The sequence below is a fragment of the Somniosus microcephalus genome, chromosome 11, assembly GCF_052327205.1.
Source record: "Somniosus microcephalus isolate GS21.2 chromosome 11, FLI_Smic_1.0, whole genome shotgun sequence".
NCBI lineage: Eukaryota > Metazoa > Chordata > Chondrichthyes > Squaliformes > Somniosidae > Somniosus > Somniosus microcephalus.
Window position 1 is genome coordinate 91016503 of NC_140997.1, and position 72089 is coordinate 91088591.

Consider the following 72089-nt stretch of genomic DNA (forward strand, 5'->3'; position numbering starts at 1 on the left):
GGCGCTTTAATCAGGAAGACCAATCTTTTATTGCGGCTGAAATCTCTCGACTTCTAGCAGAGGATATCATTGAACCATGTTCGTCGCCCTGGCGGGCTCAAGTCGTCATTGTCAAGAACCCTCTAAAACCTCACAAACAGCGACTATGCATCGATTATTCGCAAACCATCAATCAATATACCAACTTGGACGCCTACCCATTGCCACGCATTGATGATATGGTTAATAAACTGGCCGAATACAAAGTGTTCTCAACTTACGATTTAAAAAGTGCCTATCATCAGTTACCCTTGAAGGTCTCAGATAAGCAGTACACAGCCTTTGAGGCTAATGGACGGCTGTACCAATTTCGTCGCCTCCCATTCGGGGTTACTAATGGAGTGGCTGTCTTTCAACGGGCAATGGATGGCCTGGTTAAGCAGGAAAACCTAAGGGACACTTTTCCCTATCTTGATAACATTACCATTGCAGGTCACGATCAACAGGAACATGACTCCAACCTCCAAAAATTTCGGGATGCCCTCCATCGCCGTAATTTGACCCTGAATGAATCCAAATCTGTTGAGTCGCAACCGACCATCAACATCCTTGGCTACTGCGTAGGCAATGGTATCATTCAGCCAGACCCAGAAAGACTTCGCCCGCTCCAAGAGCTCCCGTCACCTAAGAATCCGGCTTCTTTACGTCGGGCTCTCGGTCTGTTTGCATACTACGCTAAATGGATTCCTCATTTTTCGGACAAAATCCAACCCTTGCTGCATGCTAGATCATTTCCACTGGGAACAGCGGCTGTTGCAGCCTTTAACCTTCTCAAAAAACAGTTGGAGAAAGCGGCTCTTCACTCCATTGATGAGAATCTCCCTTTCGTGGTTGAATGTGATGCCTCGGAGGTGGCGATCTCGGCTACTCTGAATCAGGAAGGTCGTCCTGTAGCATTTATGTCCAGGACCTTACAAGGTGCCGAGCTACATTATCCTCCGGTTGAGAAAGAAGCCACAGCCATCATAGAGGCAGTACGGAAGTGGAACCATTTTCTAGCTCGCCAGCACTTTACATTGATCACGGACCAACGATCAGTCGCCTTCATGCTCGATAATCAAAAACGAACCAAAATTAAGAATAATAAAATACAACTTTGGAGGATGGAACTGGCCTCTTTTGGTTATACCATTCTCTATCGGCCTGGCAAGGAGAATGTGGCCCCGGACACCCTCACACGGGCATTCTGCTCCACTATGTCATCCTCCACCCTCATGGATGTCCACAATGGTTTGTGCCATCCTGGCGTTACGCGCATGCTACATTTCGTACGATCACGGAATCTCCCTTTTTCCACTGGAGATGTAAAGAAAATATGCTCAGAATGCCGGCTTTGTGCGGAATTAAAACCTCAGTTCTTCCGCCCCTCAGATGGTATACTCATACATGCAACCCAACCGATGCAACGACTTAGCATCGATTTTAAGGGCCCAGTGCCCTCTTCAACTCGGAACACATATTTGCTCGCCATGATCGACGAATATTCACGTTTTCCGTTTGCCTTCCCCTGCTCCAATATGCTGGCGTCCACAGTAATCTCCTGCCTTGAGCAGGTATTTTCTCTCTGTGGCATGCCGGCTTATATTCACTCAGATCGGGGTCCATCCTTTATGTCGAGGGAACTCAAGGACTACCTCTCAGAACGGGGAATTGCTACAAGCAAAACAACACCATACCATCCCATCGGAAATGGGCAGGTAGAGAGGTATAACGGTATCATCTGGAATTCCGTACGTCTCGCTTTAAGATCTCGGGGCCTACCAGACCAGCAATGGGAAACAGTGCTTCCGGATGCATTGCACTCTATACGGTCCCTGCTTTCTACAGCCACAAATACTACACCTCATGAGCGGTTCTTTGGATTCCAGCGTCGCTCATCTCATGGGACATCACTCCCATCATGGCTAACTACTCCTGGACCTGTATTACTCCGAAGATACGTTCGGACGTCTAAAAATGACCCTCTTGTAGACGAGGTCGAACTAACCGATGCCAACCCCACCTATGCAAACATACGATATTCCGACGGCCGAGAATCTACCGTATCATTACGGGATCTGGCTCCCTGCCCACCAGGACCTAGTGGGACATCGGGTGATGGCATTTCACCAGGAAACTCTTGGGACCTATCGGGTACCCCTCTCCAGGATCCTGATCGGACACCAACTAGCTTGGTGCCGGTAGAACCCCGTGCTCAAGGTTGCGACCCTCCCAGTACCACGCATGAAAGTACTGGTCTGCCACAGACCAGCTCTGCACCTCCCTCTGAACAGAGGCAGTCTGACTTTGAACCTATTGGGGCTCGTACTCGAAGCCATGATCTCCCCGACCCTTCACAGGGCAACCCAGGCCACACGGACTCTGGCCAATGGCCAACCGCATGTAAGCGGACCAGCGACCCTCTACGACGGGAATCCAAACGGGTGCGACTCTTCCTTGTTCGGCGGCTGCGGACCAAAAGGTAGACCACAGCCTCCTAAACCTGCAGGAGGGAAGAATGTGATAAAAATAATAACTTCCGGGAAGTTATGTCATCACTTCCTGTGAACTATGAACTGTGTACATACCTCACTTCCTGTCATGTGTCACTTCCTGTTGGACTGGTATAAATACTGGTCTGTTCAGTATTGTAAGAGGCTTCTACCAGAGGCATGGTAAAGACCTCTCTTGTATATAGTGTGTTTATAAGTTACTTAAAGCTTACTTTAAAGTTACTTGATGGTAAGCCTCCTTTTTCTTACATCAGAAGGTATGGGGTACTGCACAGTGTGTGATTGAGGAAGGTACGGGGTACTGCACAGTGTGTGATTGGGTAAGGTAGCTATACTGCACAGTGTGTGATTGGGGAAGGTACGGGGTACTGCACAGTGTGTGATTGGGGAAGGTACGGGGTACTGCACAGTGTGTGATTGGGGAAGGTACGGGGTACTGCACAGTGTGTAATTGGGGAAGGTACAGGGTACTGCACAGTGTGTGATTGGGGAAGGTAGGTATACCGCACAGTGTGTGATTGGGGAAGGTACAGGATGCTGCACAGTGTGTGATGGGGAAGGTACGGGATACTGCACAGTGTGTGATTGGGGAAGGTAGGTTTACTGCACAGTGTGTGATCGGGGAAGGTAGGTATACTGCACAGTGTGTGATTGGGGAAGGTACAGGATGCTGCACAGTGTGTGATTGGGGAAGGTACGGGATACTGCACAGTGTGTGATTGAGGAAGGTAGGTATACCGCACAGTGTGTGATTGGGAAGGTAGATATACTGCACAGTGTGTGATTGGGGAAGGTACGGGGCACTGCACAGTGTGTGATTGGGGAAGGTAGGTATACTGCACAATGTGTGATTGGGGAAGGTAGGTATACTGCACAGTGTGTGATTGGGGAAGGTACAGGATGCTGCACAGTGTGTGATTGGGGAAGGTACGGGATACTGCACAGTGTGTGATTGAGGAAGGTAGGTATACCGCACAGTGTGTGATTGGGAAGGTAGATATACTGCACAGTGTGTGATTGGGGAAGGTACGGGGTACTGCACAGTGTGTGATTGGGGAAGGTAGGTATACTGCACAGTGTGTGATTGGGGAAGGTAGGTATACTGCAGTGTGTGATTGGGGAAGGTACAGGATGCTGCACAGTGTGTGATTGGGGAAGGTACGGGATACTGCACAGTGTGTGATTGAGGAAGGTAGGTATACCGCACAGTGTGTGATTGGGAAGGCAGGTATACTGCACAGTGTGTGATTGGGGAAGGTACAGGATACTGCACAGTGTGTGATTGGGGAAGGTAGGTATACCGCACAGTGTGTGATTGGGAAGGTAGGTATACTGCACAGTGTGTGATTGGGGAAGGTACAGGATACTGCACAGTGTGTGATTGGGGAAGGTAGGTATACTGCACAGTGTGTGATTGGGGAAGGTACAGGATGCTGCACAGTGTGTGATTGGGGAAGGTACGGGATACTGCACAGTGTGTGATTGGGGAAGGTAGGTTTACTGCACAGTGTGTGATCGGGGAAGGTAGGTATACCGCAGAGTGTGTGATTGGGGAAGGTAGGTATACCACACAGTGTGTGATTGGGGATGGTAGGTATACCGCACAGTGTGTGATTGGGGATGGTAGGTATGCTGCACAGTGTGTGATTGGGGAAGGTACGGGGTACTGCACAGTGTGTGATTGGGGAAGGTAGGTATACTGCACAGTGTGTGATTGGGAAGGCAGGTATACCACAATGTGTGTGATTGGGGAAGGTAGGTATACTGCACAGTGTGTGATTGGGGAAGGTAGGTATACTGCACAGTGTGTGAGTGGGGAAGGTAGGTATACTGCACAGTGTGTGTTTGGGAAAGGTAGGTATACTGCACAGTGTGTGATCGGGGAAGGTAGGTATACTGCACAGTGTGAGATTGGGAAAGGTAGGTATACTGCACAGTGTGTGATTGGGGAAGGTACGGGATACTGCACAGTGTAATTGGGGAAGGTAGGCACACTGCACAGTGTGTTATTAGGGAAGGTAGGTATACTGCACAGTGTGTGATTGGGGAAGGTAGGTATACTGCACAGTGTGTGATTGGGGAAGGTATGTATACTGCACAGTGTGTGATTGGGGAAGATATGGGGTACTGCACAGTGTGTGATTGGGAAAGGTAGGTATACTGCACTGTGTGTGATTGAGGAAGGTATGGGGTACTGCACAGTGTGTGATTGGGGAAGGTAGGTATACTGCACAGTGTGTGATTGGGAAGGCAGGTATACCACAATGTGTGTGATTGGGGAAGGTAGTTATACCGCACAGTGTGTGATTGGGGAAGGTAGGTATACTGCACAGTGTGTGATTGGGGAAGGTATGTATACTGCAGTATGTAATTGTGGAAGGTAGGTATACTGCACCGTGTGTGATTGGGGAAGGTACAGGGTACTGCACAGTGTGTGATTGGGGAAGGTAGGTATACTGCAGTATGTAATTGGGGAAGGTAGGTATACTTCAGTATGTAATTGGGGAAGGTACAGGTATACTGCACCGTGTGTGATTGGGGAAGGTACAGGGTACTGCACAGTGTGTGATTGGGGAAGGTAGGTATACTACACAGTGTGTGATTGGCGAAGGTAGGTATACTGCATAGTGTGTGAGTGAGGAAGGTAGGTATACTGCACAGTGTGTGATTGGGGAACATAACGTAAGAAATAGGAGCAGAAGTAGACCATTTGGCCCTATGAGCCTGCTCCACCATTCAGGAACATCATGGCTGATCTTCCTCATCTCCACTTTCCTTAACTATCCCCATACCCCTCGATTTCCTTAATATTCAAAAACCTATCAACCTCTATCTTGAATATACACAATGACTGAGCCTCCACAACCCTCTGGGTAGAGAATTCCAAAGATTCATCAACCTCTGAGTGAAGAAATTTCTCCCCATCTCAGTCCTAAATGGCCGGCCCCTTATTCTGAGACTGTGACCCCCTGGTTCTAGACTTCCCAGCCAGGGAAAACATCCTCCCTGCATCTACCTTGTCAATTCCTCTACGAATTATGTATGTTTCAGTAAGATCACCTCTCATTCTTCTAAACTCTAGGGAATATAGTCCATTCTACTCAATCTCTCCTCATAGGACAATCCCCCCATCTGAGGAAGCAGTCTTGTGAACCTTTGTTACACTCCCTCTATGGCAAATATATCCTTCCTTAGGTAAGGAGACCAAAACTGTACACAATACTCCAGGTGTGGTCTCACCAGGGCCCTATATAATTGCAGTAAGACGTCTTTCCTCTTATACTCAAATCCTCTTGTAATAAAAGCCAACATACCATTTGCTTTCCTAATTGCTTGCTGTACCTGCATGTTAACTTTCAGTGATTCGTGTACAAGGACACCCAGGTCCCTCTGAACACCAACATTTCCCAATCTCTCAACATTTAAAAAATACTCTTGCTTTTCTATTTTTCCTCCCAAAATGGCTAACTTCACATTTCTCCATGTTATATTCCATTTGTCATGTTCTTGCCCACTCACTTAGCCTGTCTATATCCCCTTGAAGTCTCCTTGCACCTTCCTCACAACTTACATTCCCACCCAGTTTTGTATCATCAACAAACTTGGATATAATGGCCCAGAAATTTGGGTCTCCATGGGTGAGTATGCATGGGGTACTCACCCGTAGGCCCGATGGAAATGCCGGTTTCCTGCATGAACTGCGCATGGGAAACCGGCACTTCCGTTCCTCTGAACGAAGGAGTTCAGAGGTCAAACGCATGCGCAGGAGGGGCTACGCATGTGCATCGAACTTCGGTCCTTTTTACAGGTTTTCCCGGGAACGTAAGCCTGCAGAATTTAGAAATGTGAAAAGCAGGCGTAAGGTCTGCTTTTTACAAGGTAAGTGGTGAATTAATTAAAATTAAAACATTTTTTCCACAGGTTTATTATTTTTAAATACTTTAAAGCAAGGTAAGTTTATTTTTAGCCCCGTTAGAAAATAAAATTATTTTTTTCAAAAATTTAAATTCTTGTTAAAATAGTTATTTCATGTAATTTATAGTTTATTTTTAAAATGTGATGATTTTTTAAAAATCTATTTGAAGATTTAGTGCTATTTTGGGGCCGCAGTATTTATAAGTCTTGACAGCTCTTCCTGTCAGACTTATGAATGGAGCATTCCCTGCTCCGATTGGCTCCCCATGGCCCACGTGATCCCAGGGGACGCATCGAACTAACTGCGCCCCTGGGATACGCAAGCACTGCGCGCCGGCAGCTGGACCAGGCCCCGGTTCGGAATTCCACGGGGGTGCACAGCTCAACGGCCGGCGCGCAAGGTAAGTGCAGGTCGGAGGCTTGCACCCGTGGGAAGCCCCCAACCTGAATTTCTGGGCCATTACATTTGGTCACCTCATCCAAATCATTCATGTAGATTGTGAATAGCTGAGGGCCAAGAACTGATCCTTGTAGTACCCCACTAGTTACAGCTTGCCAACCCGAAAATGACCCGTTTATTCCTACTCTCTGTTTTCTGCAGGTACGGGATACTGCACAGTGTGTGAGTGAGGAAGGTAGGTGTACTGTACAGTGTGTGATTGGGGAAGGTAGGTATACTGCACAGTGTGTGATTGGGGAAGGTACAGGGTACTGCACAGTGTGTGATTGGGGAAGGTAGGTATACTGCACAGTGCGTGATGGGGATGGCAGGTATACTGCACAGTGTGTGATTGAGGAAGGTAGGTATACTGCACAGTGTGATTGGGGAAGGTATGGGGTTTTGCACAGCGTGTGATTGAGGAAGGTAGGTATACTGCACAGTGTGTTATTGAGGAAGGTACGGGGTACTGCACAGTGTGAGTGAGGAAGGTAGGTATACTGCACAGTGTGTGATTGGGGAATGTAGATATACTGCACAGTGTGTGATTGGGGAAGGTAGGTATACTGCACAGTGTGTGATTGGGGAAGGTAGGTATACTGCACAGTATGTGATTGGGGATGGTATGTATATTGCACAGTGTGTGATTGGGGAAGGTAGGTATACTGCACAGTGTGTGATTGGGGAAGGTAGGTATACTGCACAGTATGTGATTGGGGATGGTATGTATATTGCACAGTGTGTGATTGGGGAAGGTAGGTATACTGCATAGTGTGTGATTGGGGAGGGTACGGGATATTGCACAGTGTGTGATTGGGGAAGGTATGTATATTGCACAGTGTGTGATTGGGGAAGGTAGGTATACTGCATAGTGTGATTGGGGAAGGTACGGGATATTGCACAGTGTGTGATTGGGGAAGGTAGGTATACTGCATAGTGTGATTGGGGAAGGTACGGGATATTGCACAGTGTGTGATTGGGGAAGGTAGGTATACTGCACAGTGTGTGATTGGGGAAGATAGGTATACTGCACAGTGTGTGAGTGAGGAAGGTACGGGTTACTGTACATTGTATGATTGGGGAAGGTCACAGAATGCATGGGTAGACAGCTCCGCCCAGTATCTTCCTTTGCCAACCAGCTGTTTCATTTCTGGTTGCAGCTTGCGAGAAGTCCCAGAAGAAAGTATGCAAGAGTTGCCACTTACTCTCTATTTATAAGGTGAGATCCACACATTGGAGGGACAGAGTGGAGCCAACAAATCTATAAATAGCCATTACTACTGCGATTGTCAAGTCCAAAGCACCATGGTGCATGTATAGCTGAGAGCTGTTCACTGAAGCCAGCACCAGGCTCGATCTCAGAGATTTTATTACAATCCTACACTGGCACGTGACTGAGTCAGATTACATGTTTGTTGCAAGCTGCTCTGCTTAAAGCTTTTATGCGCATTATCCACTGCCTCATCCCAATCTATACTAACCATTGCCCTGCCTGTCAAATGGCTAAGTCACTGTGTACTGCTCACACTATTCCTCATGAATACCCTTTGTAGAAATGAACTGTGTCCATATGCTTCTCTGATCTGGAGGCATATCAGCTAGATAAAGGTGTGAATATTTTAAAGCCTAGGAATTTTAGTTCTCTCTCTGTGATCTTTTTAGCTCACTGGTTAATTCACTCATGTTCATTAACCCACTTAAAGTAATGACTAATAAATTAGCAGAGACAGGAAGCTAAGTGAAATTCTAAGTGCACGAAAAAGAGCAGATGGAAAATTAAACCCAGCATCGACCAGGAGTTCCACTCATTCATACATTCCCTAAGCATTACTTCCCGACTTGCCTTGCTTATCTACTCTTCTCTACCTTGGAGGTGCCCTGCATCAAAGGAACAATGTCCCATCCAGGTTTCTCTATACAGGGAAAAATGTTGTTTTTGGAAATGTCAAATTTCATGCTGTTTTAAGATAGAATTCTTTGAGGACATAATCCAGGCTTACACGTCAGTGTGGTACTGAGGGAGTGCTGCATTGTCAGATGTGCAGTCTTTCCCAAGGCCCCATCTGTTCAGGTAGACTTGCAAGATCCCATGGTAGTATTTGAAGAAGAGCAGGGTGTTATCTTGCTGTCCTGAACAACATTCCTCTCTCACTGTGCAGGCTCAGGCTTTCTTCTACAAACTCATTCCCAGTAAAAGCCAGAAATAAGAACACAGAAAGACAGCGAGCAAGCTTCATTTCAAACTGAGTCTTTTTATTCTACTCACATAGAAACATGGAGAGATTCTACACATCTGCAGAGTCACTGCTGACACTACTGAGAGCAGGTTAATGGCCACTTTACACTCCACGACCCTCAGGGATAACACATCAATGGATCATATTCTGCATATATCACTGTACAATGAGATATGATTGCATATGATTATTATTGCATTAACTGTCCTCAGAACAGCACATGCTCTCTACTCACTGTAAGGCCAGAGGGCTGGCAGCTCCCTGGACTTCATTGACATGTACTGTTGTGTAAAGGCAACAGGCTCAGTTGGGGTTTATATTAAATCTGTGTACATTACCTACAAAGCTTATACATATATTGAGATATTTCTTATACACTACAAGGTATCTGCTAATCAGCGGTGGGGGGCTATACTTGTACATTAGGGGACTAACAGTCATCATTATTCTCACGCTTTGCGCACGGCAGAGGGTAGTGTGTGGAACAAACTTGGTGCAAATCACTGACTTGCTCAAGATGCCCCGAGTCAGGATTTACACCCCATACCAATTGGAGTTTCACCATTTTCACTGACGAAGTGACTTTGATTTCATTCAGTGTCCTGTAGCCCCACTTAGGAATTCCACATTATTGGCATGAATGTTATATAGTTGTAAACCCTCATCAACACCCACTCTGGCTAGTAGTTACGACACATGACATCCCAGCTGGAAAGCTGCCGACCACAGATAATTCCTGGGTGAGATTGTGATTAGATTAATCCCAAAACCTCACTTCAGCAACTCCCACAGACTCGGGAGTTTACGAGTTCTCCACTCCCAGCCAGGGACTGGTCTGAGGAGCAGTAAGAGAAAGAAAATGGAATGGGATCCTGAGATCTAGATTCATGTTGGTTTTCCCGTCGAAGGAAGGATTGGGTGTGTTTTAGTGCCCAGCTCCACACACGTTTTACCAAACTGAATTTCCTTCAACCAATTAGAACCCTGAAGACCAACATGAGGTGATTGAATAAATAATATGCACACACCTCACCACATGCAATATCAAAACACTGGTTATGTTGTGCTGTAGGCGAGGGATGTCAGTAATGGGGAATGGAGCACTTGCCCATTTCGGGCATCCATTATCAACACCCAAGAATCTCCAAGCCAGGTACAGCGCAGGTTAGATATGGAGTAAAGCTCCCTCTACACTGTCCCATCAAACACTCCCAGGGCAGGTACAGCATGGGTTAGATACAGAGTAAAGCTTCCTCTACACGGTCCCATCAAACACTCCCAGAGCAGGTACAGCACGGGCTAGATACAGAGTAAAGCTCCCTCTACACTGTCAAGTCCCACCCCAGAGACTTAAGCACAAAAATCTAGGCTGACACTCCAGAGCAGTACTGAGGGAGTGCTGCACTGTTGGAGATGCCATCTTTCAGATGACACATTAAACAGAGTGGACGTAAAAGATCCCATGGCACTATTTTGAAGAAGAGCAGGGGAGTTATCCTTGGTGTCCTGGCCAATATTTATCCCTCAATCTGCATAATAAAAACGAATTATCTGGTCATTATCACATTGCTGTTTGTGGGAGCTGCTGAGCACAAATTGGCTGCTGCGTTTCCTACATTACAACAGTGACTACACTTCAAAAAATACTTCATTGGCTGTAATGCGCTTTGGGATGTCCAGTGGTCGTGAAAGGCGCTATAGAAATGCAAGACTTTCTTTTACACTGTCCCATCAAACACTCCCAGGGCAGGTACAGCAGGGGTTAGATACAGCGTAAAGCTCCCTCTACACTGTCCCATCAAACACTCCCAGGGCAGGTACAGCACGGGTTAGATACAGAGTAAAGCTCCCTCTACACTGTCCCATCAAACACACCCAGGGCAGGTACAGCACGGGTTAGATACAGAGTAAAGCTCCCTCTACACTATCCCATCAAACACTCCCAGGGCAGGTATAGCACAGGTTAGATACAGAGTAAGGCTCCCTCTACACTGTCCCCATCAAACACTCCCAGGGCAGGTACAGAACAGTTGTAGTGCCCTGTGGTATAGTTGATGAAAGCAGCAGTACAGTGAATGCTTTAGAGCTCTGTGGCACCAGTCTAGGGTTACAATGGGCTCATTGAAAAAGAAGGTTCCACTGAACGTTCACTAGTAAAAAAAATGCACACACACACAGCACCATGTCAAGAGAAACTGGTGTTACACCACAGGCAAGGGGGTTAGCTCCATTCCATGGATTCTCAGACCCCAGGGAAGAGTCAGTGCTGGGAGGGCTGTACTATTTCACAGCGACATAGACCAAGAATCAAATTAGTTCCTACTTAAAATTTGTAGCTAACTTTTAATGTATTTATTTCCACTGCCTAACACGATGAGATTGAGGTATGTACATATCACAGACTGAGGTAACGGAGCATTGTTATATAGGTAGATCTACAACGGCTCTACTCCTAAAATTATTGCATAACATACACACACGTAACATTTAAGGACCATCGTCCTTAGCAGCAGCACTAATAGTTATAGGCCTCTCTACACAAAGTGCTCTATTTAAAATTCTCTGTTCACTCCACCACCAGTACTGCAGCCCACTCTACAAAGCACAGTGCTGTGTGTGCGAGAGTCTGTCGTAATGTATCCCACAGGGGCTGGTGTGACACCAAGTTCCTTAGGATGAACCAGACCAGTGGGTCACTCAACCTCCAACACTACAGCATACGACTAGGCAACCGAACCACAGTAATCCTCGCAACAACTCCCCCTCCTTTAATATGTGCTTCTAACATTATACCTGTAATAATATTATATATTTTAAGTTTATAATTTCTACAACACAACTAAAAGACATACTATTCCTGTTAAAAACATGGTTTAATATTCCCATACTGAAGAGAACTAAGATTGAAGTTCATTAAACTTCATGTGTTACTGAGGGACCAGTCTACACAGAGACTGCGCCCCTAAACATGGGCAGCTGGACCCATCGCCTGAATCTCATCATCTGATCGTTGCAGGGTCAGGCATTTCTGCTGATTACAGCAGTGAGCCTCCTGGGGAAAAATGCAGAGAAAAATCACGAGTTGCGAGATGACACGCAGCCCTCAGCAGCTACGCTTTCTCTGTAAGGACCCTCGCAGCTCCTACTAACTCAGGACTTCACAGAACAGAACAGAAATAAAACCAAAACCAGCTTTTGAACCTTAGCTTCTCCCATTTAAAAAAAAATGCTCATCACTGTTCTTCCGTGCCTGAAAGCGTCAACTCTCGGAGGGCTGGTTACCCTCCAATACCTCGTCCAATGGCCATTCTTAATGCATGAACGACAGCAGCTATTGTCAAGCTATTCAACTACAGCGGGAGGGGCATCACAGTCAAGCCGTTGTCCACACAATGCTGGAACAGTCAGGAGCAGGGATCCTGGTCGATCTGTCTACCTGAGGGCACTGAGGCATGTTGTAGTATCCCAATCGTCACTCCTGACTAAGATCAGGTAACTCAGCACAGATCAGGGATTGAACTTGGGCCATTCCTCCTTAGTTTGATTCAGCTACTTTACTGGATAATCTCCGATGCATCAGGAAGGACCTCGCTGGCAGCACTTTTATACTGAACATTATTAATACCGAGTCCTCGTGACAGACTTGTCCCAATGTGAAGGTCTATTACTACCAAATGATGTTAATATCTTAATGTCATGTTATTAATTCTTGCTGTTATTAACCAGTGGTGTCATTCGACATATTGGTAATGATACAATATAGGGGAGATTTTACAAATTCCCGCACTTGACCCAGGGTTTTGGGCAGCAAGCACATATCGGGAATTAGGATGGGGTAGATTTTCAACACATTCCTTTTAATGGACAGGAAATCCTATAGGAACCGCTGGCCTTAGTGTGCAAATTCCCGACACACACTCACGATGTGCAAAGTTCCATGCCACAAGGGCAGTTTTGTAAAATTTACCCTTGTGGGGAAAATAAGCCACGCCAATCCAATTCATCCAAGTCCTGGATATGCATCTCCCGCGTTCCTCAATTCATCACCTCAAATCAGTGCCACCGCCAATAACAGACCTGTACTTCAATATTAAACAGCTCAAAATGCTTGCTCGACTTTGGAATGGCACATCTTCCAATTGCCCATGTGCAGGGTAAATGGCAACGGACTGATTCCATGTTGTAACTTCTATGTATTGCTATCTACTGCTGGGGTTTTCACAGTTCAAATGGGCACAGCAGGAAAGTTTCACACACCCACTGTAGCACATTACTGAAATCCCAGTGACAAGTGTTAATAACCCTTGGAATTGACTGCAAATATTAACCTTACAAATGTCAAGCACTAGTAACAGTGAGGGTGGCGATGTCGGCTGTGGTGGTGGAGGTCAGCGGCACTGCCTCAGGCCAGCGTGTGTAGCGGTCGACCATCGTGAGGAGATAAGTTTGGCCTTGCGATGGCGGCAGAGGACCGACGATGTCGACATGTACGTGGTCGAAGCGGCGGCTGGGTACCTCGAAGTCTCCCAGGGGTGCTTTTGTGTGCAGCTGTACCTTAGCCCATTGGCAGGCGAGGCAGGAGGTGGCCCAAGTGCGAACATCTTTGCTGAGGCCGCGCCAGACGAAGCGCTGGGAGAGGAGTTTGACGGATGCGCGGGAACCCGGATGGGAGAGCCCGTGGAGCGCATCGAAGATGCGGCGGCGCCAGGTTGCAGGGACGACGGATGTTATTAATGAACTGTGTTTTACTAACAGTACTAAAATGTACTTTACAAGACTGGAATTAAATATTGTGATCCATCTGGCCAGTCCCATTTTGAACCTTTTTCCTTTCTCTTGGTCAACAGGACTCGCCCATAATATGAATGGATAAAGCTCTGCCCACCTTTTCCTGGTGCCACCCTTCACCCCATCTCTACTCACTCTTCTACCTGAGTGCTAATCCCATTCCCCCAATACCAGTCACCCACTCACATACACCGCACTGGTGCCCAGTGCCATTCCCGCTCCCACAGATGATGTCCTGGAGCCCAGCACTGGGAAGCAGCACCCAGCATAGTGAATGAGAAGTGGTTGGGGAAGGGAGAATGAAAATTAATGACTCTCCCCAATTAAGCAGCAGCAACACGTTATTAGTGGGAGAATCTTACCTTGGGATGAGCTTAGTGTGTGAGTGGATGCTTCCCTGTGAGTGGGCATTTGATTTGATTCACTTTCTAAGTGTCTGTCTTTGAGAGGGTGGAAATGGTGTGTGTACATTGCCAGTATCCGGTTATCACTTGTTGGTAGTCTGTTCTAGGACCAGTTTGACTCTGGCTGTGACTGGCAGGGGCATTATCATAGATTGCGGGGGGGGGGGGGGGAGGGGGAGCTGCCTGCAAACCTGCTTATTCTGTAATCAAAACAGGAAATACTCAGCAGGTCAGGCAGCATCTGTGGAGGGAGAAACAGAGTTAACATTTCAGGTCTTCGTCAGAACTGGAAAAAGCTGGAGATGGAACAGGTTTTTAAGCAAGGGGCAGGGAAAGGGGGGAGCGGAGGAAAGAACAAAAGGGAAGGTCTGTGATAGGATGGAAGGCAGAAGCGATTAAGAGACAAAAGGGATGATGGTGCAAGGCAAAAGAAGATGGTAATGGGACAAGTTTAGAAACAAAAGATGGCTCTAGATGAAGTGTAAATGGCACTGGCAGAATGAAAGACAGCTGCCATGTGAGAGAGAGAAAAAAAATGGAAAAGAAAGATAGGGGCAGAGGTTATGGTCTGAAATTGTTGAACTCGATGTTGGGTCCAGAAGGCTGTAAAGTACCTAATCGAAAGATGAGGTGCTGCTCCTCGAGCTTACGTTGAGCTTCATTGGGATAGTGTAAGAGGCCGAGGACGGTGAGGTCTGAGTGGGAGTCGAGCGGAAAATTAAAGTGACAGGTGACCGGAAGCTCGGGGTCACCCTTACAGACTGAACAGAGGTGTTCCGCAAAGCGGTCACCCAATCTGAGTTTGGTCTCCCCAATGTAGAGGAGACCACAATGTGAGCAGTGAATACAGTATACTAAATTGCAAGAAGTACAAGTAAATCACTGTTTCACCTGGAAGGAATGTTTGGGGCCCTAGACAGTGGGAAGGGAGGAGGTAAAAGGGCATGTGTTGCGTCTCCTGCGCTTGCACGGGAAGGGGTGTTGGGGATGATAGAGGAGTGGACCAGCGTGTCGCGGAGGGAGCGGTCCCTTCGGAATGCTGAAAGGGGAGGTGAGGGGAAGAGGTGTTTGGTGGTGGGATCACGCTGGAGGTGGCAGAAATGGCGGAGGATGATCCGCTGAATGTGGAGGCTGGTGGGGTGAAAGGTGAGGACAAGGGGAACCCTATCGTGGTTCCGGGAGGGAGGGGAAGGGGTGAGAGCAGAAGTGCAGGAAATAGAACAGACACGGTCAAGGGCCGTGTCAACCACAGTAGAGGGGAAACCTCGGTTGAGGAAAAAGGAAGACATGTCGGAAGCACTAGTATGGAAGGTGGCATCGTCAGAACAGATGCGGCGGAGGTGGAGAAACTGGGAGAATGGAATAGAGTCCTTACAGGAAGCGGGGTGGGAGGAAGTGTAGTCCAAGTTAGCTGTGGGAGTCAGTGGGCTTGTAGTGAATGTTTGTCAATAGCCTATCCCCAGAGATGGAGAAGTCAAGTAAGGGAAGGGAAGAGTCGGAGATGGACCATGTGAAGGTGAGGGAAGGGTGGAAATTGGAAGCAAAGTGAATGAAATTTTCTAGTTCAGGGCGAGAGCAGGAAACAGCACCAATACAATCATCAATGTACCGGAAAAAGAGGTGAGGGAGGAGACCAGAGTAGGACTGCTTTTGTATTACTGATAATTCTGTAGATGTGTTCTCCAAGCGTTAATTCTCCACTGTTTTATACTGGAGTCAAGAAGCAAAATGGTGGGGTTGAAAACCAACAATGAAATTGGGAAGAAGCTGGTGTCAATAAAATGTGACCATAAAGCAGTCACACAGGCAGTATCTACTCACACACTAGGGGTTAGAGGGAAGGTAAACAAAAGAACCACCAAGTCCACCATTAACTGTAAAAACTCACTGGGGTGAAAACTACTGTAAGTTAACACGCTCGGGTAAAATTCCAGTTCTATTCTAGCAAAGTCCTTAAAACATTCAAAGGAAGATGTATCTACTTGCGGGCAAAAACCAGAACCAGTGTGGCGGGAGTAACTATGACTCTGGATTAGTTACTGTAGCTAAGGGCGTCTTATCATGTTCTTGCCATCCTTAGCGAGTCGCCCCTCCTCATTGGCCCCGCTGGAAATGACAATTTATTGTCGGCTAAGTCGACTCCGAAAGAACGTGAAATGGATGCTGTTCTGCGTAGATGGGTGCCTGAACAGGCACGGGCAAACTCGTCACAAAAAATTGTTGTGGTCAACCTCGAGGGGTTGAACCTCTCCGGATGGGATCTGGGCCCGGAGAAAAACTGTCCCCGTGGACGTGGGAGCAGAGCCACACCGTGTTAAGTGCACATGCTGCACAATTACTCGGTCTTTGCCTGGTGGACCAGCAACAACATCCTCATCCACACAAACCGGAGATGGGGATCAGAGAAGTATAACATCTTTTTACCTGCCCTATTGGCAGTCTGTTCCAAATACCAGAGCCAAGGGAACAGAGGGACCAATAGGTGAAGACAAGGGAGTTGCAGAACTAGAAGAACCCACCAAGTCAACAAGGGAGGGATTACTACCCAGAATTCGCACCCATTTTTTTTACAGCCAAAGCTTTTGCGCACTTAAGGGGGCAGACATAGATCCAGAGTCAAGTGATCTAGCTACAGGTCCTGAGACATCCGAGGCCAACACCTATTACGAAGGGGTGAGGATCAAGCCCGCAGGTGACCGTAATTGCCCGGCAGAAGTAATTATCCACTACCCTACTGATGGTCTATTTTGCCGCGGATACAATGAGGTATATCAAACCATCGGTTTGTTTAGAGCTCACCTCTGGAAGAAACATCAGATCAAGGCCTTTATAACCAAGTGCTCAAAATGCAACAGGTCAGGGGAGTGCAGATCAATAGCCTGCCACTATGCCAAATGTAAAGGCAGGATAGTGCCAATACTAGAAGGCATATTCCCGTGCACGGCTTGTGAGGCCAGGTTTACAACACAAAGAGGCCTCAGCCAGCACGCAAGGCATGAACATCCTACTCTTAGGAATAAGTCTAGAATAAGAACACTCATGTCCCAGAAGAGAGCTGGTAGGAGGGATTATGTTTGGACAGAAGAGGAAACAAAGCTCCTACTAAAGCTAGAAAAACAGTTCCAGGGCTGCTGCGACATCAACGTGAAAATAGGTAGCATTCTGATAACAAAAACTAAAACAAATCTCAGATAAGCGTCGAATTCTTCAAAAAGCGGCAGCAAAATCAACAACATTGGCCCCAATTAACCCCGATAGTGGGGAGGACGAGCCTGGGTCTGCAGCCCCTGAGATAAACGTAGACCCTGACCCCGACCGACAGATCCGGCAGAAGCGAGTATTCCTAGACATAGGGAGCTTGATGCCCAGCTTACAAAAGCTGAGGAACTCCTCCGCGCCAAGAAAGGCCAGGACAGCAAGGCCTTGTGCTTAGGGTTAATTGAGAGCATAACAGTGTTAGTGCTCAATAAAGTTAAACCCCGGAAGATCACAAGGACAAAAACATCAAAGGGCAGTAAGGAAAAGCAGAAAAGTGGAACATCCCAAAACTCTGGCGCAAAGGAAAGATGGGCTGCCAAGAAAGCGGCTTATAGATGTATGCAGATTCTAGATCATAAGGATCGAAAAAGCCTGGCATGTCAAATTATGAGTGCACCAGCCTCATCAAATTGCCCCCTAGGTAAGGAAGAACTTGGAAAGAGTTTCGTAAATAAACTTTCCACACCCAATAATAAAGACAACATCAATAAATTTGCAACATATAATGGCCAAAAAAACTACGGAGACTTAATGAAAGCCATAGAATAAAATGAGATAGAGCAGGCACTGGTAGGTATCGATGAAACAACTGCAGCCGGGCCTGAGGGTATGAGGAAAAACAACATTACCGACATAATAGATGAGGATTAGACAATGCTCCCCCGTCTCTTTACTCTATGGCTTCGCACAGCAGCTATTCCGGATGCACTGGAAAATAGCCAGACAGTGCTAATTCCAAAAACAGAGAAAGCCGACCTCCTGACCAATATAGACAACTGGTGGCCGATCACCATTGGGCCACTATTGCTCCGTCTGTTCAATAAAATCATGACTAAAAGGCTTAGTGAAGTTGTCGATCTTAATCCTCGTCAGAAGGACTTCATAGCTGCCACCCCCGGGTGCAATGGAAAAATTGCTAACCTTAAAAATATCATCAAGGAGGCTAAAAGAAACAAAAAGGAGCTTTATTGACTTGGCAAAGGCTTTTGATTCCGTGGGTCACAATACGATTTCCATTGGAAGGATGGGTGTGCCCAAGACATTGATCCACCTCATTGAGGACCTGTATACAAACACTTCCACAGCGATAGAAGGTGACAGGTTCACAACAGACTCAATATCCATTCAGAGAGGCGTCAAACAGGGCGACCCTCTTTCACCAATTTTATTCAATATTACAAAGGACCTCCTTCTGTGCTTGCTCGATCAGGCCAACATGGGTGTGGCAATGAGGTATAACAAACAACCTATATTTTGCTTTTGCGGACGATATAGCTGTCCTCAGCGACTCCTACGCAGGAATGACAAGAAACTTAAAGATTGCCCAATCATTCTGCGAACATACAGGGTTGCGCATAAATGTAAATAAGACGGCGGGTTTCCATCTCATTAGTAAAGCTAAGACCTTCATTTACAACCACCTTGACAACTGGTGGTTGAATGGGTACCTTGTGTGCTAATATCCCCTCAGGGGAGTCCAAGAGAAACCTGGGAGCACGGATTGATCCTTGGGCGGGAGTCGCGGAGGATAGATGGACAAATAAACTCGATACATGGATGGTGAGTCTAAAGGAATCCAGGTTAAAGCCCACACAACAATTTGAAATCCTAAAGACGCACATCATCCCTAGGTTGTACTATCACCTGACCTCGCAAAATACTTTAATTGAGCTTGATCGTTTGATCAAGAAGGGAGTGAAAGGCATACTTCACCTTCCCTCTGATGTTACTGATGGAATCTTGTATTCCGCCAACAGAGATGGAGGCTTGGGCCTACCTAAACTAGAAATCCTAATCCCTTCAGCCATCATTAGGAAGCTCGAATCTCTTGAGGGTTCCGATGATGAGGTTATTAGGTCCTCCTTTGAATTCTATGCAGAGAACACCACCAACTCTGCATTAAAATTAAGGAAACTGAAGGCCCTTACAGAGATCGAGGAATTCCTGAGTACAGGAGAAAACATCTCCACAATAGATAGTGATCTCCCTCTTGTACCTGAGGTTATAGCAGAGCTGCAAAGTGCGCGCGCCCATCTCCCCAGCAGAAGACCCAAGCCCAGGAATAGGTACGAGGGTTGGAGAGCATGGGAGTTCGAGAGGTGGGCGAATCTCCTAGCCCAAGGTATCGGTATCAGATATTACAAGAATGACAGGACATCTAATTGCTGGACAAATTCATTTCATAATATGAAGCAGTCAGTATTTATAAAAGGCTTATTCTTACGGTGTAATCTCTACCCTACAAGAAGCACCTTATCACACGGCAGAACCAATGCTATTAAAACCTGCAGAAGGTGCAACGGGGTGATAGAGACCTTAGCACACATCTCCGGTAGGTGTGAGGCAGTTAAAAACGCCAGAATCAAGCGACACAATAAGATCGTAGAAAAGCTTAAAGACCATGGGCAGGATTTTCATTGGGCCGTGGAGGTGGGATTGGAGGCGTGTGAGGGGTTAAAATCTCAAAATCGGGGGGCACGAACCCAACCCGCCCCCATGCCAGTTTCAAAGGAGGCGGATACCCGACCTGTGCTGGGACCTGCCTCCCTGAGGCGGGAAGGGGATTAGTGCCAATTAACTGCCTGTTAACAGTTTTTAGCCTAATCCCTATTTTCATAGCTGAAGTGTGAGATTCCCGACGGCTCCAAACCACGCCAAGTTAGCGAGGCAGGCCGTCGGGCTGAAGGGCTTGGAGGGTTCAAGATGTCTGGTGTTCAGGTGAGTGATGGGTGCAGGAGTGCAGAGATAAGTGTTTTTGGTGTGTGTAAAGTGTTTAAAGAAGTTTTACTTACCTTTACTTACCTTTACAACCTTCCTTCCTTCAGGTCTCGGGAGTCCCTCATCTCACCAGCACAGAAAGCAGAATGGCCGCAAGCTGTCAAAAGTTGCAGCATTCAGCTTTCTGTTCTGGAGAGATCTCTAAATCAGCCTGAGAGGAAGGAATTAACTTGGAGTACAGATTGTCAGTGTTTGACAGCTTCAAACAGCTGTTGCCGGGTGGCCCTTAATTGGCCTGCTGAGCCCGCCCAGCGGGCTCAACAAGGTCAATCAAGTGAAAATCGCGTGGGTTGGCCACAACTTGATGGAGGTGGGACTACAACCCCGAAAGTTGTAGTCCTGCCTCCTACACGCCTCCTCAATCAAAATCCAGCCCCATGTGTCCAAATACGGTTGGACTACATTTGTGGAGCCCAGGATCATCGACAGTGAAGGTAAGCTATGGAAACCAGACTTAATTTTTAAAAAGGAGTCTGACGTTGGTGTGGTCAATGTCACAATACGATGGGAGGATAATAACATGTCGCTTGAAAATGCCTGGGATGAAAAGTCTGCCAAATATAGCCACTTTAACCATCAAATCTTGGACCTAACCAAAGGCACTTCCATTAAATACTTTGGTTTCGTCATGGGAGCCAGAGGAAAATGGTTCGTGAAAAACAACTCACTGATTAAATTTTTGAAAATTGAAAGGTTTACTACTTTCGCCAAGAGTACATCAAGGCTCGCTATATCATTAATCCTGGAACTACTTCAAATTTTTAACGACACCTAAATTGGTACAGGATCTGCATTTGTGATTATTTTAATATTAATACTGACTTCTTTTATCATCGATTTTACAGGTCGGCTCCAGGAAACGAACTATGGCTGGACCCAATAATAAAACTCAGTAAATCCGTCTCCCTTAATTGTACAACAGGCTTTACATCATTTTTTTTCTTTTTCTCCTGCAGGCTGTGGGCCCCGACCAACCCAAGACCTCGTGCCAACATATTTTTATGTGCTGTGGCAAAAGTTGGATATGACTTTGTGGACGAGCCACTTTAATACTCAAAATATGCACTCGCTTAATGGATCTAATAGACCCAGAGTGTCCTTAAATAGTCACTAATAAATCCAATAGGGAATTCAGGAGAAACTTCTTGACCCAAAGAGTGGTTAGAATGTGGAACTCGCTACCACAGGGAGTGGTTGAGGCAAATAGCATAGATGCATTTAAGGGGAAAACTAGATAAGCATATGGGGGAGAAAGGAATGGAAGGATATGTTGATGAGGTGAGATGAAGAGGGGTGGGAGGAGGCTCGTGCGGAGCATAAACACCGGCACGGACCTGTTGGGCCGAATGGCCTGTTTCTGTGCTGTAAATACTTTGCAAGTCATTAAAACCAACGCTCAGGGTAATTACTAACGCGCTGTGCTTTAAACCCTTCCAAAGAAGGCCTGAAGTCCTAGTGGGTAAACCCAGTGTGGCACTGAGCCACACAGACCAGAAGGCCCCCGGTGCCACCTGATCCATGCTGAGCGACCCCACTCAGGATCTCCACCCCACTGCTCACCATTGTCCAGTTGGGAAGTCCACGCGTGTACACGTCAGGGAGCGGACAGGGTCAGGCTTGACTGTGATACCCCTCACAATCGATTTGCTGCACGACATTCACTTGAAGAATGGTCTCTTAGATGTAGTACTGGATTACCAGTTTAGTGACAATTCGTGCTAAATTAGGGACAATTTTGTGCTGCGGACCCATGACAACTCGGAGCTGGACTGAGTCTGCACAAGCTCATTCCATGTAGGACCCTCACAGCCAAAAGGCAAAGGACATTTTTACACCATCAGCCTGGGCTGAATTTAAACACTGGTCCCAGAGCTCAGAGGCCTGTGACTAACTGAGTTCTCCCCCTCCCAAAAGTAGATTTGAGGACAGCCGACCTTGCGCGTCATCCCAAAGCCACCTTTGAAACAGTTTGTAAACTTTGTCACTATACAAAAGCAGTAGGGGCTGCCTGCATAGGGCACAGTCCAGATGAGCCCATCTGGTTTCTATCTTGTAACACGGTACAAGCTTTCAGTGCCACAGCTGAAGGACCACTAGCATCACAAGACTGGAAATCCTAGCACACTACCCTTCCATAACAGTGCACACCTATGAGCGAATCAGAAGATTAAACACAGATTTCAATTGCCGTAGTAACGATCATTCGGCCTTTGCCCTTGTCCTGCCTTCCCTCCAGCCTGCTCCCAGATGGATGTGAACTCGACTCCGTTGACGTGGACATGAATCTGGACCCCACTGCTTCCGACAGGAGGCTTCTTCTCAGCGGTGTAGGCATGCTGGGGGGCGATCCCTCGTGTTGGTGCGCTGATGTGGCGGATTTATCGGAAGAATGGGTTCTACATCGATAAGAAGGCCTCCTCCTCAATTCTACCATCAAGTCGCATTTCAGGAAATAAAAGACCTCCTTGACAGAACATCTTTTCTCGGGATCGACAGCCAGCAACCTCTGGAACATCCGGAGGGCTCCGTCTGTGAACCTTTTCCACTGCGAGGGAAACCCGCTCAGCCGGCCCCTCTGCCACCGCACAAACTCCTCATAGAACGTGTCGGACGGCATGGCGGCCTCCCAGGGAAAGTTTCCGGTCAGCATGCAGAAGATCAGGACACCAAAAGCCCAGACATCGATGCTGCAGTCGACCAGAAAGCCCTCAGTCCTGTTGGCCTGGCAGACCTCCGGAGCGGTGTAGGGGATGGTCCCACTGATACGCTTCACCCTACAGCCGACCTTGCGCGTCATCCCAAAGTCAGACAGCTTGACCCGTCTGCACTCCTTGTCGAACAGGAGGACGTTCTCCGGCTTTATGTCCCTGTGGACCAGGCTTTTGCTGTGCATGTAGTCAATAGCCAAACCCAACTGCTGCACACAGCGCTTCACGGTGTCCTCAGGCAGACCCACCTGCACAGATAGACAAGAGATAATTAATTTTCTGTTGTTATTTAAGAGATAGTTAAGTGTGGCCAGTCCCAGCTTTCACCTCCCCAACCTTTAACCCTTTCAAGTAAGGTTCTCCGTTACTGTGCAACCAAGGTTACAGACCAGCACCTTAGAAACCATTCTCCCTTTTGGGAGTCAAAATGTTTCAAAGACAGTTCTTTCATTCACCGCTCAGAGCCTCTCAAAGACATGCAGTGCGCAGAACAACGGCCCAGAAATTTTACACCTGATGCTGATGGAACCCGGGCACTGGCAATTCGTGATTTAACTGCACTCAAGTGCCAACTGGCCTGCGGACATTTCTGTACCACAGCTAATGTTTATTAAGATGAGGACATTCCCTACAGGATTTTCAACAAGGACAGAGGTGAAGTGTTTTATTTTTAAACAGTCTAATTTCCATTTGATCTCCTCTTGCTGTATTTTCCTCCTCCACATGTTAATTCAGCTGGGATTATGCCCCCTCTGCCCACCATACTCCCCAGGATGGTTGGAGCACAAGTTAATCTGTTCCTCTATTGACCTGGCTCCACATGAACCATCAAGGGCTGCTCTTCATCTGGTGGGATCGTCTCTGCTGCCTGCACTGTAATCACAAGGAGACACACCACGAAACACCACAGATACAAACATGAAAGACTCACACACTGGGTCATTGAGTTAGAGGGAATCAAGGCCAAGATTCAAAATCCAAAGAGATGAACTGAAGTTCCATCAGGGCCTCTCAGTGGGATCAAGCACACCAGGACTGGAGTTAACAGGACCCTGCAAATGGCAGTACATCTGTACCCCCAACAGCAGCCCCAGCACCCCATACCCACTAAAACCACCTTTGCCATTACATTGTGTGATAGTGGGTCCGGGCAGGCACCAATACTGACCTCAACAATGAACATTCCCAGTAAAATATTTATAGCAAAATAGAAACTGATGCTCACAACCCCTACCCATGCCCCACAGAATAAACAACCTGCACCTGACATGAACCATCTGCCATGGCTACAAGACTGGTACAGACATTATGTTACATCTACATTCTTACTCAGAAGGATTTTGGGAATTGCTAGCCCCTCACCTGGGGAGGGATGATATCGAACAAATCCCCTCCTGGAGCGTACTCCTGGCCAAACACATAGCAGTCTTCAGTCTCAAAGACAATGTCAAAGACCTTGATGATAAAGGGGTTGGAGGAGAGGTTGTTAGTGACGCTGTACTCTCTCAGGAAATTCTTCAGCTTCGTTTTATTTTTATTCAAAAACTTTAAAGCCATTTTGGTTCCTGCGGAGAGAAAAACAAAAAGTTTGCAGCAATAAGAACAGAGCACATGAGGCAGGCCCGGGCAGCAGAGGGGAGCGACATCAAGGGGAGTGACAGCAAGGGGAGCCAGTGACAGCTTGGGGGAAGGGAGCTCATTGTCCTTAACATCAAGTTACAACAAAACACAAAGCCTCAGAGTGGAGACATGCAGCAAGAGGCTCCAACACTTTCTCCCATAGGTACAGAGCCCAGGAAAAGGGAGTGCAGCAGCAGTGGCAATTTGCACAGCAGGTACAGGCTGCATACTCCATATCCCATGGGGAAATGCCACCCTCAGCAATCACAATATACATTTCACAAGATACCAAACTCCAAAGGAGAAGCAACTCTGTGCTATTTATACAGGAGTCACAGAGAAGTAATATTATCAACACTTCGCAAAACACTTCACACAACTACTTACTTTGAAGTTGCAGTGACTTATGTAGGAAGAAACATGGCAGCCATTCCACAACAACAACATCCTACAAACAACAGTCAGGTGAATGACCAGTTAGTACATTTTTCGGTAACATTTGTTGAGGGAGGAATGTTGGCCAGGAATCCAGGCAAACTCCTTTCTCTTAAATAACAACAGAAAACGCTGGAAAAACTCAGCAGGCCAGGCAACATCCGTGGAGAGAGAAACAGAGTTAACGTTTCAGGTCGAAACCCTTCTTCAGAACTGAGAAAAAAAAGGCAGGAAATGAAACAGATTAAAAGGCCAGTTTGGGGCTGGGAAATGGGGGAGGGGATGAAAGAACAAAAGGGAAGGTCTGGGAGGTGAAGAGACATTAAGAGATATTCAAGGCGAGATGAGATGGTAATAGGGACAGGTAAAGAGACAAAAGATGGCTCTAGATGAAGTGTGAAATGCGCTGGCAGAATGAGAGACAGCTGCCATGTGGGAGAGAAAAAAAGGAAAAGGCACAAACCAAAGGTGTGGATAAAAAATATATAAAAATATAATAGGGGCCGAAATAGGATCTGAAATTGTTGAACTCGATATTGAGTCCGGAAGGCTGTAAAGTGCCTAATCGGAAGATGAGGTGCTGTTCCTCGAGCTTACGCTGAGCTTCTGTGGAACAATGCAAGAGGCCGCGGTCGGTGAGGTCTGAGTGGGAATGGAGCGGTGAATTGAAATGACAGGCGACCGGAAGCTCGGGGTCACCCTTACGGACTGAATGGAGATGTTCCGCAAAGCAGTCACCCAATCTGCGCTTGGTCTCCCCAATGTAGAGGAGACCACATCGTGAGCAGCGAATACAGTATACTATATTGCAAGAAGTACAAGTAAATCGCTGTTTCACCTGGAAGGGGTGTTTGGGGCCCTGAACAGTGGGAAGGGGGGAGGTATAAAGGCAGGTGTTGCATCTCCTGCGCTTGCACGGGAAGGTGCCGGGCGAAGGGGAAGGGATGCTGGGGGTAATAGAGGAGTGGACTAGGGTGTCTCGGAGGGAGCAGTCTTCTTTGAATAGTACCAAGGGATATCTTACATCCAGTTTAATGTCTCGTCCAAAGGTTGGTGCTCCAACAATGCAGCGCTCCCTCAGTACTTTACTGAAGTGTCAGACTAGATTATTTGCTCAATTCCCTGGAGTGGGGCTCGAAGCTACAAATGCCAACCCACATTCCAATCCTCTCTCCAATACCAGCGCCTCCATCATCCACACACTCAGCCTGTCCCACTCTCAGATACCAGTTGCTTCACACATACACAGCCTGTCCCACTCTCAGATACCAGCTCCTCCAGCACACACACACACACAGCCTGTCCCACTCTCAGATACCAGCTCTTCCATCACACACACACACACAGCCTGTCCCACTCTCAGATACCAGCTCCTTCACACATATACAGCCTGTCCCACTCTCAGATACCAGCGCCTCCATCACACACACACACACAGCCTGTCCTGCTCTCAGATACCAGCTCCTCCATCATGAACGTGTGTGGCACTCATTCAGGTGTGGCAGGTGCACAGCTCACCCAGTTGATCACACTCATGTGACACTCTACACAGGCAGTAGGTGACACTGGGGCACAAGTGATACAGCTTCCTTTTTACCTGCTGTTTATGGATAGAGTGGAATTCCTGTCTACAAATGGCGTACGAGAGCTTGAACACGAGCAGTTGATTCCGATACACAGCAGTCGATTTGCAGAATGACTGTGATTGGAATTAAGAGAGGATCAGTGTTTCTGTGCAGCTCCTATTAAGAAAGCCTCGCCTTCTCTGCCATGCTTTCCCTCCATCCATTCCACACACTTTATATTTTAAACTCTCTGCTCCTGACTGACCCCACTCCTCACACAGTTCAGCACCAGTGACAGCCTTGCTCAGGGCCATTTTCTAGTCCAGTGCCTGACTTACTCCTGATGAAAGCAATGCTTTCAGGTACCATGGGGTTAATACAAGAGGTCAAGTGGGGTTATAGAGTTAATGTGAGGTGGCTGGAGATGTGGGGGTTAAATATGTAAACTCCAGGCAGTGACTTGCCTTCACAAGGTTAATCTCTAACACTCCCCAGACGCAGTCATGGCTGCAGCCTCACTGGGAGGAAGCTCTAACTGACCTACTTACAGTGTCCACCTTACATTGGTGAAAAATAGGCTAGTTAAAACGAGCTGAAGAATCGGCTAATTCATAACAGTCGACAGCAGAGAGCTTTGATTCTACGTTCCTACTCTCTGACACTGTCTTTCAAACACTCACAGAACTCTCTTGCCAGCTTCCTTTGTTGGCATTGTTGAGCATCCAACTCCATGCTAAGAGAGACAGTGAACAATGAGCTCGGTGGAGGCGGGAGTGCTCACAATGACACTGAAGGGACATTGAAAGCACCGAGAGCAGCCCTCGTTGCATTAAACACAAGCTCTTTGTAACTGAGACACTGAACGCAGGACAAACACTGACCGCTTTACGTTTCTTGGCTTTCTCCCTCTGCTTTGTATGAAATGTGCCGTGTTGCTTAGCAACAATTGAGAAGTGAGAGGAGTTTCAGCTCTGACCGCTATTTGAAGACACCGAATGTCCCGGGTGTTAAACTCAAACCCAGACCTTTCTCCTCAGCGTACAAATCCAGGCCACAGAGACTCCACACTCTCACTCCAACAACAGACAGATCAACCTCACCTACCCACCCTCTTACCAGATCTCTCCACCTCACCCACCCATCCTATCCCTCCACTCGTACTCTGCTATTCGAATGCGGGGCTAGTCCACACAACTTGCAGAACACACATTTTGTGCTCCAAAACACCCCAGCTCCAAGCACAACCAACACAAAGCCCCTATTGTGAAACAATTTTATCCAAGACAACAACAACTTGTATTTATATAGTGCCTTTAACGTAGTAAAACGTCCCAAGGCGCTTCACAGGTGTATTTTAAGACAAAAAAAATTGACACCGAGCCACATAAGGAGAAATTAGGGCAGGTGACCAAAAGCTTGATAAAAGGTAGGTTTTAAGGAGTGTCTTAAAGGAGGAAAGAGAGTTAGCGAGGCAGAGAGGTTTAGGTAGGGAATTCCAGAGCTTAGGGCCGAGGCAAAAGAAGGCAGTGAATATAAGGCAGCGACAGAGAGTGCGATAGAGCGAGAAATAGAAAGAGAGAGACATAGATACACACACACAGAACCCATGGAAGTCAGTTACTATTGGGTACATTGCTGCTCCCTGAACAGCCGGGAGTATGTGAGGACAGATACTACAACAGTGCGGCGAACACTGCCCAAACCCTGCAGGCTACCGCTTCATTTGCTCCCCATCCTAAGACTACCAAGGTTTCAACCCAGGTCTTTCTGGCCTGATTTTTGCACTCAAACCAAATGAGCTGCGCTATAAATGTGACTTAAACAGGGAATAAATCTGTGCATCCTTCTATTCTGCTCATTGAAATATTCTGTAATAGTCCCATCGGTGTTCCCTTGTCCTGTATCAAGTCCCAACCCATCCACTCCCCCTTTCCCTGCTCTCAGACCCTCTTCTCCCCCTCCCTTCTATCCACTCTCCAGGCTGTTGCCTTATTCCAGTTCCTTGAGTGGCCCCTTCCACCCTCACTCACTGCCCAGGTGAGGGAGAGTAAAGTTTGTGGCAGGCTCTGACCCAATCTTGTTGTTCCGTTGAGGTTCATCCCTGTAGGAGAGGCACAGCTGTTCCATTGAAGTTCATCCCTGTAGGAGAGGCACAGCTTAAATGGAGACCTGGCTGGAAATGCATGGCATTTACCCACAGCTGCAGATCTGGCTAGAGGCCAATGTGTTATGTGCAGATTCAGCACGGTGTTTCCAAATTGAGTTTGAGGACAGCCAGCACTGTGGAACCGTCACATGGTTGCCTGAAGTTACCTGCGATTTTGTGAATGACGAGCTCCACTTTGCCATACGTTCCCTTTCCCAGCTCTCGGATGAAATCATAGTGTTTGTGGATATCTGAGGCCGACAGGCTTCGCACCGCCATCGCCTGCATATCCTCTGTGACGCCTACCATGCTGCATGAGCTTCGAGTCGGGTCCTGCTCAGTTCCACAGACATTCATCCTAGCACTGAAAACAAGCCAAAAAAACAAGGGTTACCAGAGCACCCAACAGTGGGGGTGGGCAGCTCAGGAAATGTCTACACAGATTAAAGACCCCGTAATGTGGACGTAGCTAATGGCCCCAGCCAGACTAAAGAAAGGAACTGTACTTGTATAGCACCTTTCACATCCTCAGGACATCCCAAGGTGTTACACACCCAATGAATTATTATGGAAGTGCAGTCACCATTGTAATGGAATCTTTTACATCCACATGAACAGGCAGACGGGGCCTCAGTTTAACATCTCCTTTGAAGGGTGGCACCTCCAACAGTGCAGCACTCCCTCAGTACTGCCCTGGGAGTGTCGGCCTAGATTTTGTGCTCTAGTCTCTGGAGTGGGACTTGAATCCACAACCTTCTGACTCAGAGGCAAGAGTGCTACCCACTGAGCCAAGATAGACATGCAAGGATGAGGGTTCAAACTTCCTTTGCTGTGAAGCACTTTGGGATGCCCTAAGAATTTGAAAGGCGCTTTCTAAATGCAAATTATTTATTTCCTTTGCCCAGCTGATGCCTGCTGGGACACAGGCTGCTGTTGATGCCTCCTGTAACTGGCTCCAAGGAGGTGGCACTCTCTGCTGTGTCTAACTCTCATTCTCCTTATTCTCTTTCCTCCCCCCCCCAAAAAAAACTCCAACCCCCACTTTCCTCTACCCTCAGAGAACAACTTGCATTTATAAAGCTCCTTTCACAACAACACTCAGTCTCAGCACCTCTCTACTTGGCACAGTCCAGACTGGGAACTAAAAGGAGCATGAACTCCACAGCCTGTCCGGGCAAGTCCGCATCAGATCCCAACACCACTCAGCCATGTGGGGGTTTTAGTATCTAATTGTTTCTTAAATGATGCCAAGGTTTTCCCCTCTTCCTGGAAGTCTATTCCATACATTGATCACTGTGTAGCGAGCTTCCTGACACTGAATGACTGTGTGCTGCCACCACAGCCCACATGGAGCTCGGATGCCGGATAACCTCTTTTGTCCAGCGAGCAGTGAACAATAGTACCCACACAACATGGCACCACAAGAAAAGTACAGCTCGGAGAGAGAGAGAGGGCTGCAGCAGAGAGCGTCTGCACACAACGCACACAGATTCTATCTCGGTCAAAGGTACAGCAACTTCATATTAATGACTTACTACAAAAAAATAGACAGGTGAGCTGCCGGGGTACGAGCTGGAGCCCCTCCATCTGTCTCTCTCTCCACTTCACTTACAATCTCGGAGGACATGACATAATTCTATTCTTTGCGTCAGTCAGGTTCGTCGAGAGTATTTGAAATTCAGCACATTCATCAACCAGCGACCGATTTAATCAGCTCCATTAACACTTTCAGCATTTCAGGAGCTTTTCATTTATTTTTAACAGCTCTTTCCCTCATCCCGGTTTCCTGCCCTCCCCTCCTGGAGGTACTGACTCGGTACGTTGGGCTACGGCTCCGTGGGTGCTGGCCGCTCTCCAGCACCTCACCCAATGGCCACTCGTCAGGCGTGAACCTTGACAGTGCGGGTCAGCAGGACATTTGACCACAGGGGGCGTCACAGCCAAGCCCGAGACTGTCCATGTGCTCAGACACACTCAGACACCAACAGGGAGCACAGACTAACAATCGGGAATGGGAACCCTGGCCTGTTTCCCCACCACCTCACAAGCCCAAGAGCGCCGATGCCAATTGTAGTGCTCAAGCCACTGCCCCGGCTAACTCAGTGCACACCTGGAACCTTCTGATCTGCGTGGCTCAGTGTTGTACTGGATGGTGCCATTATCTACCAGGGGAGCTCTTTCAGCCCTTTGATAGCGGGACACTTGGAGCATTTTCTGTCAGAATTCCTCCTGTGTTACACAGGTTGATCCATGGATTTCTATCCCCTGTTTAAATTCAGAGCCCCACCCTATTCCAGACCACATGCCCATCACTGACATTCATTGGCATCACTGCACTCTTGCTAGTTTGCTGCTTGCACATCATTGTAACGTGTGCATGCTGTGCTACGGCAAAGTTCACCCAGGTTCATTCATGACAGGCTCTGCACACTGTTGGGGAACCCGCTGTTTCATTGAAATGCAAATTCGATAGATTTCTTTCAGAAGGATGATACCAGGACTGAGAGGATATACTTATCAGGAAAGGCTGAACAGGCTGGGGCTCTTTTCTCTAGAAAACAGAAGGCTGAGGCGTGACCTGATAGAGATCTTTAAGATTATGAAAGGGTTTGATAGAGTAGACGTAGAGAAAATGTTTCCACTTGACGGGGAGTCCAAAACAGTGGAAAATACATTGTTTAATCACATTGCACACCCAGGGCTGCAGGGTTCTCCTTTGCACACCCAAGGCCCTCCCCTGGTCAAACTCTTTACCCCGAGACCCGATTTCAACAACATCCCCACCAGCGTTGTGCAAGCCATCGGGTTACTTTCAGTAATCTGACATATTTGTAAATTTCACCAGCTGCAATTGGGTTTTACGCCATTGCCTTTAAACCTGATGGAAAAAGAGGGGAGCATCTCTCACGGGAAGGCTTTGAATCATTGCTGGCTCCCTACACAGCACAGGCATCGCAAAAAGGCACTGCTGGCTGAGTGTACAGGTCAAAACATGCCGTCGTGAAACTGCGCTGTCCCAGAGGCTTCGAAGTTTGAACACCCAGTTTCCCCTCCCTCCTGCAATGTTCCGACGCCATCTCCATTCCTCCCGCTCTGCTCAAGGCTTCTTCAACAGTGTCTTTCCACTGCTGGGACTGCATGCACAACATGGCACAGACACAACCACAGTCAGGTAACGAAACCCTTCCCAACCCCAGCGCTCACGATCACAACACTAGGACAAGGGGACCCAGGTTCAAACCAGTGAAAGGTACATTTAGGATTGAACAACCTCTTCACACAAAAAGTGATTACAACATTCAATGGTCTTTTGGGGAGTGGAGGCAAAATAACCTGGAAAGATTTAAGAAACAGCTAGATGGCATGATGGGGGGGGGGGGGGGAGGAGCTGTAAGCTCTCCCTCGATGGATTATTCTTGGGATATGGGGGTCGCTGGCAAGGCTAGCGTCTATTGCCCTTCACTCGTTGCCCTTGAGAAGGTGATGGATTAACTAGGATAGGCTGAGTGCCCTTCCTCTTCGACATCTGTGAGATCAGAAGATAATGTGGGCTAAGAGGTGAAGTCGGAGAACGAATAAGCCAAGTCAGAGCAGAGATTTCACACTCAGACCTCCACAGAGATGTGAAAAACACATTAAAGAGGATCTTCTGGGCTAACTTTTGGACACACAGTCAAGCCGTGGGTAAGACACAGTGGCACAGAGTAAAGGAAGAAAGAATTGCATTTCTATAGAACCTTTCACGAACCCATGACATCCCAAAGTGCTTCACAACCAATGACGTACTGTTGAAGTGCAGTCAAGGTAATGTAGGAAACGCAGCAGCCAATTTGCACACAGCAAAGTCCCACAAACAGCAATAAGATAAATGACAGATAATCTGCTTTAATGATGTTGGTTGAGGGATAAATATTGGCCCAGGACATCAGGGAGAACCCCCCTTCTCTTCTTTGAATAGTGCCCTGGGATCTTTTACATTCACCTGAAAGGGGCAAACGTGGTCTTGGTTCAACGTCTCATCTGAAAGACAGCACCTCCGACAGTGCAGCACTCCCTCAACCTGGATTACGTGCTCAAGTCTCCCGAGTGGGGCTTGAACCCACAACGTTCTGACTCAAGAGGCGAGAGTGCTATCCACCAAGCCACAGCTGCCACCTTAAAGTAAGTTAAGCTCTTCCTCAATAGTGAGAAACTACACACACACTGCTCCCCGTTACACATTCCCACTCCACACTAAGTGTAGATTCACCAGTACACAATCTAGTCTGACACTTGACATTACACATATCTTTAAGTCCAGTCAAAGTGAATGTTGAAACAACAACAACTTGTATTTATACAGCACCTTTAACATAGTAAAACGTCCCAAGGCACTTTACAGGGGCGATTATCAAACAAAAATTGACACCGAGACACATAAGGAGATATTAATCCAGATGGCCAAAAGCTTGGTCAAAGAACGTCTTAAAGGAGGAGAGAGAGAGAGAGAGGTGGAGAGGTTTAGGGAGGGAATTCCAGAGCTTAAGGCCTAGGCGGCTAATTGGTTACATGGAAGTTTCGCCAGGGATGTAGATGCAGGAATAGCAGAATCTCCCTGACAAAAATCCATTTATAAGAACTGTACTTTTGTGTTTGGAGTGATCAGATCAACAGATTCCCAATCTACATACAGTGACTGTACTTTGTAAACGCTGATTAATAACCCATTGGGCAAGGAGGTCCCAAGTTTCATTGCTGGTTTGTGTTCATACTTGTTCAAATGTGAAGAACAGGCACTCGGGTGCGGTCCCAGAGGATGTATGGAACTGTACCCCAGTGAGGAATCAGCACCGTCAGAAGAAGCAAGAAAACAAAGGGGGTAAAAATTCAGGAGAGTCAAGGCAACAAGGGGGAGGGCTGAAAACTGGCAGTCCCTGACAACTGACAGCTCAAACTCTAGGAGATGTCCTGTGATATACTACAAATATACAGAAACCTGCTGCAGCCTCAGTAAATCACATCTTTTTAAACATCCAGAATTGTTGATTGTTCTAAGCCATCTGTACTAACGGAGACAGTGACTTCAAACTGACTAAAAACATCTCCTAAAATTAATGTCACAACTCTGGCAGATAATAGATACCCTGGGGCGATTTCATACTTGATCTAATAGAAAGCACCCGTGAGGAACCCTTCAGAGTCCAGCCATTCCTGAAGTCGCTAATTGTCATCTAAACCCCTCAGTTCGAGTTCTCCCTTGTACTTGCTCCCAAGTCCCGGCATCAGTTACAGCACGGGGCGAGTCTGCCATAGCTCCGGTGGCCGAAGCGCGATCGCTTGTCCTGTGTGGGTCTAGTTGTGATGTCCACAATCCCTGACTGCCCACTCTCCGGGCTTTACACTCACTCACTCACCTGCAGGTTCTGGACACCTGAGCCTCTTCCACATGCTCCCTCTCCCTCGGCTCGTCCAGCCGTTCCTGTTTGTTGCCCAGTTGGAATTTGGGAGTTTCCTTCGTTTGAGGTGGAGTCTGGGACGGGGGGGATGATTGCAGCCCCCTCTCCTGATTCACCAGCTGCTGGTCACTGAACAGGAGCTCAGCATCACATCTCAGCTGCGGTCCGATGCCGAGTCCTTTGTCCTTCTGTTTCTCTCTCTCTCTCCAGTGCTCAGTGCTGCTCTACTCCACTTTTCCTCCTGAATTTCTCTCTCTCTCTCTCTGTTGGGATAAAGTTCAAACTCTTCCTCCCCTATTTGCCGCAGGACTGATGCAGCCCCTCACGCTGCTGCTGCTCCTCGCTCGGTGTCCCCGTGGCTAAGCTGCCAGTCCACAGCCACTCCGCTCCCTCGCTCTGTCCTAGGCTGGACTCGCCGCTCATTCACTCACATCGCGCTCAAGGCGGCTCCGCCCCACAGCGCTGGGTCCTAGAGCCCATCCAATTCAAGGCACAATGCCCACCTCTTTCAAACTGCTGGGTCCTAGAGCCCATCGGATATAAAGCACAAAGTTCCCACCTCATTCACATTGCTTTGTCCTAGAAAGCATCTTATGTAGCCATTAACAGGTCCAGGCAGCGGGCGGTCGAGGGGGTCGTTCGCCCGATTGCCTGCCTCTCTTCCGCGGCTATGTTTGCGCCCGGGTGGCCCTGGAGATGGAGCACGTGGTGTCCGCCAGCACACTTGAGGCCTTCCGCAACCAGTGGGCGCCGCAGGGACTGGAGTGCATCATCACCCCGGCCAATGCAATTTTAATTTAATGTTAATTTTTATTAAGTTACAGTTGATTTTAAAAAAGCATCTTATATTCAGCACCATGTTACTGAACCCAATCTGTATGGGCTATATACCCTGGAGTCATCATGCTATTTCAGCTTCACCTTTAGATAGTTCAACACCATTCATGTCATTGTTATCCTTCCCATGTCCAACACTTTACAGTTGTCCAAAACTCGGCTGCCTGTGTCCTAACTCACACCAAGTCCCGTTCACCCATCACCCCTGTGCTCACTGTGATCACATTTGATCCCAGTTCAGCAAAACCTCAGTGTTAAAATTTTCATCCTTGTTTTCAAATCCCCCCGCCCCCCGCCCCCCTCTCCCTCTCTCTGTAACCTCCTACAACCCTCTGGGATCTCTGCGCTCCTTCAATTCTGGCCTTTTGCACATCCCCAATTTTCATCACTCCACCATTGGTGGCCGTGCCTTCAGCTGCCTAGGCCCTAAACTCTGGAATTCCCTTCCTGAACCCAACTCTCCTCCTTTAAGACAGTCCTTAAAATCTACCTCTTTGACCAGGCTTTTGGTCACCTGACCTAATATCTCCTTATGTGGCTCGGTGTCAAATTACATTTACTAATTACACCTGTGAAGCGCCTTGGGATGTTTTTACCCCATTGAAGGTGCTATATAAATGCAAGTTGCTGTTGTTATCAGCATTAAATTTCATCTGCCACTATTTTGCCCACTTATATATTTTGTCCCTTCTGGGAAGGGAACCTTTCAGCATGAGATTTAATGAATAGGAACAGTCTTTGATAGAGTAGAAAGTTCATTGTGTGGAAGGGACAGAATTGATGGGCTGAAATACCTTTTTTAATGACTTAGATGCTTCCTTCTATTTTTATCAGAGTGGCACTTCTAGTTCCTAGAACTTGTCTGATTCATATCACTGAATCTTGGAGCTTATGTTGCAAGCCTTGGAGTCCATCTAATTCATGCTACTGGGTCTTGGTGCTTCAAGCAGGTCGACATATTATAATCTATTTTAAACTGTAGAGACGAACAGTCAATCTGAATTATAACATCGAGTCCTGGGGCCCAACTGAAACATGGCACAGAGTTCCAAACCCAAATGTAACACAACCTGAACTGGACTGAAACAAACAGGGAGACATTTGTGAACTAGGGAATTTCACACCAGAAACTCAAACATCAGTAGTGAACACTTGACAGCGTCGTTATGGGACAAATGAATGATGAACTCAAGAGGCATATTCAATGTTCATCATGCAGGATAGGTTCGATCGTCTTCTTACGGGATAGGTTCAATCTTCATCTTACAGGATAGGTTCAATCGTCTTCTTACAGGATAGGTTCAATCTTCATCTTACGGGATAGGTTCAATCTTCATCTTACTGGATAGGTTCAAACTTCATCTTACGGGATAGGTTCAATCTTCATCTTACTGGATAGGTTCAAACTTAACCTTACGGGATTGGTTCAATCGTCTTCTTACAGGATAGGTTCAAACTTCCTCTTACAGGATAGGTTCAATCTTAATCTTACGGGATAGTTTTAATTGTTTTCTTACGGGATAGGTTCAATCTTCATCTTACAGGATAGGTTCAATCATCTTCTTACAGGATAGATTCAATCTACATCTTACGGGACAGGTTCAATCATCTTCTTACGGGATAGGTTCAATCCTCTTATGGGATAGGTCCAATCATCCTCTTATAGGATAGGTTCAATCTTCATCTTACACGATAGGTTCAATCGTTTTCTTACAGGATAGCTTCAATCATCATCTTACGGGATAGGTTGAATCATCTGCTTACGGGATAGGTTCAGTTGTCTCCTTACAGGATAGGTCCAAGCTTCATCTTACAGGATAGGTTCAATCTTCATCTTAAAGGATAGGTTCAATCTTCATCTTACAGGATAGGTTCACTCTTCATCTTACAGGATAGGTTCAATCTTCATCTTACAGGATAGGTTCAATCTTCATCTTACAGGATAGGTTCAATCGTCTTCTTATGGGATAGGTTCAATCTTCATCTTACGGGATAGGTTCAATTGTCTTCTTACGGGATAGGTTCAATCGTCTTCTTACGGGATAGGTTCAATCATCTTCTTACGGGATAGGTTGAATCTTCATCTTACGGGATAGGTTCAATCGTCTTCTTATGAGATAGGTTCAATCTTCATCTTACGGGATAGGTTCAAACTTCATCTTACGGGGTAGGTTCAATCATCTACTTATGCGATAGGTTCAATCGTATTCTTACAGGAAAGGTTCAAACATCTTCTTATGGGATAGGTTCAATTGTCTTCTAATGGGATAGGTTCAATCGTCTTCTTATGGGATAGGTTCAATCATCTCCTTATGGGGTAGGTTCAATCATCTACATATGGGATAGGTTCAATCTTCATCTTACGGGATAGGTTCAATCTTCAACTTACGGGATAGGTTCAACCGTCTTCTTATGGGATAGGTCAATCTTCATCTTACGGGATAGGTTCAATCATCATCTTACAGGATAGGTTCAATCATCATCTTACTGGATAGGTTCAATCTTCATCTTACAGGATAGGTCCAATCTTCATCTTACTGGATTGGTTCAATCTTCATCTTACTGGATAGGTTCAATCTTCATCTTACAGGATAGGTTCAATCTTCATCTCACTGGATAGATTCAATCTTCATCTTGCGGGATAGGTTCAATCTTCATCTTACGGGATATGTTCAATTTTCATCTTACGGGATAGGTTCAATCTTCATCTTACGGGATAGGTTCAATCTTCATCTTACAGGATAGGTTCAATTTTAATCTTACGGGATATGTTCAATCTTCATCTTACTGGATAGGTTCAATCTTCATCTTGCGGGATAGGTTCAATCTTCATCTTATGGGATAGATTCAATTTTCATCTTACGGGATAGGTTCAATCTTCATCTTACGGGTTAGGTTCAATCTTCATCTTACAGGATTGGTTCAATTTTCATCTTATGGGATAGGTTCAATCTTCATCTTACGGGATAGGTTCAATCTTCATCTTACAGGATAGGTTCAATCATCTTATGGGATAGGTTCAATCGTCTTCTTACAGGATAGGTTCAATCTTCATCTTACGGGATAGGTTCAATCTTCATCTTACAGGATAGGTTCAATTTTCATCTTACGGGATAGGTTCAATCTTCATCTTACTGGATAGGTTCAATCTTCATCTTGCGGGATAGGTTCAATCTTCATCTTACGGGATAGGTTCAATTTTCATCTTACGGGATAGTTTCAATCTTCATCTTACGGGATAGGTTCAATCTTTATCTTACGGGATAGGTTCAATCTTCATCTTACGGGATAGGCTCAATCATCTTCTTATGGGATAGGTTCCAACATCATCTTACGGGATAGGTTCAATCTTCATCTTACGGGATAGGTTCAATGAGTATCTTACGGGATAGGTTCAATCTTCATCTTACAGGATAGGTTCAATCGTCTTCTTACGGGATAGGTTCAATAGTCTTCTATTGTGATAGGTTCAATCTTCATCTTACAGGAAAGGTTCAATCTTCATCTTACGGGATAGGTTCAATCTTCATCTTATGGGATAGGATCAATCTTCATCTTACTGGATAGGTTCAAACTTCATCTTACGGGATAGGTTCAATCATCTTCTTACAGGATAGTTTCAATCATCATCTTACTGGATAGGTTCAATCATCTTCTTACGGGATAGGTTAAATCTTCATCTTACGGGATAGGTTCAATCTTCATCTTCCTGGATAGGTTCAATCTTCATCTTACGGGATAGGTTCAATCTTCATTTTACTGGATAGGTTCAAACTTCATCTTACGGGATAGGTTCAATCTTCATCTTACTGGATAGGTTCAAACTTAACCTTACGGGATTGTTTCAATCGTCTTCTTACAGGATAGGTTCAAACTTCCTCTTACAGGATAGGTTCAATCTTAATCTTACGGGATAGTTTTAATTGTTTCCTTACAGGATAGGTTCAATCTTCATCTTACAGGACTGGTTCAATCATCTTCTTACAGGATAGATTCAATCTTCATCTTACGGGATAGGTTCAATCATCTTCTTACGGGATAGGTTCAATCTTCTTATGGGATAGGTCCAATCGTCTTCTTATAGGATAGGTTCAATCTTCATCTTACACGATAGGTTCAATCGTTTTCTTACAGGATAGCTTCAATCTTCATCTTACGGGATATGTTGAATCATCTGCTTACGGGATAGGTTCAGTTGTCTCCTTACAGGATAGGTCCAAGCTTCATCTTACATGATAGGTTCAATCTTCATCTTAAAGGATAGGTTCAATCTTCATCTTACAGGATAGGTTCACTCTTCATCTTACAGGATAGGTTCAATCTTCATCTTACAGGATAGGTTCAATCTTCATCTTACAGGATAGGTTCAATCGTCTTCTTATGGGATAGGTTCAATCTTCATCTTACGGGATAGGTTCAATTGTCTTCTTACGGGATAGGTTCAATCATCTTCTTACGGGATAGGCTCAATCATCTTCTTACGGGATAGGTTGAATCTTCATCTTACGGGATAGGTTCAATCGTCTTCTTACGGGGTAGGTTCAATCATCTACTTATGCGATAGGTTCAATCGTATTCTTACAGGAAAGGTTCAAACATCCTCTTATGGGATAGGTTCAATTGTCTTCTAATGGGATAGGTTCAATCGTCTTCTTATGGGATAGGTTCAATCATCTCCTTATGGGATACGTTCAATCATCTACATATGGGATAGGTTCAATCTTCATCTTACGGGATAGGTTGAACCATCTTCTTATGGGATAGATTCAATCATCTACATATGGGATAGGTTCAATCTTCATCTTACGGGATAGGTTCAATCTTCAACTTACGGGATAGGTTCAACAGTCTTCTTATGGGATAGGTCAATCTTCATCTTACGGGATAGGTTCAATCTTCATCTTACAGGATAGGTTCAATCATGATCTTACTGGATAGGTTCAATCTTCATCTTACAGGATAGGTTCAATCTTCATCTTACTGGATAGGTTCAAACTTCATCTTGCGGGATAGGTTCAATCTTCATCTTAAAGGATAGGTTCAATTTTCATCTTACGGGATAGGTTCAATCTTCATCTTACGGGATAGGTTCAATCTTCATCTTATAGGATAGGTTCAATCATCTTATGGGATAGGTTCAATCGTCTTCTTACAGGATAGGTTCAATCTTCATCTTACAGGATAGGTTCAATTTTAATCTTATGGGATAGGTTCAATCTTCATCTTACTGGATAGGTTCAACCTTCATCTTGCGGGATAGGTTCAATTTTCATCTTATGGGACAGGTTCAATCTTCATCTTACGGGATAGGTTCAATCTTCATCTTACAGGATAGGTTCAATCATCTTACGGGATAGGTTCAATCATCTTCTTATGGGATAGGTTCATTCGTCTTCTTATGGGATAGGTTCAATCTTCATCTTATGGGATAGGTTCAATCATCTTCTTACGGGATATGTTCAATCTTCATCTTACAGGATAGGTTCAATCATCTTCTTACAGGATAGATTCAATCTTCATCTTACGGGATAGGTTCAATCATCTTCTTACGGGATATGTTCAATCTTCTTATGGGATAGGTCCAATCGTCTTCTTATAGGATAGGTTCAATCTTCATCTTACACGAAAGGCTCAATCGTTTTCTTACAGAATAGCTTCAATCTTCATCTTACGGGATAGGTTGAATCATCTGCTTACGGGATAGGTTCAGTTGTCTCCTTACAGGATAGGTCCAAGCTTCATCTTACAGGATAAGTTCAATCTTCATCTTAAAGGATAGGTTCAATCTTCATCTTACAGGATAGGTTCAATCTTCATCTTACAGGATAGGTTCAATCTTCATCTTACAGGATAGGTTCAATAGTCTTCTTATGGGATAGGTTCAATCTTCATCTTACGGGATAGGTTCAATTGTCTTCTTATGGGATAGGTTCCATCGTCTTCTTACGGGATAGGTTCAACCATCTTCTTACGGGATAGGTTGAATCTTCATCTTACGGCATAGGTTCAATCATCTTCTTATGAGATAGGTTCAATCTTCATCTTACGGGATAGGTTCAAACTTCACCTTACGGGGTAGGTTCAATCATCTACTTATGGGATAGGTTCAATCGTATTCTTACAGGAAAGGTTCAAACATCTTCTTATGGGATAGGTTCAGTTGTCTTCTAATGGGATAGCTTCAATCGTCTTCTTATGGGATAGGTTCAATCATCTCCTTATGGGATAGGTTCAATCATCTACATATGGGATAGGTTCAATCTTCATCTTACGGGATAGGTTCAACCATCTTCTTATGGGATAGGTTCAATCATCTACATATGGGATAGGTTCAATCTTCACCTTACGGGATAGGTTCAATCTTCAACTTATGGGATAGGTTCAACCGTCTTCTTATGGGACAGGTCAATCTTCATCTTATGGGATAGGTTCAATCTTCATCTTACAGGATAGGTTCAATCATCATCTTACTGGATAGGTTCAATCTTCATCTTACAGGATAGGTTCAATCTTCATCTTACTGGATAGGTTCAATCTTCATCTTGCGGGATAGGTTCAATCTTCATCTTACGGGATAGGTTCAATTTTCATCTTACGGGATAGGTTCAATCTTCATCTTATGGGATAGGTTCAATCTTCACCTTACAGGATAGGTTCAATTTTAATCTTCCGGGATAGGTTCAATCTTCATCTTAGTGGATAATTTAAATCTTCATCTTGCGGGATAGGTTCAATCTTCATCTTATGGGATAGGTTCAATTTTCATCTTACGGGATAGGTTCAATCTTCATCTTACGGGATAGGTTCAATCTTCATCTTACAGGATTGGTTCAATTTTCATCTTCTTATGGGATAGGTTCAATCTTCATCTTACGGGATAGGTTCAATCTTCATCTTACAGGATAGGTTCAATCATCTTATGGGATAGGTTCAATCGTCTTCTTACAGGATAGGTTCAATCTTCATCTTACGGGATAGGTTCAATCATCTTCTTATGGGATAGGTTCATTCGTCTTCTTATGGGATAGGTTCAATCTTCATCTTACGGGATAGGTTGAATCTTCATCTTACGGGATAGGTTGAAGCTTCTTCTTACGGGATAGGTTCAATCATCTTCTTACGGGATAGGTTCAATCTTCATCTTATAGGATTAGTTCAATCGTCTTCTTACGGGATAGGTTCAATCTTCATCTTACAGGATAGGTTCAATCATCTTCTTACGGGATAGGTTCAATCTTCATCTTACAGGATAGGTTCAATCGTCTTCTTACGGGATAGGTTCAATCTTCATCTTACGGGATAGGTTCAAACTTCATCTGACGCGATAGGTTCAGTTGTCTTCTTACAGGATAGTTTCAATCTTGATCTTAAAGTATAGGTTCAATCTTCAACTTAAAGGATGGCTTCAGTCCTCATCTTACAGGATAGGTTCAATCTTCATCTTACAGGATAGGTTGAGTCATCTTCTTACAGGATAGGTTCAATCGTCTTTTTATGGGATAGGTTCCATCGTCTTCTTCCAGGATAGGTTCAATCTTCATCTTACGGGAGAGCTTCAATCGTCTTCTTACGTGATAGGTTCAATCGTCTTCTTACGGGATAGGTTCAGTCTTCACCTTACAGGATAGGTACAATCATCTTCTTATGGGATAGCTTCAATCTTCATCTTACAGGATAGGTTCAATCATCTTCTGACGGGATAGGTTCAAACGTCTTATTACAGAATAGGTTCAATCGTCATCTTACTGGAGAGGTTCAATCTTCATCTTACGGGATAGGCTCAATCTTCATCTTACTGGATAGGTTCAATCTTCATCTTGCGGGATAGGTTCAATTTTCATCTTACGGGATAGGTTCAATCTTCATCTTACGGGATAGGTTCAATCATCTTCTTACAGGATAGTTTCAATCATCATCTTACTGGATAGGTTCAATCATCTTCTTACGGGATAGGTTAAATCTTCATCTTACGGGATAGGTTCAATCTTCATCTTCCTGGATAGGTTCAATCTTCATCTTACGGGATAGGTTCAATCTTCATTTTACTGGATAGGTTCAAACTTCATCTTACGGGATAGTTTCAATCTTCATCTTCCTGGATAGGTTCAAACTTAACCTTACGGGACTGTTTCAATCGTCTTCTTACAGGATAGGTTCAAACTTCCTCTTACAGGATAGGTTCAATCTTAATCTTACGGGATAGTTTTAATTGTTTCCTTACAGGATAGGTTCAATCTTCATCTTACAGGATAGGTTCAATCATCTTCTTACAGGATAGATTCAATCTTCATCTTACGGGATAGGTTCAATCATCTTCTTACGGGATAGGTTCAATCTTCTTATGGGATAGGTCCAATCGTCTTCTTATAGGATAGGTTCAATCTTCATCTTACACGATAGGTTCAATCGTTTTCTTACAGGATAGCTTCAATCTTCATCTTACGGGATATGTTGAATCATCTGCTTACGGGATAGGTTCAGTTGTCTCCTTACAGGATAGGTCCAAGCTTCATCTTACAGGATAGGTTCAATCTTCATCTTAAAGGATAGGTTCAATCTTCATCTTACAGGATAGGTTCACTCTTCATCTTACAGGATAGGTTCAATCTTCATCTTACAGGATAGGTTCAATCTTCATCTTACAGGATAGGTTCAATCGTCTTCTTATGGGATAGGTTCAATCTTCATCTTACGGAATAGGTTCAATTGTCTTCTTACGGGATAGGTTCAATCGTCTTCTTACGGGATAGGCTCAATCATCTTCTTACGGGATAGGTTGAATCTTCATCTTACGGGATAGGTTCAATCGTCTTCTTACGGGGTAGGTTCAATCATCTACTTATGCGATAGGTTCAATCGTATTCTTACAGGAAAGGTTCAAACATCCTCTTATGGGATAGGTTCAATTGTCTTCTAATGGGATAGGTTCAATCGTCTTCTTATGGGATAGGTTCAATCATCTCCTTATGGGATACGTTCAATCATCTACATATGGGATAGGTTCAATCTTCATCTTACGGGATAGGTTGAACCATCTTCTTATGGGATAGGTTCAATCATCTACATATGGGATAGGTTCAATCTTCATCTTACGGGATAGGTTCAATCTTCAACTTACGGGATAGGTTCAACCGTCTTCTTATGGGATAGGTCAATCTTCATCTTACGGGATAGGTTCAATCTTCATCTTACAGGATAGGTTCAATCATCATCTTACTGGATAGGTCCAATCTCCATCTTACAGGATAGGTTCAATCTTCATCTTCCTGGATAGGTTCAATCTTCATCTTACGGGATAGGTTCAATCTTCATTTTACTGGATAGGTTCAAACTTCATCTTACGGGATAGGTTCAATCTTCATCTTACTGGATAGGTTCAAACTTAACCTTACGGGATTGTTTCAATCGTCTTCTTACGGGATAGGTTCAAACTTCCTCTTACAGGATAGGTTCAATCTTAATCTTACGGGATAGTTTTAATTGTTTCCTTACAGGATAGCTTCAATCTTCATCTTACAGGACTGGTTCAATCATCTTCTTACAGGATAGATTCAATCTTCATCTTACGGGATAGGTTCAATCATCTTCTTACGGGATAGGTTCAATCTTCTTATGGGAAAGGTCCAATCGTCTTCTTATAGGATAGGCTCAATCTTCATCTTACATGATAGGTTCAATCGTTTTCTTACACGATAGCTTCAATCTTCATCTTACGGGATATGTTGAATCATCTGCTTACGGGATAGGTTCAGTTGTCTCCTTACAGGATAGGTCCAAGCTTCATCTTACAGGATAGGTTCAATCTTCATCGTAAAGGATAGGTTCAATCTTCATCTTACAGGATAGGTTCACTCTTCATCTTACAGGATAGGTTCAATCTTCATCTTACAGGATAGGTTCAATCTTCATCTTACAGGATAGGTTCAATCGTCTTCTTATGGGATAGGTTCAATCTTCATCTTACGGAATAGGTTCAATTGTCTTCTTACGGGATAGGTTCAATCGTCTTCTTACGGGATAGGCTCAATCATCTTCTTACGGGATAGGTTGAATCTTCATCTTACGGGATAGGTTCAATCGTCTTCTTACGGGGTAGGTTCAATCATCTACTTATGCGATAGGTTCAATCGTATTCTTACAGGAAAGGTTCAAACATCCTCTTATGGGATAGGTTCAATTGTCTTCTAATGGGATAGGTTCAATCGTCTTCTTATGGGATAGGTTCAATCATCTCCTTATGGGATACGTTCAATCATCTACATATGGGATAGGTTCAATCTTCATCTTACGGGATAGGTTGAACCATCTTCTTATGGGATAGGTTCAATCATCTACATATGGGATAGGTTCAATCTTCATCTTACGGGATAGGTTCAATCTTCAACTTACGGGATAGGTTCAACCGTCTTCTTATGGGATAGGTCAATCTTCATCTTACGGGATAGGTTCAATCTTCATCTTACAGGATAGGTTCAATCATCATCTTACTGGATAGGTCCAATCTCCATCTTACAGGATAGGTTCAATCTTCATCTTCCTGGATAGGTTCAATCTTCATCTTACGGGATAGGTTCAATCTTCATTTTACTGGATAGGTTCAAACTTCATCTTACGGGATAGGTTCAATCTTCATCTTACTGGATAGGTTCAAACTTAACCTTACGGGATTGTTTCAATCGTCTTCTTACAGGATAGGTTCAAACTTCCTCTTACAGGATAGGTTCAATCTTAATCTTACAGGATAGTTTTAATTGTTTCCTTACAGGATAGCTTCAATCTTCATCTTACAGGACTGGTTCAATCATCTTCTTACAGGATAGATTCAATCTTCATCTTACGGGATAGGTTCAATCATCTTCTTACGGGATAGGTTCAATCTTCTTATGGGAAAGGTCCAATCGTCTTCTTATAGGATAGGCTCAATCTTCATCTTACATGATAGGTTCAATCGTTTTCTTACACGATAGCTTCAATCTTCATCTTACGGGATATGTTGAATCATCTGCTTACGGGATAGGTTCAACCGTCTTCTTATGGGATAGGTCAATCTTCATCTTACGGGATAGGTTCAATCTTCATCTTACAGGATAGGTTCAATCATCATCTTACTGGATAGGTCCAATCTTCATCTTACAGGATAGGTTCAATCTTCATCTTACTGGATAGGTTCAAATTTCATCTTGCGGGATAGGTTCAATCTTCATCTTACGGGATAGGTTCAATTTTCATCTTACGGGATAGGTTCAATCTTCATCTTACGGGATAGGTTCAATCTTCATCTTACAGGATAGGTTCAATCATCTTATGGGATAGGTTCAATCGTCTTCTTACAGGATAAGTTCAATCTTCATCTTACAGGATAGGTTCAATTTTAATCTTACGGGATAGGTTCAATCTTCATCTTACTGGATAGGTTCAACCTTCATCTTGCGGGATAGGTTCAATTTTCATCTTATGGGACAGGTTCAATCTTCATCTTACGGGATATGTTGAATCATCTGCTTACGGGATAGGTTCAGTTGTCTCCTTACAGGATAGGTCCAAGCTTCATCTTACAGGATAGGTTCAATCTTCATCTTAAAGGATAGGTTCAATCTTCATCTTACAGGATAGGTTCACTCTTCATCTTACAGGATAGGTTCAATCTTCATCTTACAGGATAGGTTCAATCTTCATCTTACAGGATAGGTTCAATCGTCTTCTTATGGGATAGGTTCAATCTTCATCTTACGGAATAGGTTCAATTGTCTTCTTACGGGATAGGTTCAATCGTCTTCTTACGGGATAGGCTCAATCATCTTCTTACGGGATAGGTTGAATCTTCATCTTACGGGATAGGTTCAATCGTCTTCTTACGGGGTAGGTTCAATCATCTACTTATGCGATAGGTTCAATCGTATTCTTACAGGAAAGGTTCAAACATCCTCTTATGGGATAGGTTCAATTGTCTTCTAATGGGATAGGTTCAATCGTCTTCTTATGGGATAGGTTCAATCATCTCCTTATGGGATACGTTCAATCATCTACATATGGGATAGGTTCAATCTTCATCTTACGGGATAGGTTGAACCATCTTCTTATGGGATAGGTTCAATCATCTACATATGGGATAGGTTCAATCTTCATCTTACGGGATAGGTTCAATCTTCAACTTACGGGATAGGTTCAACCGTCTTCTTATGGGATAGGTCAATCTTCATCTTACGGGATAGGTTCAATCTTCATCTTACAGGATAGGTTCAATCATCATCTTACTGGATAGGTCCAATCTCCATCTTACAGGATAGGTTCAATCTTCATCTTCCTGGATAGGTTCAATCTTCATCTTACGGGATAGGTTCAATCTTCATTTTACTGGATAGGTTCAAACTTCATCTTACGGGATAGGTTCAATCTTCATCTTACTGGATAGGTTCAAACTTAACCTTACGGGATTGTTTCAATCGTCTTCTTACAGGATAGGTTCAAACTTCCTCTTACAGGATAGGTTCAATCTTAATCTTACAGGATAGTTTTAATTGTTTCCTTACAGGATAGCTTCAATCTTCATCTTACAGGACTGGTTCAATCATCTTCTTACAGGATAGATTCAATCTTCATCTTACGGGATAGGTTCAATCATCTTCTTACGGGATAGGTTCAATCTTCTTATGGGAAAGGTCCAATCGTCTTCTTATAGGATAGGCTCAATCTTCATCTTACATGATAGGTTCAATCGTTTTCTTACACGATAGCTTCAATCTTCATCTTACGGGATATGTTGAATCATCTGCTTACGGGATAGGTTCAGTTGTCTCCTTACAGGATAGGTCCAAGCTTCATCTTACAGGATAGGTTCAATCTTCATCTTAAAGGATAGGTTCAATCTTCATCTTACAGGATAGGTTCACTCTTCATCTTACAGGATAGGTTCAATCTTCATCTTACAGGATAGGTTCAATCTTCATCTTACAGGATAGGTTCAATCGTCTTCTTATGGGATAGGTTCAATCTTCATCTTACGGGATAGGTTCAATTGTCTTCTTACGGGATAGGTTCAATCATCTTCTTACGGGATAGGCTCAATCATCTTCTTACGGGATAGGTTGAATCTTCATCTTACGGGATAGGTTCAATCGTCTTCTTACGGGGTAGGTTCAATCATCTACTTATGCGATAGGTTCAATCGTATTCTTACAGGAAAGGTTCAAACATCCTCTTATGGGATAGGTTCAATTGTCTTCTAATGGGATAGGTTCAATCGTCTTCTTATGGGATAGGTTCAATCATCTCCTTATGGGATACGTTCAATCATCTACATATGGGATAGGTTCAATCTTCATCTTACGGGATAGGTTGAACCATCTTCTTATGGGATAGATTCAATCATCTACATATGGGATAGGTTCAATCTTCATCTTACGGGATAGGTTCAATCTTCAACTTACGGGATAGGTTCAACAGTCTTCTTATGGGATAGGTCAATCTTCATCTTACGGGATAGGTTCAATCTTCATCTTACAGGATAGGTTCAATCATGATCTTACTGGATAGGTTCAATCTTCATCTTACAGGATAGGTTCAATCTTCATCTTACTGGATAGGTTCAAACTTCATCTTGCGGGATAGGTTCAATCTTCATCTTAAAGGATAGGTTCAATTTTCATCTTACGGGATAGGTTCAATCTTCATCTTACGGGATAGGTTCAATCTTCATCTTATAGGATAGGTTCAATCATCTTATGGGATAGGTTCAATCGTCTTCTTACAGGATAGGTTCAATCTTCATCTTACAGGATAGGTTCAATTTTAATCTTATGGGATAGGTTCAATCTTCATCTTACTGGATAGGTTCAACCTTCATCTTGCGGGATAGGTTCAATTTTCATCTTATGGGACAGGTTCAATCTTCATCTTACGGGATAGGTTCAATCTTCATCTTACAGGATAGGTTCAATCATCTTACGGGATAGGTTCAATCATCTTCTTATGGGATAGGTTCATTCGTCTTCTTATGGGATAGGTTCAATCTTCATCTTATGGGATAGGTTCAATCATCTTCTTACGGGATATGTTCAATCTTCATCTTACAGGATAGGTTCAATCATCTTCTTACAGGATAGATTCAATCTTCATCTTACGGGATAGGTTCAATCATCTTCTTACGGGATATGTTCAATCTTCTTATGGGATAGGTCCAATCGTCTTCTTATAGGATAGGTTCAATCTTCATCTTACACGAAAGGCTCAATCGTTTTCTTACAGAATAGCTTCAATCTTCATCTTACGGGATAGGTTGAATCATCTGCTTACGGGATAGGTTCAGTTGTCTCCTTACAGGATAGGTCCAAGCTTCATCTTACAGGATAAGTTCAATCTTCATCTTAAAGGATAGGTTCAATCTTCATCTTACAGGATAGGTTCAATCTTCATCTTACAGGATAGGTTCAATCTTCATCTTACAGGATAGGTTCAATAGTCTTCTTATGGGATAGGTTCAATCTTCATCTTACGGGATAGGTTCAATTGTCTTCTTATGGGATAGGTTCCATCGTCTTCTTACGGGATAGGTTCAACCATCTTCTTACGGGATAGGTTGAATCTTCATCTTACGGCATAGGTTCAATCATCTTCTTATGAGATAGGTTCAATCTTCATCTTACGGGATAGGTTCAAACTTCACCTTACGGGGTAGGTTCAATCATCTACTTATGGGATAGGTTCAATCGTATTCTTACAGGAAAGGTTCAAACATCTTCTTATGGGATAGGTTCAGTTGTCTTCTAATGGGATAGCTTCAATCGTCTTCTTATGGGATAGGTTCAATCATCTCCTTATGGGATAGGTTCAATCATCTACATATGGGATAGGTTCAATCTTCATCTTACGGGATAGGTTCAACCATCTTCTTATGGGATAGGTTCAATCATCTACATATGGGATAGGTTCAATCTTCACCTTACGGGATAGGTTCAATCTTCAACTTATGGGATAGGTTCAACCGTCTTCTTATGGGACAGGTCAATCTTCATCTTATGGGATAGGTTCAATCTTCATCTTACAGGATAGGTTCAATCATCATCTTACTGGATAGGTTCAATCTTCATCTTACAGGATAGGTTCAATCTTCATCTTACTGGATAGGTTCAATCTTCATCTTGCGGGATAGGTTCAATCTTCATCTTACGGGATAGGTTCAATTTTCATCTTACGGGATAGGTTCAATCTTCATCTTATGGGATAGGTTCAATCTTCACCTTACAGGATAGGTTCAATTTTAATCTTCCGGGATAGGTTCAATCTTCATCTTAGTGGATAATTTAAATCTTCATCTTGCGGGATAGGTTCAATCTTCATCTTATGGGATAGGTTCAATTTTCATCTTACGGGATAGGTTCAATCTTCATCTTACGGGATAGGTTCAATCTTCATCTTACAGGATTGGTTCAATTTTCATCTTCTTATGGGATAGGTTCAATCTTCATCTTACGGGATAGGTTCAATCTTCATCTTACAGGATAGGTTCAATCATCTTATGGGATAGGTTCAATCGTCTTCTTACAGGATAGGTTCAATCTTCATCTTACGGGATAGGTTCAATCATCTTCTTATGGGATAGGTTCATTCGTCTTCTTATGGGATAGGTTCAATCTTCATCTTACGGGATAGGTTGAATCTTCATCTTACGGGATAGGTTGAAGCTTCTTCTTACGGGATAGGTTCAATCATCTTCTTACGGGATAGGTTCAATCTTCATCTTATAGGATTAGTTCAATCGTCTTCTTACGGGATAGGTTCAATCTTCATCTTACAGGATAGGTTCAATCATCTTCTTACGGGATAGGTTCAATCTTCATCTTACAGGATAGGTTCAATCGTCTTCTTACGGGATAGGTTCAATCTTCATCTTACGGGATAGGTTCAAACTTCATCTGACGCGATAGGTTCAGTTGTCTTCTTACAGGATAGTTTCAATCTTGATCTTAAAGTATAGGTTCAATCTTCAACTTAAAGGATGGCTTCAGTCCTCATCTTACAGGATAGGTTCAATCTTCATCTTACAGGATAGGTTGAGTCATCTTCTTACAGGATAGGTTCAATCGTCTTTTTATGGGATAGGTTCCATCGTCTTCTTCCAGGATAGGTTCAATCTTCATCTTACGGGAGAGCTTCAATCGTCTTCTTACGTGATAGGTTCAATCGTCTTCTTACGGGATAGGTTCAGTCTTCACCTTACAGGATAGGTACAATCATCTTCTTATGGGATAGCTTCAATCTTCATCTTACAGGATAGGTTCAATCATCTTCTGACGGGATAGGTTCAAACGTCTTCTTACAGAATAGGTTCAATCGTCATCTTACTGGAGAGGTTCAATCTTCATCTTACGGGATAGGCTCAATCTTCATCTTACTGGATAGGTTCAATCTTCATCTTGCGGGATAGGTTCAATTTTCATCTTACGGGATAGGTTCAATCTTCATCTTACGGGATAGGTTCAATCATCTTCTTACAGGATAGTTTCAATCATCATCTTACTGGATAGGTTCAATCATCTTCTTACGGGATAGGTTAAATCTTCATCTTACGGGATAGGTTCAATCTTCATCTTCCTGGATAGGTTCAATCTTCATCTTACGGGATACGTTCAATCTTCATTTTACTGGATAGGTTCAAACTTCATCTTACGGGATAGTTTCAATCTTCATCTTCCTGGATAGGTTCAAACTTAACCTTACGGGATTGTTTCAATCGTCTTCTTACAGGATAGGTTCAAACTTCCTCTTACAGGATAGGTTCAATCTTAATCTTACGGGATAGTTTTAATTGTTTCCTTACAGGATAGGTTCAATCTTCATCTTACGGGATAGATTCAATCTTCATCTTACGGGATAGGTTCAATCATCTTCTTACGGGATAGGTTCAATCTTCTTATGGGATAGGTCCAATCGTCTTCTTATAGGATAGGTTCAATCTTCATCTTACACGATAGGTTCAATCGTTTTCTTACAGGATAGCTTCAATCTTCATCTTACGGGATATGTTGAATCATCTGCTTACGGGATAGGTTCAGTTGTCTCCTTACAGGATAGGTCCAAGCTTCATCTTACAGGATAGGTTCAATCTTCATCTTAAAGGATAGGTTCAATCTTCATCTTACAGGATAGGTTCACTCTTCATCTTACAGGATAGGTTCAATCTTCATCTTACAGGATAGGTTCAATCTTCATCTTACAGGATAGGTTCAATCGTCTTCTTATGGGATAGGTTCAATCTTCATCTTACGGAATAGGTTCAATTGTCTTCTTACGGGATAGGTTCAATCGTCTTCTTACGGGATAGGCTCAATCATCTTCTTACGGGATAGGTTGAATCTTCATCTTACGGGATAGGTTCAATCGTCTTCTTACGGGGTAGGTTCAATCATCTACTTATGCGATAGGTTCAATCGTATTCTTACAGGAAAGGTTCAAACATCCTCTTATGGGATAGGTTCAATTGTCTTCTAATGGGATAGGTTCAATCGTCTTCTTATGGGATAGGTTCAATCATCTCCTTATGGGATACGTTCAATCATCTACATATGGGATAGGTTCAATCTTCATCTTACGGGATAGGTTGAACCATCTTCTTATGGGATAGGTTCAATCATCTACATATGGGATAGGTTCAATCTTCATCTTACGGGATAGGTTCAATCTTCAACTTACGGGATAGGTTCAACCGTCTTCTTATGGGATAGGTCAATCTTCATCTTACGGGATAGGTTCAATCTTCATCTTACAGGATAGGTTCAATCATCATCTTACTGGATAGGTCCAATCTCCATCTTACAGGATAGGTTCAATCTTCATCTTCCTGGATAGGTTCAATCTTCATCTTACGGGATAGGTTCAATCTTCATTTTACTGGATAGGTTCAAACTTCATCTTACGGGATAGGTTCAATCTTCATCTTACTGGATAGGTTCAAACTTAACCTTACGGGATTGTTTCAATCGTCTTCTTACGGGATAGGTTCAAACTTCCTCTTACAGGATAGGTTCAATCTTAATCTTACGGGATAGTTTTAATTGTTTCCTTACAGGATAGCTTCAATCTTCATCTTACAGGACTGGTTCAATCATCTTCTTACAGGATAGATTCAATCTTCATCTTACGGGATAGGTTCAATCATCGTCTTACGGGATAGGTTCAATCTTCTTATGGGAAAGGTCCAATCGTCTTCTTATAGGATAGGCTCAATCTTCATCTTACATGATAGGTTCAATCGTTTTCTTACACGATAGCTTCAATCTTCATCTTACGGGATATGTTGAATCATCTGCTTACGGGATAGGTTCAGTTGTCTCCTTACAGGATAGGTCCAAGCTTCATCTTACAGGATAGGTTCAATCTTCATCTTAAAGGATAGGTTCAATCTTCATCTTACAGGATAGGTTCACTCTTCATCTTACAGGATAGGTTCAATCTTCATCTTACAGGATAGGTTCAATCTTCATCTTACAGGATAGGTTCAATCGTCTTCTTATGGGATAGGTTCAATCTTCATCTTACGGAATAGGTTCAATTGTCTTCTTACGGGATAGGTTCAATCGTCTTCTTACGGGATAGGCTCAATCATCTTCTTACGGGATAGGTTGAATCTTCATCTTACGGGATAGGTTCAATCGTCTTCTTACGGGGTAGGTTCAATCATCTACTTATGCGATAGGTTCAATCGTATTCTTACAGGAAAGGTTCAAACATCCTCTTATGGGATAGGTTCAATTGTCTTCTAATGGGATAGGTTCAATCGTCTTCTTATGGGATAGGTTCAATCATCTCCTTATGGGATACGTTCAATCATCTACATATGGGATAGGTTCAATCTTCATCTTACGGGATAGGTTGAACCATCTTCTTATGGGATAGGTTCAATCATCTACATATGGGATAGGTTCAATCTTCATCTTACGGGATAGGTTCAATCTTCAACTTACGGGATAGGTTCAACCGTCTTCTTATGGGATAGGTCAATCTTCATCTTACGGGATAGGTTCAATCTTCATCTTACAGGATAGGTTCAATCATCATCTTACTGGATAGGTCCAATCTCCATCTTACAGGATAGGTTCAATCTTCATCTTCCTGGATAGGTTCAATCTTCATCTTACGGGATAGGTTCAATCTTCATTTTACTGGATAGGTTCAAACTTCATCTTACGGGATAGGTTCAATCTTCATCTTACTGGATAGGTTCAAACTTAACCTTACGGGATTGTTTCAATCGTCTTCTTACGGGATAGGTTCAAACTTCCTCTTACAGGATAGGTTCAATCTTAATCTTACAGGATAGTTTTAATTGTTTCCTTACAGGATAGCTTCAATCTTCATCTTACAGGACTGGTTCAATCATCTTCTTACAGGATAGATTCAATCTTCATCTTACGGGATAGGTTCAATCATCTTCTTACGGGATAGGTTCAATCTTCTTATGGGAAAGGTCCAATCGTCTTCTTATAGGATAGGCTCAATCTTCATCTTACATGATAGGTTCAATCGTTTTCTTACACGATAGCTTCAATCTTCATCTTACGGGATATGTTGAATCATCTGCTTACGGGATAGGTTCAGTTGTCTCCTTACAGGATAGGTCCAAGCTTCATCTTACAGGATAGGTTCAATCTTCATCGTAAAGGATAGGTTCAATCTTCATCTTACAGGATCGGTTCACTCTTCATCTTACAGGATAGGTTCAATCTTCATCTTACAGGATAGGTTCAATCTTCATCTTACAGGATAGGTTCAATCGTCTTCTTATGGGATAGGTTCAATCTTCATCTTACGGGATAGGTTCAATTGTCTTCTTACGGGATAGGTTCAATCGTCTTCTTACGGGATAGGCTCAATCATCTTCTTACGGGATAGGTTGAATCTTCATCTTACGGGATAGGTTCAATCGTCTTCTTACGGGGTAGGTTCAGTCATCTACTTATGCGATAGGTTCAATCGTATTCTTACAGGAAAGGTTCAAACATCCTCTTATGGGATAGGTTCAATTGTCTTCTAATGGGATAGGTTCAATCGTCTTCTTATGGGATAGGTTCAATCATCTCCTTATGGGATACGTTCAATCATCTACATATGGGATAGGTTCAATCTTCATCTTACGGGATAGGTTGAACCATCTTCTTATGGGATAGGTTCAATCATCTACATATGGGATAGGTTCAATCTTCATCTTACGGGATAGGTTCAATCTTCAACTTACGGGATAGGTTCAACCGTCTTCTTATGGGATAGGTCAATCTTCATCTTACGGGATAGGTTCAATCTTCATCTTACAGGATAGGTTCAATCATCATCTTACTGGATAGGTCCAATCTTCATCTTACAGGATAGGTTCAATCTTCATCTTACTGGATAGGTTCAAATTTCATCTTGCGGGATAGGTTCAATCTTCATCTTACGGGATAGGTTCAATTTTCATCTTACGGGATAGGTTCAATCTTCATCTTACGGGATAGGTTCAATCTTCATCTTACAGGATAGGTTCAATCATCTTATGGGATAGGTTCAATCGTCTTCTTACAGGATAAGTTCAATCTTCATCTTACAGGATAGGTTCAATTTTAATCTTACGGGATAGGTTCAATCTTCATCTTACTGGATAGGTTCAACCTTCATCTTGCGGGATAGGTTCAATTTTCATCTTATGGGACAGGTTCAATCTTCATCTTACGGGATATGTTGAATCATCTGCTTACGGGATAGGTTCAGTTGTCTCCTTACAGGATAGGTCCAAGCTTCATCTTACAGGATAGGTTCAATCTTCATCTTAAAGGATAGGTTCAATCTTCATCTTACAGGATAGGTTCACTCTTCATCTTACAGGATAGGTTCAATCTTCATCTTACAGGATAGGTTCAATCTTCATCTTACAGGATAGGTTCAATCGTCTTCTTATGGGATAGGTTCAATCTTCATCTTACGGAATAGGTTCAATTGTCTTCTTACGGGATAGGTTCAATCGTCTTCTTACGGGATAGGCTCAATCATCTTCTTACGGGATAGGTTGAATCTTCATCTTACGGGATAGGTTCAATCGTCTTCTTACGGGGTAGGTTCAATCATCTACTTATGCGATAGGTTCAATCGTATTCTTACAGGAAAGGTTCAAACATCCTCTTATGGGATAGGTTCAATTGTCTTCTAATGGGATAGGTTCAATCGTCTTCTTATGGGATAGGTTCAATCATCTCCTTATGGGATACGTTCAATCATCTACATATGGGATAGGTTCAATCTTCATCTTACGGGATAGGTTGAACCATCTTCTTATGGGATAGGTTCAATCATCTACATATGGGATAGGTTCAATCTTCATCTTACGGGATAGGTTCAATCTTCAACTTACGGGATAGGTTCAACCGTCTTCTTATGGGATAGGTCAATCTTCATCTTACGGGATAGGTTCAATCTTCATCTTACAGGATAGGTTCAATCATCATCTTACTGGATAGGTCCAATCTCCATCTTACAGGATAGGTTCAATCTTCATCTTCCTGGATAGGTTCAATCTTCATCTTACGGGATAGGTTCAATCTTCATTTTACTGGATAGGTTCAAACTTCATCTTACGGGATAGGTTCAATCTTCATCTTACTGGATAGGTTCAAACTTAACCTTACGGGATTGTTTCAATCGTCTTCTTACGGGATAGGTTCAAACTTCCTCTTACAGGATAGGTTCAATCTTAATCTTACAGGATAGTTTTAATTGTTTCCTTACAGGATAGCTTCAATCTTCATCTTACAGGACTGGTTCAATCATCTTCTTACAGGATAGATTCAATCTTCATCTTACGGGATAGGTTCAATCATCTTCTTACGGGATAGGTTCAATCTTCTTATGGGAAAGGTCCAATCGTCTTCTTATAGGATAGGCTCAATCTTCATCTTACATGATAGGTTCAATCGTTTTCTTACACGATAGCTTCAATCTTCATCTTACGGGATATGTTGAATCATCTGCTTACGGGATAGGTTCAGTTGTCTCCTTACAGGATAGGTCCAAGCTTCATCTTACAGGATAGGTTCAATCTTCATCGTAAAGGATAGGTTCAATCTTCATCTTACAGGATCGGTTCACTCTTCATCTTACAGGATAGGTTCAATCTTCATCTTACAGGATAGGTTCAATCTTCATCTTACAGGATAGGTTCAATCGTCTTCTTATGGGATAGGTTCAATCTTCATCTTACGGGATAGGTTCAATTGTCTTCTTACGGGATAGGTTCAATCGTCTTCTTACGGGATAGGCTCAATCATCTTCTTACGGGATAGGTTGAATCTTCATCTTACGGGATAGGTTCAATCGTCTTCTTACGGGGTAGGTTCAGTCATCTACTTATGCGATAGGTTCAATCGTATTCTTACAGGAAAGGTTCAAACATCCTCTTATGGGATAGGTTCAATTGTCTTCTAATGGGATAGGTTCAATCGTCTTCTTATGGGATAGGTTCAATCATCTCCTTATGGGATACGTTCAATCATCTACATATGGGATAGGTTCAATCTTCATCTTACGGGATAGGTTGAACCATCTTCTTATGGGATAGGTTCAATCATCTACATATGGGATAGGTTCAATCTTCATCTTACGGGATAGGTTCAATCTTCAACTTACGGGATAGGTTCAACCGTCTTCTTATGGGATAGGTCAACCTTCATCTTACGGGATAGGTTCAATCTTCATCTTACAGGATAGGTTCAATCATCATCTTACTGGATAGGTCCAATCTTCATCTTACAGGATAGGTTCAATCTTCATCTTACTGGATAGGTTCAAATTTCATCTTGCGGGATAGGTTCAATCTTCATCTTACGGGATAGGTTCAATTTTCATCTTACGGGATAGGTTCAATCTTCATCTTACGGGATAGGTTCAATCTTCATCTTACAGGATAGGTTCAATCATCTTATGGGATAGGTTCAATCGTCTTCTTACAGGATAAGTTCAATCTTCATCTTACAGGATAGGTTCAATTTTAATCTTACGGGATAGGTTCAATCTTCATCTTACTGGATAGGTTCAACCTTCATCTTGCGGGATAGGTTCAATTTTCATCTTATGGGACAGGTTCAATCTTCATCTTACGGGATATGTTGAATCATCTGCTTACGGGATAGGTTCAGTTGTCTCCTTACAGGATAGGTCCAAGCTTCATCTTACAGGATAGGTTCAATCTTCATCTTAAAGGATAGGTTCAATCTTCATCTTACAGGATAGGTTCACTCTTCATCTTACAGGATAGGTTCAATCTTCATCTTACAGGATAGGTTCAATCTTCATCTTACAGGATAGGTTCAATCGTCTTCTTATGGGATAGGTTCAATCTTCATCTTACGGAATAGGTTCAATTGTCTTCTTACGGGATAGGTTCAATCGTCTTCTTACGGGATAGGCTCAATCATCTTCTTACGGGATAGGTTGAATCTTCATCTTACGGGATAGGTTCAATCGTCTTCTTACGGGGTAGGTTCAATCATCTACTTATGCGATAGGTTCAATCGTATTCTTACAGGAAAGGTTCAAACATCCTCTTATGGGATAGGTTCAATTGTCTTCTAATGGGATAGGTTCAATCGTCTTCTTATGGGATAGGTTCAATCATCTCCTTATGGGATACGTTCAATCATCTACATATGGGATAGGTTCAATCTTCATCTTACGGGATAGGTTGAACCATCTTCTTATGGGATAGGTTCAATCATCTACATATGGGATAGGTTCAATCTTCATCTTACGGGATAGGTTCAATCTTCAACTTACGGGATAGGTTCAACCGTCTTCTTATGGGATAGGTCAATCTTCATCTTACGGGATAGGTTCAATCTTCATCTTACAGGATAGGTTCAATCATCATCTTACTGGATAGGTCCAATCTCCATCTTACAGGATAGGTTCAATCTTCATCTTCCTGGATAGGTTCAATCTTCATCTTACGGGATAGGTTCAATCTTCATTTTACTGGATAGGTTCAAACTTCATCTTACGGGATAGGTTCAATCTTCATCTTACTGGATAGGTTCAAACTTAACCTTACGGGATTGTTTCAATCGTCTTCTTACAGGATAGGTTCAAACTTCCTCTTACAGGATAGGTTCAATCTTAATCTTACGGGATAGTTTTAATTGTTTCCTTACAGGATAGCTTCAATCTTCATCTTACAGGACTGGTTCAATCATCTTCTTACAGGATAGATTCAATCTTCATCTTACGGGATAGGTTCAATCATCTTCTTACGGGATAGGTTCAATCTTCTTATGGGAAAGGTCCAATCGTCTTCTTATAGGATAGGCTCAATCTTCATCTTACATGATAGGTTCAATCGTTTTCTTACACGATAGCTTCAATCTTCATCTTACGGGATATGTTGAATCATCTGCTTACGGGATAGGTTCAGTTGTCTCCTTACAGGATAGGTCCAAGCTTCATCTTACAGGATAGGTTCAATCTTCATCGTAAAGGATAGGTTCAATCTTCATCTTACAGGATCGGTTCACTCTTCATCTTACAGGATAGGTTCAATCTTCATCTTACAGGATAGGTTCAATCTTCATCTTACAGGATAGGTTCAATCGTCTTCTTATGGGATAGGTTCAATCTTCATCTTACGGGATAGGTTCAATTGTCTTCTTACGGGATAGGTTCAATCGTCTTCTTACGGGATAGGCTCAATCATCTTCTTACGGGATAGGTTGAATCTTCATCTTACGGGATAGGTTCAATCGTCTTCTTACGGGGTAGGTTCAGTCATCTACTTATGCGATAGGTTCAATCGTATTCTTACAGGAAAGGTTCAAACATCCTCTTATGGGATAGGTTCAATTGTCTTCTAATGGGATAGGTTCAATCGTCTTCTTATGGGATAGGTTCAATCATCTCCTTATGGGATACGTTCAATCATCTACATATGGGATAGGTTCAATCTTCATCTTACGGGATAGGTTGAACCATCTTCTTATGGGATAGGTTCAATCATCTACATATGGGATAGGTTCAATCTTCATCTTACGGGATAGGTTCAATCTTCAACTTACGGGATAGGTTCAACCGTCTTCTTATGGGATAGGTCAATCTTCATCTTACGGGATAGGTTCAATCTTCATCTTACAGGATAGGTTCAATCATCATCTTACTGGATAGGTCCAATCTTCATCTTACAGGATAGGTTCAATCTTCATCTTACTGGATAGGTTCAAATTTCATCTTGCGGGATAGGTTCAATCTTCATCTTACGGGATAGGTTCAATTTTCATCTTACGGGATAGGTTCAATCTTCATCTTACGGGATAGGTTCAATCTTCATCTTACAGGATAGGTTCAATCATCTTATGGGATAGGTTCAATCGTCTTCTTACAGGATAAGTTCAATCTTCATCTTACAGGATAGGTTCAATTTTAATCTTACGGGATAGGTTCAATCTTCATCTTACTGGATAGGTTCAACCTTCATCTTGCGGGATAGGTTCAATTTTCATCTTATGGGACAGGTTCAATCTTCATCTTACGGGATAGGTTCAATCTTCATCTTACAGGATAGGTTCAATCATCTTATGGGATAGGTTCAATCGTCTTCTTACAGGATAGGTTCAATCTTCATCTTACGGGATAGGTTCAATCATCTTCTTATGGGATAGGTTCATTCGTCTTCTTATGGGATAGGTTCAATCTTCATCTTACGGGATAGGTTCAATCATCTTCTTACGGGATATGTTCAATCTTCATCTTACAGGATAGGTTCAATCATCTTCTTACAGGATAGATTCAATCTTCATCTTACGGGATAGGTTCAATCATCTTCTTACGGGATATCTTCAATCATCTTATGGGATAGGTCCAATCGTCTTCTTATAGGATAGGTTCAATCTTCATCTTACACGATAGGTTCAATCGTTTTCTTACAGGATAGCTTCAATCTTCATCTTACGGGATAGGTTGAATCATCTGCTTACGGGATAGGTTCAGTTGTCTCCTTACAGGATAGGTCCAAGCTTCATCTTACAGGATAGGTTCAATCTTCATCTTAAAGGATAGGTTCAATCTTCATCTTACAGGATAGGTTCAATCTTCATCTTACAGGATAGGTTCAATCTTCATCTTACAGGATAGGTTCAATCGTCTTCTTATGGGATAGGTTCAATCTTCATCTTACGGGATAGGTTCAATTGTCTTCTTATGGGATAGGTTCCATCGTCTTCTTCCGGGATAGGTTCAATCATCTTCTTACGGGATAGGTTGAATCTTCATCTTACGGCATAGGTTCAATCATCTTCTTATGAGATAGGTTCAATCTTCATCTTACGGGATAGGTTCAAACTTCATCTTACGGGGTAGGTTCAATCATCTACTTATGGGATAGGTTCAATCGTATTCTTACAGGAAAGGTTCAAACATCTTCTTATGGGATAGGTTCAGTTGTCTTCTAATGGGATAGCTTCAATCGTCTTCTTGTGGGATAGGTTCAATCATCTCCTTATGGGATAGGTTCAATCATCTACATATGGGATAGGTTCAATCTTCATCTTACGGGATAGGTTCAACCATCTTCTTATGGGATAGGTTCAATCATCTACATATGGGATAGGTTCAATCTTCACCTTACGGGATAGGTTCAATCTTCAACTTATGGGATAGGTTCAACCGTCTTCTTATGGGACAGGTCAATCTTCATCTTACGGGATAGGTTCAATCTTCATCTTACAGGATAGGTTCAATCATCATCTTACTGGATAGGTTCAATCTTTATCTTACAGGATAGGTTCAATCTTCATCTTACTGGATAGGTTCAATCTTCATCTTGCGGGATAGGTTCAATCTTCATCTTACGGGATAGGTTCAATTTTCATCTTACGGGATAGGTTCAATCTTCATCTTATGGGATAGGTTCAATCTTCACCTTACAGGATAGGTTCAATTTTAATCTTCTGGGATAGGTTCAATCTTCATCTTAGTGGATAGGTTCAATCTTCATCTTGCGGGATAGGTTCAATCTTCATCTTATGGGATAGATTCAATTTTCATCTTACGGGATAGGTTCAATCTTCATCTTACGGGATAGGTTCAATCTTCATCTTACAGGATTGGTTCAATTTTCATCTTCTTATGGGATAGGTTCAATCTTCATCTTACGGGATAGGTTCAATCTTCATCTTACAGGATAGGTTCAATCATCTTATGGGATAGGTTCAATCGTCTTCTTACAGGATAGGTTCAATCTTCATCTTACGGGATAGGTTCAATCATCTTCTTTTGGGATAGGTTCATTCGTCTTCTTATGGGATAGGTTCAATCTTCATCTTACGGGATAGGTTCAATCTTCATCTTACGGGATAGGTTGAAGCTTCTTCTTACGAGATAGGTTCAATCATCTTCTTACGGGATAGGTTCAATCTTCATCTTATAGGATTAATTCAATCGTCTTCTTACGGGATAGGTTCAATCTTCATCTTACAGGATAGGTTCAATCATCTTCTTACGGGATAGGTTCAATCTTCATCTTACAGGATAGGTTCAATCGTCTTCTTACGGGATAGGTTCAATCTTCATCTTACGGGATAGGTTCAAAATTCATCTGACGCGATAGGTTCAGTTGTCTTCTTACAGGATAGGTTCAATCTTGATCTTATAGGGTAGGTTCAATCTTCAACTTAAAGGATGGCTTCAGTCCTCATCTTACAGGATAGGTTCAATCTTCATCTTACAGGATAGGTTCAATCGTCTTCTTACGGGATAGGTTCAATCGTCTTCTTCCAGGATAGGTTCAATCTTCATCTTACGGGAGAGCTTCAATCGTCTTCTTACGTGATAGGTTCAATCGTCTTCTTACGGGATAGGTTCAGTCTTCACCTTACAGGATAGGTATCACAGAATCACAGAATCACAGAAACCCCACAGTGCAGATAGAGGCCATTTCGGCCCATCGAGCCTGCACCGACACATATCCCACCCTATCCCTGTAACCCCACGTATTTAATCCCCCTAACACTAAGGGTCAATTTATCATAGCCAATCAACCTAACCCGCACATCTTTGGACTGTGGGAGGAAACCGGAGCACCCGGAGAAAACCCACGCAAACACGGGGAGAATGTGCAAACTCCACACAGACAGTCGCCCGAGGCCGGATTCGAACCCGGGTCTCTGGCGCTGTGAGGCAACAGTGCTAACCACTATGCCACCGTGCAATCATCTTCTTATGGGATAGCTTCAATCTTCATCTTACAGGATAGGTTCAATCATCTTCTTACGGGGTAGGTTCAGACGTCTTCTTACAGAATAGGTTCAATCATCATCTTACTGGAGAGGTTCAATCTTCATCTTACGGGATAGGTTCAATCTTCATCTTACTGGATAGGTTCAATCTTCATCTTGCGGGATAGGTTCAATCTTCATCTTACGGGATAGGTTCAATTTTCATCTTACGGGATAGGTTCAATCTTCATCTTACGGGATAGGTTCAATCTTCATCTTACAGGATTGGTTCAATTTTCATCTTCTTATGGGATAGGTTCAATCTTCATCTTACGGGATAGGTTCAATCTTCATCTTACAGGATAGGTTTAATCATCTTATGGGATAGGTTCAATCGTCTTCTTACAGGATCGGTTCAATCTTCATCTTACGGGATAGGTTCAATCATCTTCTTATGGGATAGGTTCATTCGTCTTCTTATGGGATAGGTTCAATCATCATCTTACGGGATAGGTTCAATCATCTTCTTATGGGATAGGTTCATTCATCTTCTTATGGGATAGGTTCAATCTTCATCTTAAGGGATAGGATCAATCTTCATGTTACGGGATAGGTTCAATCTTCTTCTTATGGGATAGGTTCAATCATCTTCTTACGGGATATGTTCAATCTTCATCTTACAGGATAGGTTCAATCATCTTCTTACAGGATAGATTCAATCTTCATCTTACAGGATAGGTTCAATCATCTTATGGGATAGGATCAATCATCTTCTTACAGGATAGGTTCAATCTTCATCTTACGGGATAGGTTCAATCATCTTCTTATGGGATAGGTTCATTCATCTTCTTATGGGATAGGTTCAATCTTCATCTTACGGGATAGGTTCAATCATCTTCTTACGGGATATGTTCAATCTTCATCTTACATGATAGGTTGAATCATCTTCTTACAGGATAGATTCAATCTTCATCTTACGGGATAGGTTCAATCATCTTCTTACGGGATAGGTTCAATCTTCTTACGGGATAGGTCCAATCGTCTTCTTATAGGATAGATTCAATCTTCATCTTACACGATAGGTTCAATCGTTTTCTTACAGGATAGCTTCAATCTTCATCTTGCGGGATAGGTTGAATCATCTGCTTACGGGATAGGTTCAGTTGTCTCCTTACAGGATAGGTCCAAGCTTCATCTTACAGGATAGGTTCAATCTTCATCTTAAAGGATAGGTTCAATCTTCATCTTACAGGATAGGTTCAATCTTCATCTTAAAGGATAGGTTCAATCTTCATCTTACAGGATAGGTTCAATCGTCTTCTTATGGGCTAGGTTCAATCTTCATCTTACGGGATAGGTTCAATTGTCTTCTTACGGGATAGGTTCCATCGTCTTCTTACGGGATAGGTTCAATCATCTTCTTACGGGATAGGTTGAATCTTCATCTTACGGCATAGGTTCAATCATCTTCTTATGAGATAGGTTCAATCTTCATCTTACGGGATAGGTTCAAACTTCATCTTACGGGGTAGGTTCAATCATCTACTTATGGGATAGGTTCAATCGTATTCTTACAGGAAAGGTTCAAACATCTTCTTGTGGGATAGGTTCAATTGTCTTCAAACGGGATAGGTTCAATCGTCTTCTTATGGGATAGGTTCAATCATCTCCTTATGGGATAGGTTCAATCATCTACATATGGGATAGGTTCAATCTTCATCTTACGGGATAGGTTCAACCATCTTATGGGATAGGTTCAATCATCTACATATGGGATAGGTTCAATCTTCATCTTACGGGATAGGTTCAATCTTCACCTTACGGGATAGGTTCAATCTTCATCTTATGGGATATGTTCAATCTTCATCTTATGGGATATGTTCAATCTTCATCTTACAGGATAGGTTCAATCTTCATCTTACAGGATAGGTTCAATCTTCATCTTACAGGATAGGTTCAATCTTCATCTTAGAGGATAAGTTCAATCTTCATCTTACAGGATAGGTTCAATCTTCTGATGGGATAGGTTCAATCGTCTTCTTACCAGATAGGTTCAATCGTCTTCTTACAGGATAGATTCAATTGTCTTCTTACGGGAAAGGTTCAATCATGTTCTTACGGGATAGGTTCAATTATCTTCTTACAGGATAGGTTCAATCTTCATCTTATGGGATAGATTCAATCGTCTTCTTACAGGATAGTTTCAATCATCTTCTTACGGGATAGGTTCATTCATCATCTTACGGGATAGGTTGAATCGTCTCCTTACGGGATAGGTTCAATCATTTTCTTACGGGATTGGTTCAGTCGTCTTCTTACAGGATAGGTTCCATCTTCATCTTCCGGGATAGGTTCAATCATTTTCTTACGGGATGGGTTCAATCGTTTTCTTACAGGATAGGTTCAATCTTCATCTTACGGGATAGTTTCAATCGTCATCTTACAGGATACGTTCAATCTTCATCTTACGGGATAGGTTCAATCTTCATCTTACCGGATAGGTTCAAACTTCATTTTACACGATAGGTTCAATCTTCATCTTACGGGATAGGTTCAATCTTCATCTTACAGGATAGGTTCAATTGTCCTCTTATGGGATAGGTTCAATCATCATCTTACGGGATAGGTTCAATCTTCATCTTACAGGATAGGTTCAGTCTTCATCTGACAGGATAGGTTCCATCGTCTTCTTACGGGATAGGTTAAATCTTCATCTTACGGGATAGGTTCAATCGTCATTTTATGGGATAGGTTCAATCTTCATCTTACGGGATAGGTTCAATCTTCATCTTACAAGATAGGTTCAATCATCTTCTTACAGGATAGGTTCAATCTTCATCTTACGGGACAGGTTCAATCTTCATCTTACAGGATAGGTTCAATCATCTTCTTACAGGATAGGTTCAATCTTCATCTTACGGGACACGTTCAGTCTTCATCTTACAGGATAGGTTCAATCTTCATCTTACAGGAAACGTTCAATGGTCTTCTTACGGGATAGGTTCAACCTTCATCTTATGGGATAGGTTCAATCTTCATCTTATGGGAAAGTTTCAACCGTCTTCTTACGGGATATGTTCAATCTTCAACTTACAGGATAAGTTCAACCTTCATCTTACAGGATAGGTTCAATCTTCATCTTAAAGGATAAGTTCAATCTTCATCTTCCAGCATAGGTTCTATCTTCTTACGGGATAGGTTCAATCATCTTCGTACGGGATAGGTTCAATTGTCTTCTTACAGGATAGGTTCATTCGTCTTCTTACAGGATAGATTCAATTGTCTTCTTATGGGATAGGTTCAATCTTCATCTTACAGGATAGGTTCAATTGTCTTCTTACAGGATAGTTTCAATCATCTTCTTACGGGATAGGTTCATTCTTCACCTTACGGGTTAGGTTCAATCGACTTCTTATGGGATAGGTTCAATCTTCATCATATGTGATCGGTTCAATCTTCATCTTACAGTATGGTTTCAATCATCTTCTTACAGAATAGGTTCAATCTTCATCTTACTGGATAGGTTCAATCATTTTCTTACGGGGTAGGTTCAATCTTCATCTTACAGGATAGATTCAATTGTCTTCTTATGGGATAGGTTCAATCTTCATCTTACGGGATAGGTTCAAACTTCCTCTTATGGGATAGATTCAATTGTCTTCTTACAGGATAGGTTCAATCGTTTTCTTATGGGATCGGTTCAATCTGCATCTTACAGGATAGGTTGAATCTTCTTCTTACAGGTTAGGTTCAGTTGTCTTCTTACAGGTTGAGTTCAATCTTGATCTTACAGGATAGGTTCAATCTTCATCTTAAAGCATAGCTTCAATTCTCATCTTACAGGATAGGTTCAATCTTCATCTTACAGGATAGGTTGAATCATCTTCTTACAGGATAGGTTCAATTGTCTTATTACGGGATAGGTTCAATCGTCTTCTTACAGGATAGGTTCAATCTTCATCTTACGGGATTGGTTCAATCATCTTCTTATGGGTTAGGTTCAATCTTCATCTTAAGGGATAGGTTCAATCGTCTTCATACAGGATAGGTTCAATCTTCATCTTAAGTGATAGGTTCAAACTTTATGTTACAGGACAGGTTCAATCTTCATCTTACGGGATAGATTCCATCCTCTTCTTACGGGATAGGTTCAATCATCTTCTTACGGGATAGGTTCAATCTTCATCTTACAGGATAGGTTCAATCTTCATCTTATGGGAAAGGTTCAATCTTCATCTTACGGTATAGGGTCAATTGTCTTCTTACGGGATAGGTTCAATCGTCTTCTTACAGGATAGGTTCAGTCGTCTTCTTACAGGATAGCTTCAATCGTCTTCTTAGGGGATAGATTCAACCTTCATTTTACGGGATAGTTCAATCGTCTTCTTACGGGATAGGTTCAATCTTCAACTTACGGGACAGGTTCAATCGTCTTCTTATGTGATAGGTTCAATTATCTTCTTACAGGATAGGATCAATCGTCTTCTTATGGGATATGTTCAATCATATTCTTACAGGATAGGTTCAATCTTCATCTTACAGGATAGGTTCAATCGTCTTCTTACAGGATAGGTTCAATCGTCTTCTTACAGGATAAGTTCAATCTTCATCTTACGGGATAGGTTCAATCTTCATCTTATGCGAAAGGTTCAATCTTCATCTTATGGGATAGGATCAATCTTCATCTTACGGGATAGTTTCAATCGTCTTCTTACGGGATAGGTTCAATCTTCGTCTTATGGGATAGGTTTAATCGTCTTCTTATGGGATAGGTTCAATCTTCATCTAACGGGATAGGTTCCATCGTCTTCTTATGGGATAGGTTCAATTATCTTCTTACAGGATAGGTTCAATCGTCTTCTTACGGGATATGTTCAATCATATTCTTACGGTATAAGTTCAATCTTCATCTTACAGGATTGTTTCAATCGTCTTCTTACAGGATAGGTTCAATCGTCTTCTTATAGGATAAGTTCAATGTTCATCTTACGGGATAGGTTCAATCTTCATCTTACAGGATAGGTTCAATCTTCATCTTCCGGGATGGTTCAATCTTCATCTTCCATTATAGGTTCAATCGTCTTCTTACGGGATAGGTTCAATCTACATCTTACAGGATAGGTTCAATCTTCATCTTACTGGATAGGTTTAATCTTCATCTTATGGGATAGGTTCATTCCTCTTCTTACAGGATAGGTTCAATCTTCATCTTACGGGATAGGTTCAATCGTCTTATTACGGGATAGCTTCAATCGTCTTCTTACAGGATAGGTTCAATCTTAATCTTACGGGATAGGTTCCATATTCATCTTACGGGATAGGCTCAATCGTCTTCTTACGGGATATGTTCAATCGTCTTCTTACACAATAGGTTCAATCTTCATTTTACACGATAGGTTCAATCTTCATCTTACAGGATAGGTTCAATCTTCATCTTACAGGATAGGTTCAATCTTCATCTTATGGGATATGTTCAATCTTCATCTTATGGGATATGTTCAATCTTCATCTTACAGTATGGTTTCAATCATCTTCTTACAGAATAGGTTCAATCTTCATCTTACTGGATAGGTTCAATCATTTTCTTATGGGGTAGGTTCAATCTTCATCTTACAGGATAGATTCAATTGTCTTCTTATGGGATAGGTTCAATCTTCATCTTACGGGATAGGTTCAAACTTCCTCTTATGGGATAGGTTCAATTGTCTTCTTACAGGATAGGTTCAATCGTTTTCTTATGGGATCGGTTCAATCTTCATCTTACAGGATAGGTTGAATCTTCTTCTTACAGGTTAGGTTCAGCTGTCTTCTTACAGGTTGGGTTCAATCTTGATCTTACAGGATAGGTTCAATCTTCATCTTAAAGCATAGCTTCAATTCTCATCTTACAGGATAGGTTCAATCTTCATCTTACAGGATAGGTTGAAACATCTTCTTACAGGATAGGTTCAATCGTCTTATTACGGGATAGGTTCAATCGTCTTCTTACAGGATAGGTTCAATCTTCATCTTACGGGATTGGTTCAATCATCTTCTTATGGGTTAGGTTCAATCTTCATCTTACGGTATAGGGTCAAATGTCTTCTTACGGGATAGGTTCAATCGTCTTCTTACAGGATAGGTTCAGTCGTCTTCTTACAGGATAGCTTCAATCGTCTTCTTAGGGGATAGATTCAATCTTCATTTTACGGGATAGTTCAATCGTCTTCTTACGGGATAGGTTCAATCTTCAACTTACGGGATAGGTTCAATCGTCTTCTTATGTGATAGGTTCAATTATCTTCTTACAGGATAGGATCAATCGTCTTCTTATGGGATATGTTCAATCATTATTCTTACAGGATAGGTTCAATCTTCATCTTACAGGATAGGTTCAATCGTCTTCTTACAGGATAGGTTCAATCGTCTTCTTACAGGATAAGTTCAATCTTCATCTTACGGAATAGGTTCAATCTTCATCTTACGGGATAGGTTCAATCTTCATCTTACAGGATAGGTTCAATCTTCATCTTACAGGATAGGTTCAATCTTCATCTTCCGGGATAGGTTCAATCTTCATCTTACATGACAGGTTCAATCATCTTCCTACAGTATAGGTTCAATCATCTTCTTACGTGATAGGTTCAATCGTCTTCTTACGGGATAGGTTCAATCTTCATCTTACGGGATAGGTTCAATCGTCATCTTACACGATACTTTGAATGGTCGTCTTACAGGATAGGTTGAATCATCTTCTTACAGGATAGTTTCAATCGTCTTCTTACAGGATAGGTTCAATCATCTTCTTATTGGATAGGTTCAATCTTCATCTTACAGGATAGGTTCAATCTTCATCTTACAGGATAGGTTCAATCTTCATCTTACGGAATAGGTTCAATCTTCATCTTACAGGATAGGTACAATCGTCTGCTTACAGGATAGGGTCAATCTTCATCTCCCGGGATAGGTTCAATCTTCATCTTACCGGATATGTTCAAACTTCATCTTACAGGATAGGTTCAATCTTCCTCTTATGGGATAGGTTCAAGCTTCATCTTACAGGATAGGTTAAATCGTCTTCTTATGGGATAGGTTCAATCGTCATCTTATGGGATAGGTTCAATCTTCATCTTACGGGATCGGTTCAATCTTCATCTTACAGGATAGGTTCAATCTTCATCTTACAGGATAGGTTCAATCTTCATCTTACGGGATAGGTTCAATCTTCATCTTACAGGATAGGTTCAATCTTCATCTTACAGGATAGGTTCAATCTTCATCTTCCGGGATAGGTTCAATCTTCATCTTACATGACAGGTTCAATCGTCTTCTTACAGTATAGGTTCAATCATCTTCTTACGTGATAGGTTCAATCGTCTTCTTACGGGATAGGTTCAATCTTCATCTTACGGGATAGGTTCAATCGTCATCTTACACGATACTTTGAATGGTCGTCTTACAGGATAGGTTGAATCGTCTTCTTACAGGATAGTTTCAATCGTCTTCTTACAGGATAGGTTCAATCATCTTCTTATTGGATAGGTTCAATCTTCATCTTACAGGATAGGTTCAGTCTTCATCTTACAGGATAGGTTCAATCTTCATCTTACGGGATAGGTTCAATCTTCATCTTACAGGATAGGTACAATCGTCTGCTTACAGGATAGGGTCAATCTTCATCTCCCGGGATAGGTTCAATCTTCATCTTACCGGATATGTTCAAACTTCATCTTACAGGATAGGTTCAATCTTCCTCTTATGGGATAGGTTCAAGCTTCATCTTACAGGATAGGTTCAATCGTCTTCTTATGGGATAGGTTCAATCGTCATCTTATGGGATAGGTTCAATCTTCATCTTACGGGATCGGTTCAATCTTCATCTTACAGGATAGGTTCAATCTTCATCTTACAGGATAGGTTCAATCTTCATCTTACGGGATAGGTTCAATCTTCATCTTACAGGATAGGTACAATCGTCTTCTTACAGGATAGGTTCATTCTTCATCTCCCGGGATAGTTTCAATCTTCATCTTACCAGATAGGTTCAATCTTCATCTTATAGGATAGGTTGAATCTTCATCTTACGGGATAGGTTCAATCTTCATCTTACAGGATAGGTACAATCGTCTTCTTACAGGGTAGGTTCAATCTTCATCTCCCGGGATAGGTTCAATCTTCACCTTACCAGATAGGTTCAAACTTCATCTTACAGGATAGGTTCAATCTTCCTCTTATGGGATAGGTTCAAGCTTCATCCTACAGGATAGGTTCAATCGTCTTCTTACGGGATAGGTTCAATCGTCATCTTATGGGATAGCTACAATCTTCATCTTACGGGATAGGTTCAATCTTCATCTTACAGGATAGGTTCAATCATCTTCTTACAGGATACGTTCAATCTTCATCTTACAGGACAGGTTCAATCTTCATCTGCAGGATAGTTTGAAACTTCATCTTACAGGATAGGTTCAATGGTCTTCTTATGGGATAGGTTCAACCTTCATCTTATGGGATAGGTTCAATCTTCATCTTATGGGAAAGTTTCAATTGTCTTCTTACGGGATATGTTCAATCTTCAACTTACAGGATAGGTTCAATCTTCATCTTACGGGATAGGTTCAATCGTCTTCTTACAGGATAGCTTCAATCTCCATCTTACAGGATAGGTTCAATCTTCATCTTATGGGATAGGTTCAATCTTCATCTTACAGGATAGGTTCAATTGTCTTCTTACGGGATAGGTTCAATCGTCATCTTACGGGACAGGTTCAATCTTCATCTTATGGGATAGGTTCAA

The 72089-nt window shown here is 43.0% G+C and overlaps 1 protein-coding gene across 1 annotated transcript; it reads right to left on the reverse strand.

The window, feature by feature from the left end:
• Positions 1-9117: 9117 nt before the first annotated feature.
• Positions 9118-34462, reverse strand: sbk1 (SH3 domain binding kinase 1). The gene is made up of 4 exons (XM_086000971.1): positions 34218-34462; positions 28992-29188; positions 24421-24623; positions 9118-23306 (listed from the first exon to the last, which is right to left on the reverse strand). Exons 2-4 carry the CDS (start codon positions 29179-29181, stop codon positions 22518-22520), a joined length of 1182 nt encoding a protein of 393 aa, XP_085857097.1. The 5' UTR covers positions 29182-29188; positions 34218-34462; the 3' UTR covers positions 9118-22517.
• Positions 34463-72089: the final 37627 nt, after the last annotated feature.

Bases quoted from the DNA above. Each gene is read 5' to 3' on its own strand.
- sbk1 (XM_086000971.1), bottom strand. From the start codon at position 29,181: ATGAATGTCTGTGGAACTGAGCAGGACCCGACTCGAAGCTCATGCAGC. The intron at 24,624-28,991 runs GTAACTTCAGGC...TTCTCTCCGCAG, and splicing joins CGTCATTCACAAAATCGCAG to GAACCAAAATGGCTTTAAAG. The intron at 23,307-24,420 runs GTGAGGGGCTAG...CTATCTGTGCAG, and splicing joins TCGATATCATCCCTCCCCAG to GTGGGTCTGCCTGAGGACAC.